Here is a 72089-nt window from a genome sequence, read left to right as displayed (position 1 = left end):
GGTAATGATAACCCTGTATGCGAGACAGCAAAAGAGACACAGATGTATAGAACAGTTTTGGACTCTGAGGGAGAGGAGAGGGTGGGATGATTTGGGGGAATGGCATGAAAACATGCATAATATCATACAAGAAATGAATCACCTGTCCAGGTTCTATACAGGATCCTTGGGCCTGGTGCACTGGGATGACCTGGAGGAATGGTATGGGGAGGGAGGTGGGAGGGGTTTCAGGATGGGGAACACGTGTATGCCTGTGGCGGATTCATGTTGATTTGTGGCAGAACCAAAACAATATTGTAAAGTAATTAGCCTCCAATTAACATAAATAAATTTAAATAAATAAATAAAAGGGAAAAAATTCCTAAGGCTGTAAAATAAAATAGGGAGAAAACCAAAAGGTGGCACACACAGGTAGAAAATGCTTTATATTTCCCTTAAGCTGATGAGATCTTACATGTGCAAGAACCTATTTTAGAGTAAGAGTAGATGGGTAGAATGGTACCAGCAAAAGGACCGACACCCATCAGGACAGTTGCAAAATACATCACTATGTTTTTAAGAAAGTTGTCACAACTAGCAAGTTGTACCACCTGACTAAGTTCACAGAAAAAGTGGGGGACTTGCACAACTGGACAGAAGGACAATCTCAACACCATTAAGCTGTGTAGCAAAGAATACAAGGCAATCAGCACTCAGGATATAAGAACCAACAATACACAGAGGTGGGGGCTCTTGATGACCATGTAGTGCAGGGGATGGCGATGGCCACATACCAATCATAGGCCATCACACTCAGGAGAATGTCATCTAATCCTGCAAACAGCATGTAAAAATACATCTGGATGATGTAGCCTTCATAGGTGACCTTTCCTCTGTGTCTGGTTGTTCCACAGCATCTTTGAAATGGTGGTGGAGGTGAAACAGATGTCTACAAAGGACAGGTTGGAGAGGAAGAAGTTCATGGGGGAGTGGAGGTGGGAGTCTGAGCTGACAGCCAGGATCATGAGCAGGTTTCCAAACACAGTGATCAGGTACATGGTGAGGAAAAGTCCAAATATGAGGGGCTGTAGTTCTGATTCCCTTGAAAGTTCCAAAAGAAGAAATCCTGAGATCTGTGTATTGTTACTTGGTTCCATGGGGGTGGAGGTGACTACCAGGAAAAATGAAAATAATGACAATTTTCACTCATACTGGTATAATTCAATAGCTTAAATACTGCAATTTCTATTTAGCCCTCAAAAAGTTGATGTTAATATTTTATTTACAGCTAAGTTCTCTTTTAGCATATGTGTGTATGTTTAGCCGCTTCAGTTGTGTCCGACTCTGTGCAACCCCAAGGACCATAGCACACCAGCCTCCACTGTCTACGGGATTTCCCAAGAAAGAATTCTGATGTGGGTTTCCATGCCCTCCTCCAAGGGTTCTTTCCAACCCGGGGATTGATCCCACATCTCTTGAATGGCTACTGCCATTGCAGGTGGATTCTAAACCACTGAGTCACTGTGGAAGCCCCTTGAAGGTATACTTCATTTCATTTCTGACTAGGAATTTTTGTCTCATTCTCATCACATTTGTTAAGAGTTCATATATTCTAGAGTTTTAATGTGATATTCCTTCATTCATTTGAGAAATACATATTTAATGCTAACCATGTTCCAAGCACATGGAAGCTGAGTGTTCAGGAAAGTCCAGCAAACTGCTGTTGTTTGAACAGATTCTTAAAGAAAGAGAGACAAGGAGCTAGTGTGATGTCAGAATTGTGTGCCTGGAAGAGGGAGCTGGCATTGCTAAGGACCTGAGGAACATGCTTGTTCCACATTTTCAACAGCAAAGAAGGAAGCCAGTGGGGCAGAGGGATAAGGCAGAGGGGGAGTGATTAGAGATGGTGTCAGGGATGCTGAGGAACAAGGTGGCCTTCCTGCTACAACTTTCAGTCCAGAGAATTCCTCCTTCCATGAGGTTCGTTCAGTTTCAGTGCAGTTCAGTCACACGTTATCAATTTAGCTATAAAACCATCCTGTGAATTATATCAGATTCACTTCTTGGTTCGATCTGTTGTTCTGATCTGTGCATATAAGTCATTTAGCATATGGGTCCAGGTGCCTCTGCTGTAAAAACTGTTCTCCCTTTCAAGACAAAAGCACACACATAACACACACATATACACCACACACACACACACACACACACACAGCATGTTCTTGTGTTGTGTCACCATCAGACACTGGTCACCCAGATTCACCCTCTTTAGGCTGTGAGTGGTTACAGCTCAGCTGGTCAGGTCAAATAGTTAATCTCCAAAAGAATATATAATTTTTACTATGAAATTCCAGTTTATAAACTTCTCATGGAACAATTAATGTGGGGTTCATTTTTGGTATAGCCAATGTCTGTTTGGTATTTTGAGAAGAATAAAAAGTATGAGAGTGAAAAAAACAGAGAGAAATGAAATGGATATATGGACATTAAGGGAAAATAATATCCAATATTCTCAATGACCCCTGAGACAATGCAATAAAGAAACATTTCCTTGCTTCATCAACATTCCTACTCCAGTGACATCTCCTTGATGTCCTGGAAAAATAATAGAGAAAAATATCTTTTGTCCAAGAAGATAAAAAATGATATACTTATGACATGGAATATCTTACAATTTGAATATCTCAAGAGGAAAAGAAACAATTGGAATATAAGCTACTGATTGAATATCAGAAACAGACAAAATATAACAGAAGTTGGATATGTTTTGTATGTTTATATGTTGCATATGTTGGATATGTTTTATATGAAGTCTTTTTTTAAGGACTTCCCCTATTTGTTTCCTCCTGTTCATAAATAAAATACTTATACTCATTTTCTACTTTTACTGGAAACATTTTATGCCTCCTATTCCATCTAAAGAAAATTTCCTGCTGGCTCAGAAAGTAAAGAATCTGCTTCTCAATGCAGGAGACATAGGTTCAATCCCTGGGTCAAGAAGATCCCCTGGAGAAGGAAATGGTAACCCACTCCAGCATTTTTGCCTGGGAAATCCCATGGACAGAGGAGCCAGTGGGGTATAGTCCATGGAGCTGCAAGAGTTGGAGCAGCTTAGAGACTAAACCACCACATCGTTCCTTCTGAGCTTCCACTATTACCCTTTAATTGTCAAGACTGACATTTGCATTTTCTTTTTTTAATTTTAATTTATTTATTTCAGCAGGAGTCATCCTTTTTTGCTTCACATTTCTATGTTTTTCTAATATAGATTTATTTATTTTAATTGGAGGTTAATTACTCTACAATATTGTATTGGTTTTGCCATACATCAACATGAATCCACCACATGTATATACGTGTTCCCCATCCTGAACCCCCCTCCCTCCTCCCTCCCCGTATCATCCTTCTGGGTTGTCTCAGTGCACCAGCCCCAAGCATCCATTATCATGCATCGAATCTGGACTGGTGATTCATTTCTTATATGATATTATACATGTTTCAATGCCATTCTCCCAAATCATCCCACCCTCTCCCTGTCCCACAGAGTCCAAAAGACTGTTCTATACTTCTGTGTCTCTTTTGCTGTCGCTCATACAGAGTTATTGTTACCATCTTTCTAAATTCCATACATATGCATTAGTATACTATATTGGTGTTTTTCTTTCTGACTTACTTCGCCCTGTATAATAGGCTCCAGTTTTATCTATCTCATTAGAACGGATTCAAATGTATTCTTTTTAATGGCTGAGTAATACTCCACTATGTATATGTACCACAGCTTTCTTATCCATTCATCTGCTGATGGACATCTAGGTTGCTTCCATGTCCTAGCTATTATAAACAGTGCTGCGATGAACATTGGGGTACACATGTCTCTTCCAATTCTGGTTTCCTCGGTGTGTATGCCCAGCAGTGGGATTGCAGGGTCATAAGGCAGTTCTAGTTCCAGTTTTTTAAGGAATCTCCACACTGTTCTCCACAGTGGCTGTACTAGTTTGCATTCCCACCAACAGTGTAAGAGGGTTCCCTTTTCTCCACACACTTTCCAGCATTTATTGCTTGTAGACTTTTGGATGGCAGCCATTCTGACTGGCATGAAATGGTACCTCATTGTGATTTTGATTTGCATTTCTCTGATAATGAGTGATGTTGAGCATTTTTTCATGTCACCTTAAAAATTTGATTCTTATCCTTTTTTTTTCTTGATGAGACTGTCTAAAGGTTTGCCATTCTTGTTTATCTTCTCAAAGAACCAACTTTTAGTTTTATTAATCTTTACTATTGTTTCTTTCATTTCTTTTTCATTTATTTCTGCTCAGATCTTTATGATTTCTTTCCTTCTTCTAATTTGGGGTATTTTTTTTGTTCTTCTTTTTCCAGTTGTTTTTGGTGTAAAATTAGGTTATCTATTTGATGTTTTTCTTGTTTCTTGCAGTAGGATTGTACTGCTATAAAATTCCCTCTTATGACTGCTTTTGCTGTATCCCATAGGTTTTGAGTTGTATATGTTTTCATTGTCATTTGTTTCTAGAAATTTTATGATTTTGCTTTTGATTTCTTCAATAGCTTGTTGTCTATTTAGAAACATGTTGTTTAATCTCATGTATTTGTGTTTCTTACAGTTTTTTTCTTCTTGTAATTGATATCTAGTCTCATAGTGTTGTGGTCAAAGAAGATGCTTGATATGATTTCAAATTTCTTAAATTCACTAAGGTTTTATTTGGACCCAAGATGTGGTCTATGCTGGAGAATGTTCCATGTGCACTTTAGAACAAGGTGTATTCTTCTGCATTTGGATGGAATGTCCTGAAGATATCAGTGAGGTCCATCTCATCTAATGTGTCATTAAGACTTGTGTTTCCTTATTAATTTTCTGTTTTGATGATATGTCCATTGGTGTGAGTGGGTTGTTAAAGTCTCCTACTGTTATTGTGTTACTGTCAATTTCTCCTTTTATGTCTGTTAGTGTTTGTCTTATGCATTGAGGTGCTCCTATGTCAGATGCATAGATATTTACAATTGTTATGCCTTCCTCTTAGATTGATCCCTTGATCATTATGTAGTGTTCTTCCTTATCTCTTGTAATTTTCTTTATTTTAAGGTTTATTATGTCTGATATGAGGATTGCTACTCCAGCTTTGTTTTCTTCTGATTTGCATGAAATATATTTTTCCATCCTCTCACTTTCAGTCTATACATGTCTTGAGGTTTAAAGTGGGTTTCTTGTGCACAGCATGTATCTGGGTCTTGCTTTTTTATCCATTCATCCAATCTGTATCTTTTGGTTGGAGCATTTAATACATTTACATTTAAAGTAATTATTGATATGTATGTTCCTATTGCCATTTTCTTAATTGTTTGGGGTTGACTTTGTAGATCTTTTTTCTTCTCTTATATTTCTTGACTATGTAAGTCCATTTAACATTTGTTGTAAAGCTGGTTTGGTGGCACTGAATTCTCTTAACTTTTGCTTGTCTGAAAATCTTTTTATTTCTCCATCCATTTTGAATGAGATCCTTGCTGGGTACAGTAATCTTGGTTGTAGATTTTTCCCTTTCCTTCTTTAAATATATCCTGCCATTCCCTTCTGGCCTGCAGACTTTCTGCTGAAAGATCAACTGTTAAGCCTTTGGGGGTTTCCCTTGTATGTTACTTGTTGCTTCTCCCTTGCTGTCTTTGATATTCTTTCTTTGTGTTTAGTCTTTGTAGTTTGATTAGTATGTGTCTTGGTGTGTTTCTCCATGGGTTTCTCCTATTTGGGACTCTGTTCCTCTTGGACTTAATTGACTATTTCTTTTTCCATGTTGGTACTATTGGTACTATTTCCTTTCCAAATTTTCAACTATAAACTCTTCAAAAAATTTCTGGGACTCCTATTCGAAATCAAATGTTGGTGTATTTGATATTGTCCCAGAGGTCTCTGAGACTATCCTCAGTTCCTTTCATTCTTTTTACTTTATTCTGCTCTTCAGAATTTATTTCCACCATTTCCACCATCCTCCAACTCACTGATTCAATCTTCTGCTTCAGATATTCTGGTATTGTTTCCTTCCAGAGTATTTTTAATTTCAGTAATTGTGTTGTTTGTGTCTGCATATTTATTTTTTAGTTCTTCTAAGTATTTGTTAACTGATTCTTGCATTTTGCTTTCAAGATTTTTGATAATCTTTATAATCATTGTTCTGAATTCTTTTCCAAGTAGTTTGCCTATTTCCTCTTCATTTATTTGGACTTCTATGTTTCTAGTTTGTTCCTTCATTAGTGTAGTATTTATCTGCCTTTTCATTATTTTTTCTTAACTTATTGTGTTTGAGGTCTTCTTTTCCCAGGCTTCAAGGTTGGAGTCTTTTTTCCTTTTGGTTTCTGTCCTCTGAGATTGGTCCAGTGGTTTGTGTAAGCTTTTATATGGTGAAATTTGTACTGACTTTTTGTTTGGTTGTTTATTTTTCCTCCGATGGACAAGGTTGAGTGAGGTGGTAATCCTGTCCACTGCTGATTTTGTTTGTATTTTTGTTTTGTTTGTTGTTTAGATGCAGAGTCCTTCACAGTGTGCTATTTGTGGTTGGGTGATGTCGGGTCTTGTATTACAGTGGTTTCCTTTGTGTGAGTTCTCAGTATTTGACACTCCCTAGGGTTCATTTTCTGGTAGTCTAGGTTCTTCGAGTCAGTACCCCCACTCCAAAGGCTCAGGGCTTGATCTCTGGAATTGTCACCTCTCACTAGCCAGTAATAGAAAGTACAGAAAACCAGGGGTAGATCCAGCCTTTGAAGAGTTGAGGTCAATACAATTTCAAGATCTCAGAGTAGGCACTCAAGGAAGGGAAGCCCACTGAGCACCAGCTCCAGGAAGGAGACTCTGAACTGCGCTTGACAAACTGGTGGAGGCTCAAAGCAGACAAGTCGTATGGGAGCTCAGTCAGAGGGGCCTCCCACAATATTTTGAGATTTACCTCCAGGAACTCGAGTAGATCCAGTAAATACTGGAGAAAACCCCCCTCGAGCATTCAGCAGGGGAAAAGGAGGGAACCATTCTAAAATTCCACTCCGGTATTCTTCCTGGGAAATCCCAGGGACAAAGGAGTCAGGCAGTCTACAGTCCATGGGGTTGCAAGAGTGGACACAACTTACAACAAAACCACCACCACCCTACATTCTGAGCTTCCACTATTACCATCTAATTGTCAGCATTGACACTTGTATTTTCAAGTGCAAGTTTCATTTTTGTTTTAGACCATAAATAAGTACATTACTATTAGGAAAACCAGAATACATCCACAGTAACCTCTGGCCTCTGGGCTATGCTAGATTGGTCCTCAGATGACCTCAGGTACATGCTCCTGGCCTCCATCCTCTCTGGAGCTCTCCTGAAGTGTCTGTGGAGCTCTCAGATTCACCTGCCTGCAGACTGAGAGGGAAGGCTTTCCCTGTAGAAGTCAAAATTCCTCCCTAAATGTTTAATGATGCAGAACTAATTTAGGTCCCCAAATAAGAAAAGTGCTTAAATCAAGCATTGATTCCCAGACAGATGTAGAACTTCAAAAGCAAGAACCAGGTCCTCACCAACTAATGAGGCACAGGCTGAGGGACTGCAGCAGAGGAGATATTTACAGCTTCCTGTGTCAGCTCATTAGACATGATTCCTCAGGTTACCTAACCTCTAACTACATGATTTCCCACAGGGAGACTTTTCTGGACAAAATGGCTTTTTTTCCCTACTGATTCTTTATTCCTAAGACATGCATTATAAGTTAGGTGAATTCATTTTTTATTACTCCTTTCCTTTTAATTCTCTTGCTTTCGAAGTTTCCCAGCACAGCATTACACCCCTGAGCAGAAAATTTTCTTTAAACTATAACACTGGGGATTGTCTTGACTAGGTCCTTAGGGTCTTCAGAGCTTTGATTTGTGGCAGGGACACAACCACTGGTATCTCTAAAAAGTACTATTCTCCTCTTCAATAAAGGGGATAATTTTGCCCCTTTAGTATAAAACCATGGTTATTATACTCCCTGGATCCATGACAGTTTTTCCAAGCCAATTATAAATTCCCCAGTTATATCCAAAATCAAGAGCTATCCTTTAGTCCCTCTTTGCTAAATGTTTGTAATTATAAGAGAGATATTTATAAGTTTACATGCACCATAAGCTATCATAGCATATTATATGTGTGTATGGGCTGTGCTCATCTTGTCCAGATTTTTGTAACCCCATGGACAGTAACCCATCAGGCTTCTCTGTTCATGGAATTTTCCAGGCAAGAATACTGGAGTGGGTTACCATTACCTTCCCCATGGTGTCTTCCCACTGAAAGATCAAATCTATGTCCCCTATATTGCGGGCAGATTTTTAAACATTTGATCCACCACGGAAGCCATGCTAATACTCTTCGCTCATGTATAAATGTGTGCAACCCTATGCACTGTAGCCTGCCAGGCTCCTCCACCCATGGGATTCTCCAGCAAAGAACACTACATTGAGTTGCCATTTCCTTCTCCAGAGAATCTTCCAACCCAGGGATCAAACCCACATCTCATATGTCACCTGCATTGCGAGGCAGGTTCTTTACCACTAGCACCATCTGGGAAACATATATATATATATATGTTTGTGTGTGTGTATGTGTGTATGAGTACCTACATGTGTGCCACAGCCTGAGCAGATGCTTGGGAACTTAGCTGTGAGTCACAACAGAGGCTCAGATATGAAACAATGTCTAAGCAGGGCCATGGCACCTATTACTGGTGCTTACATGGGCTTCACATCAGAGGCAACCCCAACCACTGACTAGAGCTGGATGCCATAGCCCACACCTCATTCCATGCCAGAAGTCCATGCAGGTCTCAGCTGCCTTGTTTTGCAGCCATATACCATGGCAAGATAATGCACTGGTCATAGAAAACACCCTCTTCCAACAACACAAGAGAAGACTCTACACATGGACATCACCAGATGGTCAACACTGAAATCAGGTTGATTATATTCTCTGCAGCAAAGATGGAGAAGCTCTATACAGTCAACAAAAACAAGACCAGGAGCTGACTGTGGCTCAGATCATGAACTCCTTATTACCAAATTCAGACTTAAGTTGAAGAAAGCAGGGAAAACCGCTAGACAATTCAGGTATGACCTAAATCAAATTCCTTATGATTATACAGTGGAAGTGAGAAATAGATTTAAGGGCCTAGATCTGATAGAGTGCCTGATGTACTATGGATGGAGGTTCGTGACATTGTACAGGAGACAGGGATCAAGACCATCCCCATGGAAAAGTAATGCAAAAAAGCAAAATGGCTGTCTGGGAAAGCCTTACAAATAGCTGTGAAAAGAAGAAAAGTGAAAAGCCAAGGAGAAAAGGAAAGATATAAGCATCTGAATGAAGAGTTCCAAAGAATGGCAAGAAGAGATAAGAAAGCCTTCTTCAGTGATCAATGCAAAGAAAGAGAGGAAACGAACAGAATGGGAAAGACTAGAGATCTCTTCAAGAAAATTAGAGATACAAAGGGAACATTTCATGCAAAGATAGGCTCAATAAAGGACAGAAATGGTATGGACCTAATAGAAGCAGAAGATATTAAGAAGAGATGGCAAGAATACACAGAAGAACTGTACAAAAAAGATCTTCGCAACCCGAAAAATCATGATGATGTGATCACTCATCTAGCGCCAGACATCTTGGAATGTGAAGTCAAATGGGCCTTAGAAAGAATCACTATGAACAAAGCTAGTGGAGATGATGGAATTCTGGTTGAGCTATTTCAAATCCTGAAATATGATGCTGTCAAAATGCTGCACTCAATATGCCAGCAAATTTGGAAAACTCAGCATTGGCACAGGACTGGAAAAGGTCAGTTTTCATTCCAGTCCCAAAGAAAGGCAATGCCAAAGAATGCTCAAACTACCGCACAATTGCACTCATCTCACAAGCTAGTAAAGTAATGCTCAAAATTCTCCAAGTCAGACTTCAGCAATACGTGAACCGTGAACTTCCTGATGTACAAGCTGGTTTTAGAAAAGGCAGAGGAACCAGAGATCAAATTGCCAACATCCGCTGGATCATGGAAAAAGCAAGAGAGTTCCAGAAAAACATATATTTCTGCTTTATTGACTATGCCAAAGCCTTTGACTGTGTGGATCACAATAAACTGTGGAAAATTCTGAGAGAGATGGGAATACCAGACCACCTAACCTGCCTCTTGAGAAATCTGTATGCAGGTCAGGAAGCAACAGTTAGAACTGGACATGGAACAACAGATTGGTTCCAAATAGGAAAAAGAGTACGTCAAGGCTGTATATTGTCACCCTGCTTATTTAACTTCTATATAGAGTACATCATGAGAAACGCTGGACTGGAAGAAACACAAGCTGGAATCAAGATTGCCAGGAGAAATATCAATAACCTCAGATATGCAGATGATACCACCCTTATGGCAGAAAGTGAAGAGGAACTAAAAAGCCTCTTGACGAAAGTAAAAGAGGAGAGTGAAAAAGCTGACCTAAAGCTCAACATTCAGAAAACGAAGATCATGGCATCTGGTCCCATCATTTCATGGGAAAGAGATGGGGAAACAGTGGAAACAGTGTCAGACTTTGTTTTTTTGGGCTCCAAAATCACTGCATATGGTGATTGCAGCCATGAAATTGAAAGACGCTTATTCCTTGGAAGAAAAGTTATTACCAACCTAGATAGCATATTCAAAAGCAGAGACATTACTTTGCTAACTAAAGTCCGTCTAGTCAAGGCTATGGTTTTTCCTGTGGTCACGTATGGATGTGAGAGTTGGACTGTGAAGAAGGCTGAGCGTGGAAGAATTTATGCTTTTGAACTGTGGTGTTGGAGAAGACTCTTGAGAGTCCCTTGGACTGCAAGGAGATCCAACCAGTCCATTCTGAAGGAGATCAACCCTGGGATTTCTTTGGAAGGAATGATGCTCAAGCTGAAACTCCAGTACTTTGGCCACCTCATGCGAAGAGATGACTCATTGGAAAAGACTTTCATGCTGGGAGAGATTGGGGGCAGGAGAAGATGGGGACGACAGAGGTGAGATGGCTGAATGGCATCACTCACTGGATGAAGGTGAGTCTGAGTGAACTCTGGGAGTTGGTGATGGACAGGGAGGCCTTGCGTGCTGAGACTCATGGGGTTGCAAAGAGTCAGACATGACTGAGTGACTGAATTGAACTGAACTGAAGTGAACCATGCCAAGTACAGCAGCTTTACTGTAGGCACAAAAGAGCTTCAGACCCAAAGATGCTTCTGAGCAGGAGAGAATTAGCCATTGATGGTACTTATACAGACAGCACATCAGAGGCAGTCTGCATCACAGGCTCTGTCCAGGCCAAAAGGCTCCTTGCCCCACCCCATCTAGAGTGCCACACACTAGCACTTCTTGCTCCAGGAGTGCTCCCCTCTGGGTTGACTGAGCTGGTGCAGGAGTGGGGAGCACACAGTCATGGGGAACAAGGTCAGCTCAGATCTGACCCTCAGGGCTTCACCGCTAGCACCTTGGGGCTTGCCTGCCTCCTGTTAAGCCAGTAATGGCTACTAAGCAAACAGGAAGCTCTATCTCATACTTGGTTCAAGCCCAAAACTGTCCATCATTCTTAGCAAGATGACTGCAACCAGTACACCCTAGAGACAGGCATGGATTGTGATAACATCAAATCTAACTCTTCCAGTAAAGCCACTGGGCACACATCAATTGTATATGACAGTTCCCACAGAAAGACACCACTTGAGGACCACAACAGTTAACTGTGGCACATAATTTCAGATATATAAACAAAGGTATGTAAAATGAAAAAACAGAAGAATTTGTCCCAACTGAAAGAGCAAAAGATCATGCCTTAAAAAACAGTTAGAGAAAAGACAGAGAGTTTACCAGATTTGGAATTCAATGCATTAATAAAGATGATATAAAACTCCATTTTCTCAAGCTAAATTGATTCAAAAAATCTTCCAAAAGAAGCTTTATTTCCAATATTCACCCTGTGAATTTGTTAATAAGTGGAAGGCCATAAAATATTTAATTTTGTGAAAAAAAGGACTGATGAACACAATGATATTTAAACAGGTGTCATTCCAATCCCAAAGAAAGGCAATGCCAAAGAATGCTCAAACTACCGCACAATTGCACTCATCTCACACGCTAGTAAAGTAATGCTCAAAATTCTCCAAGCCAGGTTTCAGCAATACATGAACCGACTTCAGTCATGTCCGACTCTGTGTGACCCCATAGACAGCAGCCTACCAGGCTCCCCCGTCCCTGGGATTCTCCAGGCAAGAACACTGGAGTTGGTTGCCATTTCCTTCTCCAATGCATGAAAGTGAAAAGTGAAAGGGAAGTTGCTCAGTTGTATCTGACTCTTTGCGACCCCATGGACCACAGCCTACCAGGCTCCTCTGTCCATGGGATTTTCCAGGCAAGAGTACTGGAGTGGGGTGCCATCGCCTTCTCCACAAAATCCCACTAGTAAAGGCAAACATGTAGAAAGGCTGAGGATCAAATCACTTAAGCTAGAATGAAAATTTAATAGACAAAAAGAATTTCTAAAGTCAAGTATAGCTACAATAAAAATTAAAGAGATAAATAGTGAGTTGTTAAATATGACAACAAACACACAAATGTAGGCCAGGAAGTTAAAAATGTAGTGCTATTTCAAAGTGCAGAAACTTAAAAGACAGCCTGTTTTGAAAAGAAAATATAGTTGTAGGTCATCATATAAAAACTCATTGTTTACCATGCATCAAAAAACTACATTGGATACACAAAGACTAGAAAGAAACACAAGCATATTACTTTGCTGTCTAGTCGCTCATTCTGTCTGACTTGTTGCTACCCCATGGACAGCAGCATGCTAGGCTTCCCTGTCCCTTCAGCATCTCCTGGAGCTTGCTCAAAGCATACCACTAAATAAAACATCAAACCTTATAACACACAGAAGGAAAAAACAAGAACTCCAAAGGCAAAAAACAAGTAACACACTGGCAATAAGCAATACCTATGGATAACCTCTTTCAGTGTCAGTAGACTAAATGCTTTAATAAGACACTATTCTCAATGAATTCTTCATAAATCTATGATGCCCCACCAAAGAATGAAATTTCAAGGCATTTTTTTTCTCCAAAGGTAAGTGAATTGTGGAATAGGAAAAATAAAATCTGTCTGTATACAAGACTGAGAATAAAGCTTAAAAAAGAAGTGCCTAAATTATATAAAGATATTGAATCCAAAGAAGGAAAGAAAAATGGAAATTCAAGAAAATACATATAAGGAGAAAATTTTATTCCACAATGATCAAAGAATCACAATTTCTGGTTCTAAGGCTTTGGGTTATGCAGTCCAGGGAACTATTATAACTGGTCTTTTATACTTGGTGTCAAATATAAACTCTTCAGAGCCCCCTTTATATCTTGATTTCTCACACTGTATAAATGGGATTCAGCATAGGTGTAATAACAGTGTACTTCACCAAGGAAATTGTACTTGAATGTGAGCTGTGGGTGGCACCAGAGCTAGGGTAAATTCCTAAGGCTACAAAACAAAATAAGGAGAAAACCAAGAGGTGAGATACACAGGTAGAAAATGCTTTATATTTCCCTTGAGCTGATGTGATCGTACACATGCAGGGAACTATTTTAGAGTAAGAGTAAAGGATACCAGCAAAAGGACCACCACACATCAGGACAGCTGCAAAATACATCACTATGTTATTAAGAAAGTTGTCAGAACTGGCAAGTTGTACCACCTGACTGAGTTCACAGAAAAAGTGGGGGGTTTGCACAACTGGATAGAAGGACAGTCACAGCACCATTAAGCTGTGTAGCAAGGAATACAAGGCAATCAGCACCCAGGATATCAGAACCAGCAGTCCGCAGAGCCAGGGGCTCATGGTGACCATGTAGTGCAGGGGGTGGCGGATGGCCACATACCGATCATAGGCCATCTCAGTCAGCAGGAAATCATCTAATCCTGCAAAGAGAATGTAAAAATACATCTGGGTGATGCAGCCTTCATAGGTGATATCTTTCCTCTGTGTCTGGATGTTCCATAGCATCTTTGGGATGGTGGTAGAAATGAAACAGAGGTCTACAAAGGACAGGTTGGAGAGGAAGAAGTCATGGGGGTGTGGATATGGGAATTCGTGCCAACAATCAAGATGACGAACAGGTTTCCAAACATAGTGATCAGGTACATGGTGAGGAAAAGCCCAAATATGAGGGGTTGTAGTTCTGGTTCCTTAGAAAGTTCCAAAAGAAGAAATCCTGAAATTTGTGTATTGTTACTTGGTTCCATGAGGTGGAGGTGACTACCAGGAAAAAAGGAAATAATGAAAATTTTCACTCCTACTGGTATAATTCACATAGCTGAATTACTGCAATTTCTATTCAGCCCTCAAGAAGTTGGTGTTAATATTTTGTTTTCAGATAAGTTCTCTTTGAACGTATGTTTGTATGCTTATATTTTTAGCCACTTCCGTCCTGTCCAACTCTGGGGGACCCCAAAGACCATAGCACACTGGCTTCCACTGTCCATGGGATTTCCCAAGAAAGAGTTCTGGAGTGGGTTGCCATGCTCTCCTCCAAGGGTTCTTCCCAAACCGAGTATTGAACCCACATCTCTTAAATGGCTGTTACATTACAGGTGGATTCTAAACCACTGAGACACCACAGAAGGCCCTTTGACAGCATACTTCATTTCCTTTCTGACTAGGAATTTTTTCCCATTCTCACCACATTTGTTAAGAGGTCATATATTCTGGAGTTTTAATGTGATATTTCTTCATTCACTTGAGAAATACATATTTAGTGCTAACCATGTTCCAAGCACATGGAAGCAATCAGTAGAAATGCTGAAAAGTAAACCTCTCACAATCCAAGGATAGTGAACGAGGATATTAAAATAAAATATCATAGACTATGTCAGAAAGTGACAGATGTTAAGAACAAAACAAAATCAGATATAAAGGAGAGTGGTAGGAGGTGTTATTTTGTCCTGAGTATTCAGGAAAGTCCAGCAAACTAGGTGATGTTTCAACAGATTCCTAAAGAAAGAGAGACAAGGAGCTAGTGTGATGTCAGAATTCTGTGTCTTGAAGAGAGAGCTGGCACTGCTAAGGACCTGAGGAAGATGCCTGTTCCACATGTTTAAGTGCAAACACGAAAGAAAAAAAAAAAAAAAACCACAATTATCTGGCTTCATTACATGCTCTTGGCTTCCTTTCTCTCTGACACTCTCCTGCAGTGTCTGTGGAGCTATCAGATTTGCCTGCCTGCAGATTGGGAGAGAAAGCTTTCCCTGTAGAAGTCAAAATTCCTTCCTAAATGATTACTGATGCAGATGAAATTTTGTCCCCATAGAAGAAAACAGGAAGTGATTAAATCAAGCATTGCTTCCCAGACAGATGTAGAACTTCAAACATAAGAACCAGGCTCCTCACCAACCAAAGTGGCACTGGCTGAGGGACTGCAGCAGTGGAGATATTTGGAGTTTCTTATGTCAGCTCATGAGACATGTTTCCTTTGGTTATTCTAACCTGTAATTACATGATTTTCCTTGTGGAAACTTTTCTGGACAGAATGGATTTTTTTTCCCCTACTGATTCACTGTTCCTAAGACACTACATTATGTTACACAAATTCATTTTTCATCACTACTTCTCCTTTAATTCTCTTGCTTCCAAACTCCTAAGAGTCCCAGAATGTCATCACATCCAAGAATATAAAATTTTCCTTAAATTGTAACATTGAGGATTTGTCTTGACTAGGTCCCTTGGGTCTTTAACGCTTTGATTTATGGCGGGGACTGAAATACAGTACTTGGGTGTTTTATCCAGACCAGTCTGAAATGCAGTACTTGGGTGCAATCTCAAAAACAACAGAATAATCTCTGTTGGTTTCCAAGGCAAACCATTCAATATCACAATAATCCAAGTTTATGCCCTGACCAGTAATGCTGAAGAAGCTGAAGTTGAATGGTTCTATGAAGACCTACAAGACCTTCTAGAACTAACATTCCAAAAGATGTCCTTTTCATTATAAGGGATTGGAATGCAAAAGTAGGCAGTCAAGAAGCACCAGGAGTAACAGGCAAATTTGACCTTGGAGTACAGAAGGAAGCAGGGCAAAGGCTAATAGAGTTTTTCCAACAGAATGCACTGGTCTTAGCAAACACTTTCTTCTAACAACACAAGAGAAGACTCTACACATGGACATCACCAGATGGTCAATACTGAAATCAGATTTACTATATTCTTTGAAGTCAAAGATGGAGAAGCTCTATACAGTCAACAAAAACAAGACTGGGAGTGGACTGTGGCTCAGATTATGAACTCCTTATTGCCAAATTCAGACTTAAATTGAAGGAGGGAAAACCACTAGACCATTCAGGTGTGACACAAATATTATCCCTTATGATTATACAGCAGAAGTGAGAAATAGATTTAAGGGACTAAATCTGATAGAGTGCCTGATGAACTATGGACGGAGGTTCATGACATTGAACAGGAGACAGGGAGAGAGACCATACCCAAGAAAAAGTAATGCAAAAAAGCAAAATGGCTGTCTGAGCAGACTGGCCAACAGCTGTGAAAAGAAGAGAAGAAAAAAGCAAAGGAGAAAAGGACAGATATACCCATTCAAATATGGAGTTCCAAAGAATAGCAAGAAGAGATAAGCCTTCCTCAGTGATCAGTGCAAAGAAATAGAGGGAAACAATAAAATGGGAAAAACTAAAGATTTCTTCAACAAAATTAGAGGTACAAACGGACCATTTCATGCAAAGATAGGCTCAATAAAGGACAGAAATGGTATGGATCCACAGAAGCAGAGGATATTAAGGAGAGGTGGCAAGAATACACAGAAGTACTATACAAAGAAGATCATCATGACCCAGATAATCATGATGGTATGATCACCCACCTAGAGCCAGACATCCTGGAATGTGAAGTCAAGTGGGCTTTAGGGAGCATCACTATAAACAAAGCTAGCATAGGTGACGGACTTTCAGTTGAGCTATTTCAAATCCTGATAGATGATGCTGTGAAAGTGCTGCACTGAATATGCCAGCAAATTTGGAAAACTCAGCATTGGCACAGGACTGGAAAAGGTCAGTTTTTATTCCAATCCCAAAGAAAGGCAATGCCAAAGAATGCTCAGACTACCACACAACCACACTCATCTCACATGCTAGTAAAGAAATGCTGAAAATTTCCAAGCCAGACTTCAGTAATATGTGAACCTTGAAATTCCAGATGTTCAAGCTGGTTTTAGAAAAGGCAGAGGAACAAGAGATCATATTGCCAACATCCGCTGGATCATTGAAAAAGCAAGAGAGTTCCAGAAAATCTATGTCTGCTTTATTGACTCTGCCAAAGCCTTTGACTGTGTGGATCACAGTAAACTGTGGAAAACTCTAAAGAGATGGGAAAACCAGACCACCTGATCTGCCTCTTGAGAAATCTGTATGCAGGTCAGGAAGCAGCAATTAGAACTGGACCTGGAACAACAGACTGGTACCAAATAGGAAAAGGAGTACATCAAGTCTGTATATTGTCACCCTGCTTATTTAATTTAGGTTCAGTGTACATCATAGGAAAACTTTGGACTGGATGAAGCACAAGCTGGAATTAAGATTTCCAGGAGTAATAACAATAATCTTAAATTTCACAATTTGTACGGAAACACCAAAAAACCTCAAATAGCCAAAGCAATCTTGAGAAAGAAGAATGGAACTGGAGGAATCAACCTGCTTGACTTCAGGCTCTACTACAAAGCCACAGTCATCAAGACAGTATGGTAGTGGCACAAAGACAGAAATATAGATCAATGGAACAAAATAGAAAGCCCAGAGATAAATCCACGCACCTATGGACACCTTATCTTTGACAAAGGAGGCAAGAATATACAATGGAGTAAAGACAATCTCTTTAACAAGTGGTGCTGGGAAAACTGGTCAACCACTTGTAAAAGAATGAAACTAGAACACTTTCTAACACCATACACAAAAACAAAATGGATTAAAGATCTAAATGTAAGACCAGAAAGTATAACACTCCTAGAAGAGAACATAGGCAAAACACCCTCCGACATACATCACATCTGGATCCTCTATGATCCACCTCCCAGAATATTGGAAATAAAAGCAAAAATAAACAAGTGGGACCTAATTAAACTTAAAAGTTTTTTCACAGCAAAGGAAACTAAAAGCAAGGTGAAAAGACAGCCTTCGGAATGGGAGAAAATAATAGCAAATGAAACAACTGACAAACAACTAATCTCAAAAATATACAAGCAACTTATGCAGCTCAATTCCAGAAAAATAAACGACCCAATCAAAAAATGGGCCAAAGAACTAAATAGACATTTCTCCAAAGAAGACATATAGATGGCTAACAAACACATGAAAAGATGCTCAACATCACTCATTATCAGAGAAATGCAAATCAAAACCACAATGGGGTACCATTTCACACCAGTCAGAATGGCTGCAATCCAAATGTCTACAAGCAATAAATGCCAGAGAGGGTGTGGAGAAAAGGGAACCCTCTTACACTGTTGGTGGGAATACAAACTAGTACAGCCACTATGGAGAACAGTGTGGAGATTCCTTAAAAAACTGGAACTAGAACTGCCTTATGACCCTGTAATCCCACTGCTGGGCATACACACTGAGGAAACCAGAATTGAAAGAGACACGTGTACCCCAATGTTCATTGCAGCACTATTTATAATAGCCAGGACATGGAGGCAACCTAGATGTCCATCAGCAGATGAATGGATAAGAAAGCTGTGGTACATATACACAATGGAGTATTACTCAGCCATTAAAAAGAATACATTTGAATCAGTTCTAATGAGGTGGATGAATCTGGAGCCTATTATACAGAGTGAAGTAAGTAAAAAAAACAAAAAACAAAAAACACCAATACAGTATACTAATGCATATATATGGAATTTAGAAAGATGGTAACAATAACCCTGTATGTGAGACAGCAAAGAGACACAGATGTATAGAACAGTCTTTTGGACTCTGTGGGAGAGGGAGAGGGTGGGATGATTTGGGAGAATGGCATTGAAACATGTATAATATCATATATGAAATGAGTCGCCAGCCTAGGTTCAATGCATGATACTGGATGCTTGGGGCTGGTGCACTGGGATGACCCAGAGAGATGGTACAGGAAGGGAGGAGGAAGGGGGGTTCGGGATAGGGAACACGTGTATACCTGTGGTGGATACATGTTGATGTATGGCAAAATCAATACAATATTGTAAAGCAATTAACCTCCAATTAAAATAAATGAATTTATTAAAAAAAAACCCTAATAACCTCAGATATGCAGATGACACCACCCTTATGGCAGAAAGCAAAGAAGAACTAAAGAGCCTCATGATGAAAGTGAAAGAGGAGAGTGAAAAAGTTGGGTTAAAACTCAGTATTCAGAAAACTAAGATCATGGCATCTGGTCCCATCACTTCATGGGAAATAAATGCAGAAACAGTGGCAACATTGGCTGACTTTATTTTTTGTGCTCCAAAATCACTGCAGATGGTGACTGCAGCCATGAAATTAAAAGATGCTTACACCTTGGAAGGAAAGTTATGACCAACCTAGACAGCATATTAAAAACAGAGACATTACTTTGTCAACAAAGGTCCTTCTAGTCAAGTCTCTGTTTTTTCCAGTAGTTATGTATGGATGTGAGAGTTGGATTATAAAGAAACCTGAGGGCTGAAGAATTGATGATTTTGAACTGTGATGTTGGAGAAGACCTTCACAGTCCCTTGGACTGCAAGGATATCTAACCTGTCCTTCCTAAAGGAAATCAGTCCTGAATATTCATTGGAAGGACTGATATTGAAGCTGTTTGGCCACCTGTTGCAAAGAACTGACTCATTTGAAAAGACCTTAATGCTGGATAAGATTGAAGGTGGCAGGTGAGGGGTATGACAGAGGATGAGATGTTTGGATGGCATCACCGACTCAATGGACATGAATTTGAGTAATCTCCTGGAGTTGATGATGGACAGGGAGACGTGGCATGCTGCATCCATGGGGTTGCAAAGAGTTGCACACGACTGAGCAACTGAACTGAACTGAACTGTACTGAACTTATGGCAGGGACAGAACCACTGAAATTTCTAAAGTTTACTATTCTACTCTTCAAAGAGAGGGATGACTTTGTTACATTAGAATAAAACCATAGTTAATATATTTCTTGGATGTATGATAGTTTCTCCAAGCCAGTTAGAAATTTCTCAGTTATATCAGGAGTTAAGAGCTATCATTTAATCCCTTACTACTAAATGTTTGCACTTATAAGAGAGATATTTATATGTTGATATGTACCACAAGCTATCTTAGCATATTATATGTGTGTGTGGTGTGTTCAGTCACACCTGAGTCTTTGTGACCCCATGGACTGTAGCCTGTCAGGCTTCCTCTGTCCGTGGGATTTGCCAATCAAGAATACTGGAGTGGGTTGTCTTTCCATTCCCCTGGGATCTTCCCAATTCAGGGATCAACCCCAATGTTCTGCATTGCAGGCAGATCCACCAGGTGGATCAGGCAGTAAAGAATCTGTCTGCATGCAGGAGATGCAGTATATATGGATTTGGGTGTAGATATATAGACATATAGATGTATATAGTGTGTGTGTGTGTGTGTGTGTGTGTGTGTGTGTGCTACAACCTGAGATGAGAGGATATTTGGGAACCTGGCTGTGAGACACAGCAGAGGCTCAGACATGAAGCAATGTCTAAACTGTGCCATGGCACCTACTACTGGTGCTTACATGGGCTTCATAGCAGAGGCAACTCCAATCACTGACTACAGCTGGATGCCACGGCCACAACCCTACCCATGCCAGAAGTCCATGCAGGTCCCAACTCCCTGTATTTGCAGCCCATAGTATTACAAGAACAGCAACCCTACCGTAGGGCCACAAGAGCTCCAGACCCAAAGATGCTTCGGAGTAGGGGAGGGCCAACTATTGGTGGTGCTTACAGAGACAGTACATCATAGGCAATCTGCATCTCAAGCTCTGCCCAGGCAACAGGTCCATGCCCCACCACATGTTGAGTGGCACACACTAGCACTTCTTGCTCCAGCACTGCTCCCCTCTGGATCGACCAAGCTGGTGCAGGAGTGGGGAAGCACACACTTAGGGGGAGCAAGGTCAGCTCAGACCTGACCCTCAGGGCTTCTGCTCTAGCAACCTGGTACCTGTCTCCCTTCCATTAGGCCAGTGTGTTATTAGTCAGTCAGTCTTGTCTGACTCTTTGTGACCCCATGGACGGTAGCCTGCCAGGCTCCTCCATCCATGGAATTTTCCAGGCAAAAATACTGAAGTGGGATGCCATTTTCTTCTGGCCTCTAAACAAAGAGAAAGCCATATCTCATACATGACTCAAGCTCAAGCCCTCCATGCCTCCTAACAAGATGATTGCAATCAGTACACCCCAAAGAAAGGCATGAATTGTGATAACATCACATCTAGCTCTTCCAGTAAAGCCACTGGGCACACGTCAACTGTATGTGACTGTTCCCACAGAAAGACACCACTTTAAGACAGAAAGAGTTAACTGTGTCACATAATTTCAGAAGACAGACAAAGGTAATTAAAATGAAAAGACAAAGGAATTTGTCCCAACTTAAATAATGAGATATCATGCCTAAAAAAGAGTGGATGAAAGAGAAATACCCAACTTAAATAATGAGACATCATGCCTAACAAAGAGCTGATGAAAGAGAAACAAACAGTTGGCCAGATTTGGAATCAATGCATTAGTAACGATATAAAACTCAATTTTCTCAACCTAAAATGATTTAAGGAATCTTCCAAAAGAAGTTTTATTTCCAGTATTCACCCTGTGCATTTTGTTAATAAGTGGAAGACCATAAAATATTTAATTATGTGAAAAAAAGGACTGATGAATCACTTATAATTTTAGTAGGGAACTATAAAATAAAAACTAGTTAGAACCGAACATTACATTAAATGGAATGAGCAACAACTAGAAGTAATTAATAGTACACCAAGTGATACAGAAGAATCCAGAAGTTAACTGAAATATAGAATCATGAAAACGACTCAGTTAGAAAAGAAAAAAAAAATTAAAAATGACAATAGTGTGAGGGATGTTTGACTACATTAAGAACACCAACACTGGCATAATTGGAGTGTCCAGAAAGGAAAAGAAAGAAAGAGAAGGTAGTCAAAACATATTTGATAAACTTATGGATGGAAACTTCTGAAACCTGAATAAAAAATCAAATTCAGGCACTAGAAGCAGAGGGCATTTCCCAAAAATGAGAGTAGCAAGACCTATACCAAGATACAGCAATTAAAGCCACAAAGTTAAAGATATGGGTTTCTAAAGGCAGCAAAAATAGAACAGTGTCACATAAGATGGAAACACATAAGTCTATCAGCTGATTTCTTTTCTTTTCTTTCTTTTCTTTTTTTTTTTTTTTTTGCAGAACTTTGTAAGATATAATGGGGAGGCATGATATATTTAAAGTGTTGAGATGGAAAAACTTGCCAACTAGGGCATTCTACCCAGCAAGATTAACATTTAGAATTGAAGGAGAGATAAGGAACTTTTCAGACAATCAAAGACTAATAGAATTTATCAACTCTAAGCCTACTCTACACGGAGTGTTATAGGACCTTCTCTCAGAAGGAAACAAAAAAGGCATAACAAGTTGGAATAAACTATAAGAAAGAGAAAATCCTGAGAGTAAACGCAAACATGTAGAAAGGCTGAGGATCAAATCACTTAAACTAGTATGACAATTTAATAGACAAAAATATTCTAAAATCTAGTCTAACTACAATAAGAATTAAAAGGATAAATAGGGAGGTATCAAATGTGATGTCAAAGATGCAAAATGTAGGGCAGAGAATGAAAATGTAGTGCTGTTAGTACGTGTATGAACTTAAAAGACAACTTGTTTTTAAAAGTAGACATCGCAGCACTGTTTATAATAGCCAGGACATGGAAGCAACCTAGATGTTCATCAGCAGATGAATGGATAAGAAAGCTGTGCTACATATACACAATGGAGTATTACTCAGCCATTAAAAATAATACATTTGAATCAGTTCTAATGAGGTGGATAAAACTGGAGCCTATTTTACAGAGTAAAGTAAGCCAGAAAGAAAAACACCAATACAGTATGCTGCTGCTGCTGCTGCTAAGTCGCTTCAGTTGTGTCCAAATCTGTGCGACCCCATATACAGCAGCCCACCAGGCTCCTCCGTCCCTGGGATTCTCCAGGCAAGAACACTGGAGTGGGTTTCCATGTCCTTCTCCAATGCATGAAAGTGAAGAGTAAAAGTGAAGTTGCTCAGTTGTGTCCGACTCTTAGCGACCCCATGGACTGCAGCCTATCAGGCTCCTCCAGCCATGGGATTTTCCAGGCAAGAGTACTGCAGTGGGTCACCATTGCCTTCTCCACCAATACAGTATACTAACACATATATATGGAATTTAGAAAGATGGTGATGATAACCCTATATGCGAGACAGGGAAAGAGACACTGATGTATAGAACAGTCTTTTGGATCTGTGAGAGGGTGGGATGATTTGGGAGAATGGTATTGAAACATGTATAATATCATGTAAGACACTAATCGCCAGTCCAGGTTCTATGCAGGATACAGGATGCTTGGGGCTGGTGTACTGGGAAGACCCAGATGGATGGTACAGGAAGGGAGGAAGGAGGGGGGTTCAGGATGGGGAGCACGTTTACACCTGTGGAGGATTCATGTTGATGTATGGCAAAACCAATACAATATTGTAAAGTAAAGTAATTAGCCTCCAATTAAAATAAATTTAAATTTTAAAAAATTAAAAAAAAAGAAGACATCATTGTAGGTTATCATATGAAGACCCATTGTTTCAGTTCAGTTCAGTTCAGTTCAGTCTCTCAGTCGTGTGCAAATCTTTGTGACCCCATGAATTGCACCACGCTAGACCTCCCTGTCCATCACCAACTCCTGGAGTTCGCTCAAACTCAGGTCCATTGAGTCGGTGATGCCATCCAGCCTTCTCATCCTCTGTCGTCCCCTTTTCCTCTTGCCCCCAATCCCTCCCAACATCAGAGTCTTTTCCAATGAGTCAACTCTTTGCATGAGGTGGCCAAAGTACTGGAGATTCAGCCTTAGCATCATTCTTTCCAAAGAAATCCCAGGGCTGATCTCCTTCAGAATGGACTGGTTGGATCTCCTTGCAGTCCAAGGGACTCTCAAGAATCTTCTCCAACACCACAGTTTAAAAGCATCAATTATTTGACGGTCGGCTTTCTTCACAGTCCAACTCTCACATCAATACATGACCATTGGAAAAACAATAGCGTTCACTAGATGGACCTTTGTTGGCAAAGTATGACCCTTTGTTTCAGTTCAGTTCAGTTCAGTCGCTCAGTCGTGTCTGACTCTTTGAATCGCAGCATGCCAGGCCTCCCTGTCCATCACCATCTCCCGGAGTTCACTCAGACTCACGACCATCGAGTCAGTGATGCCATTAACCTGTCTCATCCTCTGTCGTCCCCTTCTCCTCCTGCCCCCAATTCCTCGCAGCATCAGAGTCTTTTCCAATGAGTCAACTCTTCACACGAGGTAGCCAAAGTACTGGAGTTTCAGCTTGAGCATCATTCCTTCCAAAGAACACTCAGGGCTAATCTCCTTCAGAATGGACTGGTTGGATCTTCTTGCAGTCCAAGGGACTCTCAAGAGTCTTCTCCAACACCACAGTTCAAAAGCATCAATTCTTCTGCGCTCAGCCTACTTCACAGTCCAACTCTCACATTCATACATGATCACAGGAAAAACCATACTTGCCTAGATGGACCTTAGTCGACAAAGTAATGTCTCTGCTTTTGAATATGCTATCTAGGTTGGTAATAACTTTTCTTCCAAGGAATAAGCATCTTTTAATTTCATGGCTGCAATCACCATCTGCAGTGATTTTGGAGCCCAAAACAAAAAAGTCTGACACTGTTTCCACTGTTTCCCCATCTATTTCCCATGAAATGATGGGACTGGATGCCATGATGTTCATTTTCTGAATGTTGAGCTTTAGGTCAACTTTTTCACTCTCCTCTTTCACTTTCATCAAGAGGCTTTTAGTTCCTCTTCACTTTCTGCCATAAGGGTGGTGACATCTACATAGCTGAGGTTATTGATATTTCTCCTGGCAATCTTGATTCCAGCTTGTGTTTCTTCCAGTCCAGCGTTTCTCATTATGTACTCTGCATAGAAGTTAAATAAGCAGGGTGACAATATACAGCCTTGACATACTCCTTTTCTTACTTGGAACCAGTCTGTTGTTCCATGTCCAGTTCTAACTGTTGCTTTCTGACATGCATACAGATTTCTGAAGAGGCAGGTTACATGGTCTGGTATTCCCATCTCTTTAGAATTTTCCACAGTTTATTGTGTTCCACACAGTCAAAGGCTTTGGTATAGTCAATAAAGCAGAAATAGATGTTTTTCTGGAACTCTCTTGCTTTTTCCATGATCCAGCAGATGTTGGCAATTTGATCTCTGGTTCCTCTGCCTTTTCTAAAACCAGCTTGAACATCAGGAAGTTCACAGTTCACGCATTGCTGAAGCCTGGCTTGGGGAATTTTGAGCATTACTTTACTAGCATGTGAGATGAGTGCAATTTTGCAGTAGTTTGAGCATTCTTTGGCATTGCCTTTCTTTGGGATTGGAATGAAAACTGACCTTTTCCAGTCCTGTGGCCACTGCTGAGTTTTCCAAATTTGCTGGCATATTGAGTGCAGCACTTTCACAGTATCATCTTTCAGGCTTGAAACAGCTCAACTAGAATGCCATCACCTCCACTAGCTTTGTTCGAAGCGATGCTTTCCAAGGCCGACTTGACTTCACATTCCCGGATGTCTGGCTCTTGATTAGTGATCACACCATCATGATTATCCTGGTCGTGAAGATCTTTTTTGTACAGTTCTTCTGTGTATTCTTGCCACCTCTTCTTAATATCTTCTGCTTCTGTTAGGTCCAGACCATTTCTTTCCTTTATCAAGCCCATCTGCATGAAATGTTCCCTTGCTATCTCTAATTTTCTTGAACAGATCTCTAGTCTTTCCCATTCTGTTCGTTTCTTCTATTTCTTTGCATTGATTGCTGAAGAAGGCTTTCTTATCTCTTCTAGCTATTCTCTGGAACTTTGCACTCAGATGTTTATATCTTTCCTTTTCTCCTTTGCTTTTTGCCTTTCTTCTTTTCACAGCTATTTGTAAGGCCTCCCTAGACAGCCATTTTGCTTTTTTGCATTTCTTTTCCATGGGGATGGTCTTGATCCCTGTCTCCTGTACAATGTCACAAACCTCATCCCATAGTTCTTCAGGCACTCTATCAGATCTAGGACCTTAAATCTATTTCTCACTTCCACTGTATAATCATAAGGGATTTGATTTAGGTCATACCTGAATGGTCTAGCAGTTTTCCCTACTTTCTTCAATTTGAGTCTGAATTTGGTAACAAGGAGTTCATGATCTGAGCCACAGTCAGCTCCTGGTCTTGTTTTTGTTGACTGTATAGAGCTTCTCCATCTTTGGCTGCAAAGAATATAATCAATCTGATTTCCGTGTTGACCATCTGGTGATGTCCATGTGTAGAGTCTTCTCTTGTGTTGTTGGAAGAGGGTGTTTGCTATGACCAGTGCATTTTCTTGGCAAAACTCTATTAGTTTTTGCCCCACTTCATTCCACATTCCAAGGCCAAATTTGCCTATTACTCCAGGTGTTTCTTGACTTCCTACTTTCGCATTGCAGTCCCCTATAATGAAAAGGACAACTTTTTTGCGTGTTAGTTCTAAAAGGTCTTGTAGGTCTTCATAAAAACAGTACAACTTCAGCATCTTCAGCATTACTGTTGCAGGATAGACTTGGATAACTGTGATATTGAATGGTTTGCCTTGGTAATGGACAGGGATCATTCTGTCGTTTTTGAGATTGCATCCAAGTACTGCATTTTGGACTCTTTTGTTGACTGTGATGGCTTCTCCATTTCTTCTGAGGTATTCCTGCCTAGAGTAGTAGATATAATGGTCATCTGAGTTAAATTCACCCATTCCAGTCCAGTTTAGTTCACTGATTCCTAGAATGTCGATGTTCAATCTTGCCATCTCTTGTTTGACCACTTCCAATTTGCCTTGATTCATGGACCTGACATTCCAGGTTCCTATGCAGTATTGTTCTTTACAGCATCGGACCTTGCTTCTATCACCAGTCACGTCCACAGCTGGGTATTGTTTTGCTTTGGCTCCATCCCTTCATTCTTTCTGGAGTTATTTCTCCACTGATCTCGGTTTACCATACATCAAAAATCTACACAAGATAAACAAAATCTAGAGAGAAAGGAACACAAGCATACCACTAAATAAAATCATCAAATCATAGATAAGAAACACAAAGAAAAAAGAAAAATAATACCATTAGCAAACAGAAAAAAGTTAACAAATTGGAAGTGGTCAAACAAGAGATGGCAAGAGTGAACATCGACATTCTAGGAATCAGTGAACTAAACTGGACTGGAATGGGTGAATTTAACTCAGATGATCATTATATCTACTACTGTGGGCAGGAATCCCTCAGAAGAAATGGAGTAGCCATCATGGTCAACAAGAGAGTCCAAAATGCAGTACTTGGGTGCAATCTCAAAAATGACAGAATGATCTCTGTTCATCTCAAAGGCAAACCATTCAATATCACAGTTATCCAAGTCTATCTACCAACAGTAATGCTGAAGAAGCTGAACATGAACGGTTTTTGAAGATCTACAAGACCTTTTAGAACTAACACGCAAAAAAGTTGTCCTTTTCATTATAGGGGACTGCAATGCAAAAGTAGGAAATCAAGAAACACCTGGAGTAACAGGCAAATTTGGCCTTGGAATGTGGAATGAAGCAGGGCAAAGACTAATAGTTTTGCCAAGAACATGCACTGGTCATAGCAAACACCCTCTTCCAACAACACAAGAGAAGACTCTACACATGGACATCACCAGATGGTCAACACGGAAATCAGATTGATTATATTCTTTGCAGCCAAAGATGGAGAAGCTCTATACAGTCAACAAAAACAAGACCAGGAGCTGACTGTGGCTCAGATCATGAACTCCTTATTACCAAATTCGGACTCAAATTGAAGAAAGTAGGGAAAACGACTAGACTATTCAGGTATGACCTAAATCAAATCCCTTATGATTATACAGTAGAAGTGAGAAATAGATCTAAGGTCCTAGATCTGATAGACACAGTGCCTGATGAACTATGGGATGAGGTTCGTGACATAGTACAGGAGACAGGGATCAAGACCATCCCCATGGAAAAGAAATGCAAAAAAGCAAAACGGCTGTCTAGGGAGGCCTTACAAATAGCTGTGAAAAGAAGAAAGGCAAAAAGCAAAGTGGAAAAGGAAAGATATAAGCATCGGAATGTAGAGTTCCAGAGAATAGCTAGAAGAGATAAGAAAGCCTTCTTCAGCGATCAATGCAAAGAAATAGAGGGAAAGAACAGAATGGGAAAGGCTAGAGATCTCTTCAAGAAAATTAGAGATACCTAGGGAACATTTCACACAAAGATAGGCTCAATAAAGGACAGAAGTGGTATGGACCTAATAGAAGCAGAAGATATTAAGAAGAGGTGGCAAGAATACACAGAAGAACTGTACAAAAAAGATCTTCACGACCAGGATAATCATGATGGTGTGATCACTAATCAAGAGCCAGACATCCGGGAATGTGAAGTCAAGTCGGCCTTGAAAAGCATCGAAATGAACAAAGCTTGTGGAGGTGATGACATTCCAGTTAAGATGTTTCAGATCCTGAAAGATGACGCTGTGAAAGTGCTACACTCAATATGCCAGCAAATTTGGAAAACTCAGCAGTGGCCACAGGACTGGAAAAGGTCAGTTTTCATTCCAATCCCAAAGAAAGGCAATGCCAAAGAATGCTCAAACTACCGCAAAATTGCACTCATCTCACATGCTAGTAAAGTAATGCTCAAAATTCTCCAAGCCAGGCTTCAGCAATACATGAACTGTGAACTTCCTGATGTTCAAGCTGGTTTTAGAAAAGGCAGAGGAACCAGAGATCAAATTGCCAACATCTGCTGGATCATGGAAAAAGCAAGAGAGTTCCAGAAAAACATCTATTTCTGCTTTATTGACTATACCAAAGCCTTTGACTGTGTGGATCACAATAAATTGTGGAAAATTCTAAAGAGATGGGAATACCAGACCACCTGACCTGCCTCTTGAGAAATCTGTATGCATGTCAGAAAGCAACAGTTAGAACTGGACATAGAACAACAGACTGGTTCCAAGTAAGAAAAGGAGTACGTCAAGGCTGTATATTGTCACCCTGCTTATTTAACTTCTATGCAGAGTACATCATGAGAAACGCTGGACTGGAAGAAACACAAGCTGGAATCAAGATTGCCAGGAGAAATATCAATAACCTCAGCTATGTAGATGTCACCACCCTTATGGCAGAAAGTGAAGAGGAACTAAAAGCCTCTTGATGAAAGTAATAGTGGAGAATGAAAAAGTTGGCCTAAAGCTCAACATTCAGAAAACGAAGATCATGGCATCCGGTCCCGTCACTTCATGGGAAATAGATGGGGAAACAGTGGAAACAGTGTCAGACTTTATTTTTGTGGGCTCCAAAATCACTGCAGATGGTGATTGCAGCCATGAAATTAAAAGATGCTTATTCCTTGGAAGAAAAGTTATGACCAACCTATATAGTATATTCAAAAGCAGAGACATTACTTTGCCGACTAAGGTCCGTCTAATCAAGGCTATGGTTTTTCCTGTGGTCATGTATGGATGTGAGAGTTGGACTGTGAAGTAGGCTGAGTGCTGAAGAATTGATGCTTTTGAACTGTGGTGTTGGAAAAGATTCTTGAGAGTCCCTTGGACTGCAAGGAGATCCAACCAGTCCATTCTGAAGGGGATCAGCCCTGGGTGTTCTTTGGAAGGAATAATGGTAAGGCTGAAACTCCAGAACTTTGGCCACCTCATGCGAAGAGTTGACTCACTGGAAAAGCCTCTAATGCTGGGAGGGATTGGGGGCAGGAGGAGAAGGGGACGGCAGAGGATGAGATGGCTGGATGGCATCATGGACTTATGGACGTGAGTCTGAGTGAACTCCGGGTGTTGGTGATGGACAAGGAGGCCTGGCGTGCTGCGATTCATGGGGTCACAAAGAGTTGGACACGACTGAGCAACTGAAGTGGAACTGGATATATAGGTCTTTAGTTTATTTAGGTAGATATATTCCCAAGTATTTTATTCTTCTCGTTGCAATGGTGAATGGAATTGTTTCCTTAATTTCTTTTTCTGCTTTCTCATTATTAATGTATAGGAGTGCAAGGGATTTCTGTGTGTTGATTTTATGTCCTGTAACTTTACTATATTCATTGATTAGCTTAGTAATTTTCTGGTGGAGTCTTTAGGGTTTTCTATGTAGAGGATCATGTCATCTGCAAACAGGGAGAGTTTTACTTCTTCTTTTCCAGTTTGGATTCCTTTTATTTCTTTTTCTGCTCTGATTGCTATGGCCAAAACTTCCATAACTATGTTGAATAGTAGTGGTGAAAGTGGGCACCCTTGTCTTGTTCCTGACTTTAGGGGAAATGCTTTCAATTTTTCACCATTGAGGATAATGTTTGCTGTGGGTTTGTCATTTATAGCTTTTATTATGTTGAGGTATGTTCCTTCTATTCCTGCTTTCTGGAGAGTTTTTATCAAAGTGGATGTTGAATTTTGTCAAAGGCCTTCTCTTCATCTATTGAGATAATCATATTCCTTTTATTTTTCAATTAGTTAATATGGTGAATTACATTGATTGATTTGTGGATATGGAAGAATCCTTGGGTCCCTGGGATAAAGCCCACTTGATCATGGTGTATGATCTTTTTAATGTGTTGTTGGATTCTGTTTGCTAGAATTTTGTTAAGGATTTTTGCATCTATGTTCATCAGTGATATTGGCCTGTAGTTTTCTTGTTTTGTGACATCTTTGTCAGGTTTTGGTATTAGGGTAATGGTGGCCTCATAGCGTGAGTTTGGAAGTTTACCTTCCTCTGCAATTTTCTGGAAAAGCTTGAGTAGGATAAGTGTTAGCTCTTCTCTAAATTTTTTGATAGAATTCAGCTGTGAAGCCGTCTGGACCTGGGCTTTTGTTTGCTGGAAGATTTCTGATTACAGTTTCAATTTCCGTGCTTGTGATGGGTCTGTTAAGATTTTCTGTTTCTTCCTGGTTCAGTTTTGGAAAGTTGTACTTTTCTAAGAATTTGTCCATTTCTACCTCGTTGTCCATTTTATTGGCATATAATTGCTGATAGTAGTCTCTTATGATTCTTTGAATTTCTGTGTTGTCTGTTGTGATCTCTCCATTTTCATTTCTAATTTTATTGATTTGATTTTTCTCTCTTTGTTTCTTGATGAGTCTGGCTAATGGTTTGTTAATTTTATTTATCCTCTCAAAGAACCAGCTTTTGGCTTTGTTGATTTTTGCTATGGTCTCTTTTGTTCCTTTTGCATTTATTTCTGCCCTAATTTTTAAGATTTCTTTCCTTCTACTAACTTTGGGGTTCTCCATTTCTTCCTTTTCTAGTTGCTTTAGGTGTAGAGTTAGGTTATTTATTTGACTTTTTTCTTGTTTCTTGAGGTATGCCTGTATTGCTATGAACTTTCCTCTTAGCACTGCTTTTATAGTGTCCCACAGGTTTGGGGTTGTTGTGTTTTCACTTTCATTCATTTCTATGCATATTTTGATTTCTTTTTTGATTTATTCTGTGATTTGTTGGTTATTCAGAAGCGTGTTGTTCAGCCTCCATATGTTGGAATTTTTAATGGTTTTTCTCCTGTAATTGAGATTTAATCTTAATGCATTATGGTCAGAAAAGATGTTTGGAATGATTTCAATTTTTTTGAATTTATCAAGGTTAGATTTATGGCCCAGGATGTGATCTATCCTGGAGAAGGTTCCATGAGCACTTGAGAAAAAGGTGAAATTCATTGTTTTGGGGTGAAATGTCCTATAGATATCAATTAGGTCTAACTGGTCTATTGTATCCTTTAAAGTTTTCATTTCTTTGTTAATTTTCTGTTTAGTTGATCTGTCCATAGGTGTGAGTGGGGTATTAATGTCTCCCACTATTATTGTATTATTGTTAATTTCCCCTTTCATACTTGTTAGTATTTGTCTTACATATTGCGGTGCTCTTATGTTGGGTGCATATATATTTATAATTATTATATCTTCTTCTTGGATTGATCCTTTGATCACTATGTAGTGGCCTTCTCTGTCTCTTTTCACAGCCTTTGTTTTAAAGTCGATTTTGTCAGATATGAGTATTGTTACTCCTGCTTTCTTTTGGTCTCTCTCTATTTGTGTGGTATATCTTTTCCCAGCCCTTCACTTTCAGTCTGTATGTGTCCCTTGTTTAGAGGTGAGTCTCTTGTAGGCAGCATAAATAGGGGTCTTGTTTTTGTATCCTTCAGCCAGTCTTTGCCTTTTGGTTGGGGCATTCAACCCATTTACGTTTAAGGTAATTATTGATAATTATGATCCCGTTGCCATTTACTTTATTGTTTTGGGTTCAGGTTTATACACCCTTTCCGTGTTTCCTGTCTAGAGAAGATCTTTTAGCATTTGTTGGAGAGCTGGTTTGGTGGTGCTGAATTCTCTCAGCTTTTGCTTGTCTGTAAAGCTTTTGATTTCTCTTTCATATTTGAATGAGATCCTTGCTGGGTACAGTAATCTTGGCTGTAGGTTATTTTCTTTCATCACTTTAAGTATGTCTTGCCATTCCCTCCTGGCCTGAAGAGTTTCTATTGAAAGATCAGCTGTTATCCTTATGGGAATCCCCTTGTGTGTTATTTGTTGTTTTTCCCTTGCTGCTTTTAATATTTGTTCCTTGTGTTTGATCTTTGTTAATTTGATTAATATGTGTTTTGTCTTGGGTTTATCCTGTTTGGAACTCTCTGGGTTTCTTGGACTTGGGTGATTATTTCCTTCCCCATTTTAGGGAATTTTTCAACTATTATCTCCTCAAGTATTTTCTCATGGTCTTTCTTTTTGTCTTCTTCTTCTGGGATTCCTATAATTCTAATGTTGGAGTGTTTCATATTGTCCTGGAGGTCTCTGAGATTGTCCTCATTTCTTTCAATTTGTTTTTCTTTTTTCCTCTCTGATTCATTTATTTCTACCATTCTATCTTCTATTTCACTAATCCTATCTTCTGCCTCCGTTATTCTACTATTTGTTGCCTCCAGAGTATTTCTCATCTCATTCATTGCATTATTCATTATATATTGATTCTTTTTTATTTCTACTAGGTCCTTGTTAAATTTTTCTTGCATCTTCTCAGTCCTTGTTTCCAGGTTATTTATCTGTGATTCCATTTTAATTTCAAGATTTTGGATCATTCACTATCAGTATTTGGAATTCTTTCTCAGGTAGATTCCCTATCTCTTTCTCTTTTGTTTGGTTTGGTGGGCATTTCTCCTGTTCCTTTACCTGCTGAGTATTCCTCTGTCTCTTCATCTTGGTTATATTGCTGCGTTTGGGGTGGCCTTTCTGTAATCTTGGAATTTGTGGAGTTCTCTTTATTATGGAGTTTTCTCACAGTGGGTGGGGTTGTATCAGTGGCTTGTCAAGGTTTCTTGGTTAGTGAAGAAACCTGGTGGGTGGAGCTGGATTTCTTCTCTCTGGAGTGCAATGAAGTGTCCGGTAATGAGAGTTATTAGATGTCAGTGGATTTGGAGTAACTTTGAGCTGCCTGTATATTGAAGCTAAGGGGTGTGTTCCTGTGTTGCTGGAGAATTTGTGTGGTATGTCTTGCTCTGGAACTTGTTGGCCCTTGGGTGGTGCTTGGTTTCAGTGTAGGTATGGAGGCATTTGATGAGCTCCTATCAATTAATGTTCCCTGGATTCAGGAGTTCTCTGATGTTCTCAGGATTTGGACTTAAGCTTCCTGCTTCTGGTTTTCAGTTTTGTTTTTACAGTAGCCTCTAGACTTCTCCATCTATCCAGCACTGATGATAAAATATCTAGGTTAAAGATGAAAAGATTCTCCACATTGAGGGAAACCCAGAGAGGTTCACAGAGTTACATGGAGAAGAGAAGAGGGAGGAGGTAGTTAGAGGTGACTGGAATGAGATGAGGTGGAATCAAAAGAGGAGAGAGCAAGCTAGCCAGTAATCACTTCCTTATGTGCGCTCCACTGTCTGGACCGCTCAGAGATGTTCACGGATTTATACAGGGAAGAGGAGAGGGGGGAAGTAGACTGAGGTGGCCAGGAAAATAAAAGAGGGGAATGAAAAGGAGAGAGACAGATCCAGCCAGTAACCAGTTCCCTAAGTGTTCTCCATCGTCTGGAACACACAAAGATTCACAGAGTTGGATAGAGAAGAGAAGGGGGAGGGAGGAGACAGAGACAACCTGGTGAAGAAAAAGGAGAGTCCAAAGGAGGAGAGAGTGGTCAAGCCAGTAATCTTGCTCTCAGGTGAAATTGGGTACTGAAGGTTGGGTTTTAAAATGTACAAAATTGACAACAAATACCAAAAAGCAGAGATTAAAAATCTAGAGTAGAGGTTGGATTTTCAAAAATACAATATTAAAGAAAAGAAGAAGAAGTAGAGAAAAAAAAAGTTACAAGAATTTTTAAAACAACAACAACAACAACATATACACACACAGTGTGTGTGTGTGTGTGTGTGTGTGTGTGTGTGTGTGTGTGTATATATGGCGTTTGCTTTAAAAATAGGGGTATTTTTTTGAAAAGTAATAGTAGGTTATAAAAATAAAAATTAAATGAGAAATAGAGGACTTAAAAATTTTAAAAAGTTAAAAAAAAGGAAGAAAAAGCAAAGAAGAAAAAACAATCAAACAACAACATCAACACAACAAAACAAAAAAGAGAATGATCAAAAAAATAGTAAAGATATATCTGGGACTTTCTCTGGTGTTGTGGGCAGTGTGGGGTCACTTCCAAGTCAGTTCCCTATGTTCAGCTTCTTCTGTTTGCTGGTCTCTTCTGTGTCTGATTTCCACCCTGACACAAGGGGGGCGGTGGTGGACACTTTTTTTTAATTTTTAGGTTCACTTGTTCAGTCGTGCTGTGGAAAGGGAGGGATGCTGCAAACAAATAACACTGGCGTGTGCTCGCAGTGTCTCAGCCCCGCTGGGCCTGCCTCTGCTCACAGCGCACACCATTCAGGCTCTACGTTGCTCTGCCAGGAACTGTCTGAGGCCAGCCCTACACTGCATGCACCTCCGTGGTCTAAGCCACTCAGGCTCAGCTTTCAGGTAGCCCTCAGAGGCACAGATTAGCTTGGGCCTGTGTTTTGTGCTCTTCCCAGGTCTGAGTAGCTCAGGTGTTTGGCGAGCACGGTCGCTGTGACTTATCTCCTTTCTCGTCCCTGCTGCTCAGTTTTCTGGGTGTACCGCTGGCTCCCCTTCTCAGGCGGATGGTGACTGTCCAGAACCCCAAGAATTCTTAGCAAAGAAGCTGGCTTGCAGTTTGGTAGGTAATGCCTCTCCAGGGCTGTGATTGCCCCCTTCCAGCCCTTACAGCTCTGGCTGCCTGTCACCGGAGAGGGATTGTCTCAGCCGGCTATTTCTGTTCCGTCCTTTGTTCGGTGTGCGGTCCTGGTGGTGTCTTCTGTTAGAGCTTTTTGCATGGTAGCTATCCCACAGTCTGGTATGCTAGCCCAAGTTAGTTTGCTCTGGTTACACTCAGGACATTTCAGCCCTATTCTTAAAAAGCACTGCAGCCCGTGCGTCCCTGCCCAGCCCCCACTTGCTAGTGGCGGATGCAGGCATCTGCGCTGCTTCTCCGCTGGGGGAGTTACCATTGGGCTCATAATCTGTTGGTTTTAATTATTTCTTTATTTTTCTTCCCTGTTATGTTGCCCTCTGTGCTTCCACAGCTCGCCACGGACTCTGCAGTGAGTGTTTCCTGGTGTTTGGAAACTTCTCTCTTTTTAAGACTCCCTTCCCAGGATGGGACCCTTCCCAGGACGGGACTCCCTTCCTGGGACGGAGCTCCCTCCCTACCTCCTTTGTCTTGTTTTTTGTCTTTTATATTTTTCCTACCTGTTTTTGAAGACAATGATCTGCTTTTCTGGATGCCTGATGTCCTCTGCCAGCATTCAGAACTTGTTTTGTGCAATTTACTCAGCGTTGAAGTGTTCTTTTGATGAATTTTTGAGGGAGAAAGTGGTCTCCCCGTCCTATTCCTCTGCCATCTTAGGACCGCCCCTCTATTATTATTTTAATATAAATTTGTTTGTTTTAATTGGAGGCTAATTACCTTAAAATATTGTATTGGTTTTGCCATATGTTGACCTGAATCCACCACAGGTGTACATGTGTTCCCCATCCTGAACGCCCCTCCCTCCTCCCTCCTCATCCCATCCCTCTGGGTCATCCCAGTGCACCAGCCCCAAACACCCAGTCTCATGCATCTAACCTGGACTGGTGATCCATTCCACATATGATAATATACATGTTTCAAAGCCATTCTTCAAATCATCCCACCCTCACCCTATTCCACAGAGTCCAAAAGACTGTTCTATACATCTGTGTCTCTTTTGCTGTCTCACATATAGGGTTATCGTTAGCAAATTTCCAAATTCCATATATATGCGTTAGAATACTGTATTGGTGTTTTCCTTTCTGGCTTACTTCATTCTGTATAATAGGCTCCAGTTTCATCCACCTCATTAGAACTGATTCAAATGTATTCTTTTTAATGGCTGAATAATATTCCATTGTGTATATGTACCACAGCTTTCTTATCCATTCATCTGCTGATGGACATCTACATTGCTTCCATGCCCTGGCTATTGTAAACAGTGCTGCGATGGACATTGGGGTACACGTGTCTCTTTCAGTTCTGGTTTCCTTGGTGTATATGACCAGCAGTGGGATCGGTGGGTCATATGGCAGTTCTATTTCCAATTTTTTAAGGAATCTCCACACTGTTCTCCCATAGTGGTTGTACTAGTTTGCATTCCCACCAACAGTGTAGGAGGGTTCCCTTTTCTCCACACCCTCTCCAGCATTTATTGTTTATAGACTTTTGTATAGCAGCCATTATGATTGGTCTGAAATGGTACCTCACTGTGGTTTTGATTGGCAATTCTCTAATAATGAGTGATGTTGAGCATCTTTTCATATGTTTGTTAGCCATCTGTATGTCTTCTTGGAGAAATGTCTATTTAGTTCTTTGGCTCATTTTTTGATTGGGCTATTTATTTTTCTGGAATTGAGCTGCAGGAGTTGCTTCTATATTTTTGAGATTAATTCTTTGTCAGTTGCTTCATTTGCTATTATTTTCTCCCATTCTGAAGGCTGTCTTTACACCTTGCTTATAGTTTGCTTTGTTGTGAAAAAGCTTTTAATTTTAATTAGGTCCCATTTGTTTATCTTTTCTTTTATTTCCATTACTCTAGGAGGTGGGTCTTTGAGGATCCTGCTGTGATTTATGTCGGAGGGTGTTTTGCCTATGTTTTCTTCTAGGAGTTTTATAGTTTCTGATCTTACGTTTAGATCTTTAATCCATTTTGAGTTCATTTTTGTGTATGGTGTTAGAAAGTGTTCTAGATTCATTCTTTTACAAGTGGTTGACCAGTTTTCCCAGCACCACTTGTTGAAGAGATTGTCTTTAATCCATTGTATATTCTTGCCTCCTTTGTCAAAGATAAGGTGTCCATCGGTGTGTGGATTTATCTCTGGGCTTTCTATCTTGTTCCATTGATCTATATTTCTGTCTTTGTGCAAGTATCACACTGTCTTGATGACTGTGGCTTTGTAGTAGAGCCTGAAGTCAGGCAGATTGATTCCTCCAGTTCCATTCTTCTTTCTCAAGATTGTTTTGGCTATTTGAGATTTTTTGTATTTCCATACAAATTGTGAAATTATTCATTCTAGCTCTGTGAAAAATACTGCTGGTAGCTTGATAGGGATTGCATTGAATCTGTAGATTGCTTTGGATAGTATACTCATTTTCACTATATTGATTTTCTGACCCATGAACACTATTTATTTCTCCATCTATTAGTGTCTGCTTTGATTTCTTTCACCAGTGTTTTATAGTTTTCTATATATAGGTCTTTAGTTTCTTTTGGTAGATATACTCCTAAGTATTTTATTCTTTTTGTTGCAATGGTGAATGGGATTGTTTCCTTAATTTCTTTTTCTGTTTTCTTATTGTTAGTGTACAGGAATGCAAGGGATTTCTTTGTGTTAATTTTGTATCCTGCAACATTACTATATTCATTAATTAGCTCTAGTAATTTTCTGGTGGAGTCTTTAGGATTTTCTATGTAGAGAATCAAGGTGGTCCTAAGATGCGGAGGAATAGGACTAGGAGAACACTTTCTCCCCAAAATATTCTTAAAAAGAACATTTAAACGCTGAGTAAATTCCACAAAACAACTTCTGAAGGCTGGCAGAGGACATCAGGCACCCAAAAGAGCAGCCCATTGTCTTCGAAGTGAGATGTTTTATCAACGGTGCTGTATAGATGGAGAAGTCTTGAGGCTACTGTAAAAATAAGACTAAAAATCAGAAGCAGGAGGCTTAAGTCCAAATCCTGAGAACACCAGAGAACTCCTGACTCCAGGGAACATTAATCAACAGGAGCTCATGAAACGCCTCCATACCTACACTGAAACCAAGCACCACCCAAGGGCCAAAAAGTTCCAGAGCAAGACATACCATGTAAATTCTCCAGCAACACAGGAACACAGCCCTGAGCTTCAATATACAGGCTGCCCAAAGTCACTCCAAACCCATTGACATCTCTCATAACTCATTACTGGACACTTCATTGCACTCCAGAGAAAAGAAATCCAGCTCCACCCACAAGAACACCAACATAAGCTTCCCTAGCCAAGAAACCTTGACAAGTCATGCGTACAACCCCACCCACAGTGAGGAAACTCCACAATAAAGAGAAATCCACAAACTGCCAGAATACAGAAAGGCCACCCCAAACAGAGCAATATAAACAGGATGAAGAGACAAAGGAATAGTCAGTAGGTAAAGTGAAATGAAGTGGCTCAGTCGTGTCCAACTATTTGCGACCCCATGGACTATAGCCTACCAGGCTCCTCTGTCCCTGGGATTCTCAAGGCAGGAATACTGGAGTGGGTTGCCATATCCTTTTCCAAGAGATCTTCCCAACCCAAGGATCGAATCTGGGTCTCCCATATTGCAGGCAGATGCTTTACCATCTGAGCCATCAGGGAAGTCCAAGGAATAGGATAAATGCCAACCAAACCAAACAAAGGGGAAGAGATAGGGAATCTACCTGAGAAAGAATTCCGAATAATGATAGTGAAAATGATCCAAAATCTTGAAATCAAAGTGGAATCACAGATAAATAGCCTGGAGACAAGGATTGAAAAGATGCAAGAAAGGTTTAACAAGAGCCTATAAGAAATAAAAGAGTCAGTATATAATTAATAATGCAACAAATGAGATAAAAAACACTCTGGAGGGGAAAATAAATGGATCTTCTCTAGACAGGAAACACAGAAAGGGTGTATACATTCGAACCCCAAACAATAAAGTAAATGGCAACGGGTCATACTTATCAATAATTCCTTTAAACGTAAATGAATTGAATGCCCTACCCTAAAGGCAAAGACTGGCTGAATGGATACAAAAACAAGACCCCTATATATGCTGTCTACAAGAGACCCACCTCAAAACAGGGGACACATACAAACTGAAAGTGAAGGGCTGGAAAAAGATATTCCATGCAAATAGAGACCAAAAGAAAGCAGGAGTAGCAATACTCATGTTATATAAAATAGACTTTAAAACAAAGGCTGTGAAAAGAGACAAAGAAGGACACTACATAATGATCAAAGGATCAATCCAAGAAGAAGATATAACAATTATAAATATATATGTACCCAACATAGAAGCACCACTATACGTAAGACAAATTATGAAAGGGGATTTTCTATGTAGAGGATCATGTCTTCTGCAAACAGTGAGTTTTACTTCTTCTTTTCCAGCCTGAATTACTTTTGTTGCTTTTTCTACTGATTGCCATGGCCAAAACTTCCAAAACTATGTTGAATAGTAGTGGTGAGAGTGGGCACTCTTGTCTTGTTCCTTACTTTATGGGAAATGCTTTCAATTGTTCACCATTGAGGATCATGTTTGCTGAGTGTTTGTCATATATAGCTTTTATTATGTTGAGGTATGTTCCTTCTATTCCTGCTTTCTGGAGGGTTTTTATCACAAATGGATGTTGGGTTTTGTCAAAGGCTTTCTCTGCATTTATTGAGATAATCATATCGTATTTATCTTTCAATTTGATAATGTGATATATTACATTGATTGATTTGTGGATATGAAAAAATCCTTGCATCCCTGGGATAAAGCCCAGTTGGTCATGATGCATGATCTTTTTAACAAGCTGTTGGATTCTGTTTGATAGAATTTTGTTAAGGATTTTTGCATCTATGTTCATCAGTGATATTGGCCAGTAGTTTTTTGTGTGTGTGTGTGTGTGGCATCTTTGTCTGGTTTTGGTATTAGGGTGATGGTGGCCTCATAGAATGAGTTTGGAAGTTTACCATCCTCTGCAATTTTCTGGAAGAGTTTGAGTAGGATAGGTGTTAGCTCTTCTCGAAATTTTTGGTAGAATTCAGCTGTGAAGCCAGCTGGTCCCAAGCTTTTGGTTTGCTGGAAGATTTCTGACTACAGTTTCAATTTCTGTGCTTGTGATTGTTCTGTTAACATTTTCTATTTCTTCCTGGTTCAGTTTTGGAAAGTTGTACTTTTCTAAGAATTTGTCCATTTCTTCTAAATTGTCCATTTTACTGTCATACAGTTGCTGATAGTAGTCTCTTATGATCCTTTGTATTTCTGTGTTGTCTGTTGTGATTTCTCCACGTTCATTCATTTCCAATTTTGTTGATTTGATTTTTCTCCCTTTGTTTCTTGATGAGTCTGGCTCATCTTGATGAGTTTGTCAATTTTATTTATTTTCTCAAAGAACTAGCTTTTAGCTTTGTTGATTTTTGCTATGGTTTCCTTTATTTCTTTTTCATTTATTTCTGCCCTAATTTGAAGATTCCTTTCCTTTTATTAACCCTCGGGTTCTTTATTTCTTCCTTTTCTAGTTGCTTTAGGTGTAGAGTTAGGTTATGTATTTGACTTTTTTCTTGTTTCTTGAGGTAAGCCTGTATTGCTATAAACCTTCCCCTTAGCATAGTTTTTACAGTGTCCCATAGGTTTTGGGTTGTTGTGTTTTCATTTTCATTCATTTCTATGTGTATTTTGATTTCTTTTTTGATTTCTTCTGTGATTTGTTGGTTATTCAGCAGCGTGCTGTTCAGCCTCCATATGTCGGAATTTTTAATAGCTTGTCTCCTGTAATTGACATCTAATCTTACTGCATTGTGGCCAGAAAAGATGCTTGGATGATTTCAATTTTGTTGAATTTACCAAGGCTAGATTTATGGCCCAGGATGTCATCTATCCTAGAGAAGGTTCCATGTGCACTTGAGAAAAAGGTGAAATTCATTGTTATGGGGTGAAATGTCCTATAGACATCAATTAGGTCTAACTGGCCTATGATCTCTTTTAAAGTTTGAGTTTTCTTGTTAATTTTCTGTTTAGTTGATATATCCATATGTTTGTGTAGGGTGTTAAAATCTCCCACTATTATTGTGTTATTGATAATTTCCCCTTTCATACTTGTTAGCATTTGCCTTACATATTGTGGTGCTCCTATGTTGGGTGCATATATATATATGTATATCTTCTTCTTGGATTGATCCTTTGATTATTATTTAGTGTCCTTCTTTGTCTCTTTTCACAGTCTTTAGTTTAAAGTTTATTTTACCTGATATGAGTACTGCTACTCCTGCTTTCTTTTGGTCTCTATTTGCGTGGAATATCTTTTTCCAGCCTTTCACTTTCAGTCTGTATGTGTCCCCTGTTTTGAGCTGGGTCTCTTGTAAACAGCATATATAGGGGTCTTGTTTTTGTATCCATTCAGCCAGTCTTTGTCTTTTGGTTGGGGCATTCAACCCATTTACATTTAAGGTAATTATTGATAAGTATGGTCCTATTGCCATTTAATTTATTGTTTTGGGTTCGAGTTTATACACCCTTTCTGTGTTTCATGCCTAGAGAAGATCCTTTAGCATTTGTTGGAGAGCTGGTTTGGTGATGTTGAAGTCTCTGAGCTTTTGCTTGTCTGTAAAGCTTTTGATTTCTCCTTCATATTCAAATGAGATCCTTGCTTGAGCTATGTTCCTATGTTAGTGGAGAATTTGTGTGGTATGTTTTGCTCTGGAACTTGTGGGCTCTTGGGTTATGCTTGGCTTCAGTGTAAGTATGGAGGCATTTGATGAGCTCTTATTGATTAATATTCTCTGGAGTCAGGAATACTCTGGTATTCTCAGGTTTTGGACTTAAGCCTCCTGCTTCTGGGTTTTCAGTCTTAGTCTTATAGTAGCCTCAAGACTTCTCCATCTATACAGCACCAATGATCAAACATCTAGGTTGATGATGAAAATTTTCTCCACAGTGAGTGACAACTGGAGAGTTACACAGAGTTTCATGGAGAAGAAAAGAGGGAGGAGGGAGATAGTGGTGACCAAGTGAGAAGAGGGGAATCAAATGGAGAGAGAGCAAGTTAGCCAGTAATCACTCCCCTAAGTGCTCTCCACATCTGGATCCCTCAGAGATGTTCATGGAGTTACACAGAGAAGAGAAAAGGGAGGCAGGAGACAGAGGTAGCCAGGAGGATAAAAGGGGGAATCAAAAGGAGAGACACAGATCCAGCCAGTAATCAGTTCCCTAAGTATTCTCCACATCCCAAAACACACAAAGAGATTCACAGAGTTGGTTAGAGAAGAGAAGGACTAGGAAGGAGATAGAGGTGACCTGGTGGAGAAAAAGAAGGGTCAAAGGGGGAGAGAGCAATCAAGCCAATAATCTCACTCCCAAGTAAAAATGGGTAATGAAGATTGAGTTCTTAAAGGTACACAAGTGATAAATACCAATAAGCAAAGATTAAAAATCTAGAGTTGAGGTTAGATTCTCAAAAATACAATATTAAAAACATTTCAGAAAAATTATAAAATATATATATGAAGCTTTCTTTAAAAATAGGGTCCTTTTTTGCAAGGTAATAGAAGGTTATAATGGAGAAGGCACTGGCACCCAACTCCAGTACTCTTGCCTGGAAAATCCCATGGATAGAGGAGCCTGGTAGCCTGCAGTTCATGGGGTCGCTAAGAGTCGGACACGACTAAGCGACTTCACTTTTACTTTTCACTTTCATGCTTTGGAGAAGGAAATGACAACCCACTCCAGTGTTCTTGTCTGGAGAATCCCAGGGACGGGGGAGCCTGGTGGGCTGCCTTCTATGGGGTCTCACAGAGTTAGACACGACTGAAGCGACTTAGCAGCAGCAGCAGTAGCAGTAGGTTATAAAAATGAAAATCAAAGGAATAATATAGGACTGAAAAAAATTAAAATGACAATAGTAAAAATATATCTAGGAATTTCTCTGGAGCTGTTGCAGATACTGTGGGGTCAGTTCATTTTCAGATAGTTCCTTGATCCAGCTTATACTTCTCAAGATCTATAGGCCCCTTCCAATGTAGTCGGTGCTAACTACAGGGTTTTAATCTGTTGCACCTGTCACCTCCAAAGCAGTTCCCTCTGTTTATTTAGCTTCTTCTGTTTGATGGTCTCTTCAGTGTCTAATTTCTGCCCTGACACAAAGGGGTGATGGTGATCACTTTTTTAGGCTCACTTGTTCAGTCATGCTGTGGGGAGGGAGGAACACTGCAAGCAAATATCACTGGCGTGTGTGGGGAGTGCTCGCAGTGTTTCAGCCACACTGGGTTTGCCCCTGCTCACAGCATGTGTGCTTTCATGGTCTACACTTCTCAGGCTCTAGGTTGCTCTGCCAGGAACTGTCTGATGCAGGCCTTGGGTTGTGTGCACTTCCCAAGTCTAAGCTGCTCAGGCTCAGGTTCTCGGGTACTCCACAAAAGCACAGACTCAGTTGGCCCTGTGTTTTGTGCCCTTCATAGGTCCGAGTAGCTCAGGTGGCCAGGTGCTTGGTGAGTGTGGTCACCACCAGGTGCATCTTATCACCTCCCCTGTCTCAGCTGCTCAGTTTTCTGGGTGTACAACAGGTGCACCTTCTCAGGTGTGCCGTGTGTCTCTTCTGGGGAACTGATCTCTGGCTGTGACCCTCCCAGCAGATGTCAACTGTCCAGAATCCCAAGAAGTCTTAGTTAGCAGTGAAGCCTACTTGCAGTTTGGCTGAGGATGCCTCTCTGGGGCTGTGATTGCCCTCTTCTGGCTCTGGCTGCCCCCGCCTGCCTGTCTCCGGCAGGGGATGGGCCGGTCCGCAGCTGGCTAGCTCTGCTCAGTCCTTTGTTCTGTGACCAGGGCTGGCAGTGTCTTAGGTTAGGCCTTTTCATGGGATAGTTCTTTCTCTCTCTCTTCTCTCTCTCTTTCTTCTCTCTCTCTCTCTCTCTCTCTCTCTCTCTCTCTCTCTCTCTCTCTCTCTCTCTCTCTGGCTATCCCACAGTCCTGGTTGCCATCTCAAGTTAGTTCCCTCAGATTGTCCTTGGGGCATTCAGGCCCAGTCTTTACCCTAAAGAATGCAGCCCATGCCTCCCTGTCCAGCCCCCACTTGGTAGTGGCAGATGAGAGTGTCTGGACTGCTTCTCCGCTGAGTGTTGCCCTTAGGCATATAATCTTTGGGTTTTATTTATTTATTTATTTATTTATTTTTCCTCCCAGTTATGTTGCCCTCTGAGATTCCAAGATTCGTCACAGACCTGCCAGTGAGAGTGTTTCCTGTTTTTCCTCTCTCTTTTTAAAAATTTTTATTTTTACTTTATTTTACTTTACAATACTGTATTGATTTTTCCATACATTGACATGAATCCGCCACAGGTATACATGAGTTCCCAATCCTGAACCCCCCTCCCACCTCCCACCCCATATCATCTCTGGATCATCCCCGTGCACCAGCCCCAAACATCCTGTATCTTGGGAAGGGCACAAAACTGAGGGCTACCTGGTTTCTCTCTTTTTAAAGACACTTTTCCCGGGACAGATCTCCATCCCTACCTCTTTTGTCTCTCTTTTTATATATTATATTTTGTCCTACCTCCTTTCGAAGACAATGGGCTGCCTTTCTGGGTGCCTGATGTCCTCTGCCAGCATTCAGAAGTTTTTTTTGTGGGATTTGCTCAGCGTTCAAATGTTCTCCTGATGAATTTGTGGGGGAGAAATTGGTCTCCCCATCTTATGCCTCCACCATCTTAGGACCCTCAAGACATTACTTGTAATAAATTCTTCTTAATTCTGTGATACTCGATCAAAGAAAGGGGATTTTAAAATATTTTTGATCCAAAGATAGGAAAATGGTGGGTAGGAAAAAATAAAAACTGTCAATATATAAGACTGAGAATAAAGCTTAACAAGAGACTTCCTAAAATTCTATAAAGATACTGAATTCAAACAAGGAAAAAAAATGGAAATCCTAAAAAAAAAGTGCAAGGGGCAAATTTTATTTCACAATGATCAAAGAACAACTTCTGGTTTTGATACTTTGAGTCATGCAATCCAGAGCACTAGTATAATTGGTCTTTTACACTTGGCATCAAATACAAACTCTTTAGACCCTCTTTTATATCTCGGTTTCTCAGACTGTAGATGAAAGGGTTTAGCATGGGTGTGACCACAGTGTACATCACCGAGGCGACTGTACTTGAATGTGAGGTGTGGGTGGCAGCAGAGCTAAGGAACACTCCTACGGCTGTAAAATAAAACAGGAAGACAATTGAAAGGTGGGACACACAGGTGGAAAATGCTTTATACTTCCCCTGAGCTGATGTGATTTTACATATGCAAGAAACTATTTTACAATATGAGTAAAGGATACCAGCAAAAGGACCAACACCCATCAGGACAGCTGCAAAATACATCACTATATTATTAAGAAAGTTGTCAGAACTGGCAAGTTTTACTATCTGACTGAGTTCACAGAAAAAGTGGGGGATTTGCACAACTGGACAGAAGGGCAATCGCAACACCATTAAGCTGTGTAGCAAGGAATACAAGGCAATCAGCACCCAGGATATCAGAACCAGCAATACACAGAGCTGGGGGCTCATGATGACCATGTAGTGCAGGGGGTGGCAGATGGCCACATACCGATCATAGGCCATCACACTCAAGAGAACGTCATCTAATCCTGCAAAGAGAATGTAAAAATACATCTGGGTGATGCAGCCTTCATAGGTGATACCTTTGCTCTTGTTCTGGATGTTCCACAGCATCTTTGGGATGGTGGTGGAGGTGAAGCAGATGTCTACAAAGGACAGATTGGAGAGGAGGAAATACATAGGGCTGTGGAGACGGGAGTCTGAGCTGACGGCCAGGATGATGAGCAGGTTTCCAAATACAGTGATTAGGTACATGGAGAGGAAGAGCCCAAATATGAGAGGCTGCAGTTCTTGTTCTTCTGAAAGTCCCAGAAGAAGAAATTCTGAAATTCGTGTATTATTCCCTGGTTCCATGGGGTGGAGGTGACTACCAGGAAAAAGGAAAACAACATGACTAGTTTGCATACAAACTGGCATAATTCACATAGCTGAAATACTGCAATTTCTATTTAGCCCTCAAGTGATTGATCTTAATACCATTATAGAAAAGTTCTCTTCCAAAGTATAGTCCATTTCATCTCTGACAAAGTTTTTTGTCCCATTCTCATCACATTGGCAAAGAGCTCATATATTCTAGAGTTCTAATGAGGTATTTCTTCATTTATTTGAGAAATACATATTGAATGCTGACCCAGTAGAAAGTGTGGACTTCCCTGGTGGCTCAGAGGTTAAAGTATCTGCCTGCAGTGCGGGAGACCCGTGTTCGATCCCTGGGTCGGGAAGATCACCTGGAGAAGGAAATGGCAATCCACTCCAGTATTCTTGCCTGGAAAATCCCATGGACGGAGAAGCCTAGCAGGTTACAATCCACGGGGTCACAAAGAGTTGGAAACGACTGAGCGACTTCACCTTCACCTTCACCTTCAGTAGAAAGTGCTGAAAAATAAACCTCTCCCAACGCAAGGATGGTGAATGAGGATATTTCAATAAAACATGATAGAATACATCAGAATGTGCTATGAAGAAAACAAATCCAGGTATAAAGGAGAGAGTGGTAGGAGGTGTTATTTTGTCCTGAGTTTTCAGGGAAGAGCTTCAAACTAGGTGATGTTTGAAGATTCCTAAAGAGGGAGAGAAGAAGCCTTTGTGATGTCAGAAGAAGTGTGTGCCTGGCAGAGGGAGCTGCCACTGCTAAGAACCTGACAAAGATGCTTGTTCCACATGTTCAAGTGCAAACAAGGAAGCCAGTGGGGCAAAGGAATAAGTAGGAGTGGGAGTGATTAGAGATGTTGTCAAGGATGCTGAGGAACAAGGTGGCCTTCCTGCTACAGCTGAACCTTCAGCACATAGAGAATTCCTCCTTCCATGTGGTTCTTTGCACTTTATGAATTTAGTTTAAAATCATCCTGTGAATTATGTCAGTTTCCCTACTTCATTCCATCTATTGACCAACTTCTGACCTCTGTATTATAAGTCATCTTAACATATGAGTACAGATGCCTCTGCTTTAATGCCAAAGAATGCTCAATCTACCCCACAATTGCACTCATCTCACATGCTAGTAAAGTAATGCTCAAAATTTTCCAAGCCAGACTTCAGCAATACGTGAACCGTGAACTTCCTGATGTTCAAGCTGGATTTAGAAAAGGCAGAGGAACCAGAGATCAAATTGCTAACATCTGCTGGATCATGGAAAAAGCAAGAGAGTTCCAGAAAAACATCTATTTCTGCTTTATTGACTATGGCAAAGCCTTTGACTATGTGGATCACAATAAACTGTGGAAAATTCTGAAAGAGATGGGAATATCAGACTACCTGACCTGACTCCTGAGAAACCTATATGCAGGTTAAGAAGTAACAGTTAGAATTGGACATGGAACAACAGACTGGTTCCATATAGGAAAAGGAGTACATCAAGGCTAAATATTGTCACCCTGCTTATTTAACTTCTATGCAGAGTACATCATGAGAAATGCTGGACTGGAAGAAGCACAAGCTGGAATCAAGATTGCCAGGAGAAATTTCAATAACCTCAGATATGCAGATGACACCATCCTTTTGGCAGAAGGTGAAGAGGAACTAAAAAGCCTCTTGATGAAAGTGAAAGAGGAGAGTGAAAAAGTTGGCTTAAAGCTCAACATTCAGAAAATGAAGATCATGGCATCTGGTCCCATCACTTCATGGGAAATAAATGGGGAAACAGTGGAATCAGTGTCAGACTTTATTTTTTGGGGCTCCGAAATCACTGCAGATGGTGATTGCAGTCATGAAATTAAAAGATGCTTACTCCTTGGAAGAAAAATTATGACCAACCTAGATAGCATATTCAAAAGCAGAGACATTACTTTGCCGATTAAGGTCCATCTAGTCAAGGCTATGGTTTTTCCAGTAGTCATGTATGGATGTGAGAGTTGGACTGTGAGAAGGCTGAGTGCTGAAAAATTGATGTTTTTGAACTGTGGTGTCTTAGAAGACTCTGGAGAGTCCCTTGGACTGCAAAGAGATCCAACCAGTCCATTCTGAAGGAGATCAGCCCTGGGTGTTCTTTGGAAGGAATGATGCTAAGGCTAAAATTCCAGTACTTTGGCCACCTCATGCAAAGAGTTGATTCATTGGAAAAGACTCTGATGTTGGGAGGGATTGGGGGCAGTAGAAGGGGATGACAGAGGATGAGATGGCTGGATGGCATCACTGACTCGATGGAGGTGAGTCCGAGTGAACTCTGGGAGTTGGTGATGGACAGGGAGACCTGGTGTGCTGCGATTCATGGGGTCCCAAAGAGTCAGATACGACTGAGCGACTGAACTGAACTGAACTGAATTGAACAGATGCCTCTGCTTTAAGATCTGGTATCTCTTCACAAGGCACAGGCGCACGCGCGCACACGCGCACACACACACACACACACACACACACACACACGATGTTTCTGGTTTGTATTACTATCATGAACTGGTCACCCAGATCCACCATCGTTAGGTCGTGAATGGCTAGCACATCGAGCTTGTCAGATGAAATTATTATTCTCCAAAAGAAGGTATAACTTTTATCCAGAAGTTCCAGGATTTTTTTTTTTTTAATTTATGGTGTTTTTTATTGAAGCATAATAGCTTTACAGAATTTTGTTGTTTTCTATCACATCTCAAAATGAATAAGCCATAGGTATACATATATCCCATCCCTTCTGAACCTCCTTCCTATCTCCCTATGCATCCCACCCCCAAATTCCAGTTTATAAACGTCCTATAGAACAATAAATTGTTGGTAAGGCCAATTTCTTCTCGGTATTTAGAGAAGAATGAAAAGTGTGAGAGAGAAAGAAAAAAGTGAAATGAAATGGACATAGGCAAATTAAGAGGGAAAATATGCAATAAACTCAAATGGCCTCTGAGACAATCCATCAACGAAAAGTTTCCTTGCTTCACCAATATTCCAATTCCAGTGGCATCTCCTTGATGTCCAAGAAATAATAATAAAGAAAAATATATTTTTCCAAGGACATAAACAGGGATATATTCACGATGTGATATATATTACAGTTTAAATATCTCAAGAGAATAAGAAAATGGAACATAAACTACCAATTCAAAATCAGAAATAAATGAAATATAACAAAAGTTGGATATATTTTATATGAAGAAGCAGAATACTGCTTTTTCTTGAGGGGTTTTCCTATTTGTTTACTTCAGTTCATAAATAAGATTATTAGACTTATTGTCTACTTTTACTGAAAGCCTTTTATTCCTCCCATTCCTTCTCATGGGGCTCCCTTGGTGGCTCTTAAGTAAAAAATCCGCCTGCAATCCAGGAAGCCAAGGTTCAATCCCTTTGTCAGGAAGATTCCCTGGAGAAGGCAATGGCACCCCACTCCAGTACTCTTGCCTGGAAAGCCTCATGGATGGAGGAGCCTGGTAGGCTGCAGTCCATGGGGTCGCTAAGAGTCGGATACGACTGAGGGACTTCACTTTCACTTTTCACTTTCATGCATTGGAGAAGGAAATGGCAACCCATTCCAGTGTTCTTGCCTGGAGAATCCCAGGGATGGGGGAGCCTAGTGGGCTGCCATCTCTGGGATCACACAGAGTCGGACACGACTGAGCGACTTCACTTTCCAGTATTCTGGCCTGGGAAATTTCATGGACAGAGGAGCTGGGTGGGCAACAGTTCATGGAGTCGCAAAAGGATCAGATATAACTTAGCAACTAAACCACCACCACCATTCCTTCTAACTGAACTTCCTCTATTACCATTTGTCAACATTGACGAATGAAGGGTTCACTTTATTTTCAGACCTAAATAGATACACTAATATTAGGAAAGCCAGAAAATAACAGCAGTGACCTCTGGCCTCTGGACTATGCTAGATTGGTCCTCAGTGACATCAGGTACATGCTCCTGGATTCCATCCTCTTTGACCTTCTCCTGAAATGTGTAAAATGTGGAGCTCTCACCTGCCTGCAGATTGAGAGAAAAGGCTTTCCCTGTAGAGATCCAAGTTCCTTTCTAAATGATTAATGATGCAGACCGAATTTTTTTACCTAAACAAGACAACAGGAAGGGATAAAAATCAAGCATTGCCTCCCAGACAGATTCAGGAATCTAAATTAAGGCCTAGGTACTCACCAACAAAAGTGGCACAGGCTGAGGGGCTGTAGCAGAGGAGATATTTCCAGCTTCTTGTGTCAGCTCACAAGGCTTCTCTGGTAGCTCAGTGATAAAGAATCCACCTGCAATGCAGGAGTCGCAGGAGATGGGGGCTTGATCCCTGGGACATGAAAATCCCCTGGGGGACTGCATGGCAACCCACTCCAGTGTTCTTGCCTGGAGAATCCCATGGACAGTGTTGCCTAGAGGGCTACAGCTCGTGGGGTCTCAAAGAGTTGGACAGGACTGAAGGGACTTAGCAAGCATGCACACATGTCAGCTAATTGGGTATATTTTCCTTTTGTTACTTCAGCCTCCAATACATGATTTCCCTTGGGGACACCGGGCTGGACACAATGCAGTTATTTTTCTGTTGATTCTCTGTTGCTATGTGATTGCATTATAAGTGGGTGATTCAGTTTTTATCATTCCTTTCCCTTTAATTCTCCTGCTTTCAAAGCACTAAGGCTCCAGAACCCCATCACATCCCTGAGATCTAATTCTTTTTTAAACTATAATACTGAGGATTTGTCTTGATGAGGTCCCTACAGTCTCCAAAGCTTTGATTTGTGGTAGAGTTAAAAAAAAAAAAAACAACAACAACAAAAAAAAACCCTACTAAAATTTTTAAAACTACTATTTCCCTCTTCGGAACTGGGGATAACCTTGCTCCTTCAGTATAAAAGTGTGGGTATTATACTCCCTGGATTCATACTAGTTTTTCCAAGCCAATTACAAGTTTCTCAGTTATATCAGAAGTCAACAGCTGCCCTTTAGTTAGTCTCTCATTATAAAATGTTTATAACTATAAGAAAAATATTTATATGTTGATATGATAAATGAAAATCACTCAGTCGTGTCGGACTCTTTGCCCCACATGGACTATACAGTCCATGAAATTCTGCAGGCAAGAATCCTGGAGTGGGTAGCCATTCCCTTCTCCAGGGCATCTTCCCACCCCAGGGATCAAACACAGCTCTCCCGCATTGCAGGCAGATTATTTACTGGCTGAGCCACAAGGGAAGCCCAGGAATACTGGAGTGGGTAGCCTATCCCTTATTCAACGGATCTTCCTGACACAGGAATTGAACCAGGGTCTCCTGTGTTGCAGGCAGATTCTTTACTAACTGAGTTATCAGAGAAGCCTGATATGATATTAATACGACCATAAACCAGGTTTCCCAGGTAGCTCAGTGGTAAAGACTATGCCTGCCAAAGCAGAAGATGTGAGAGACGCAGGTTTGGTCCCTGGGTCAGGAAGATTCCCTGGAGGAGGAAATAGCAACACACTCCAGTATTCCTCCCTGAAGTATCCCACGGATGGAAGAGCATGGCAGGCCACAGTTCACGGGGTCACAAGCAGTTGGACACAACTGAGTGACTAACAATGACCATCAAATTCTCTTAGCATCTTAGAGTGATTGTCAAATGTAATTTTTTAAATAGTGCGTTTTTTGAGGTAGCACTTTTATGGACTCCATTCTCTGTTGTCAGATTGGAACTCAGAAGGATTTAATGTTCTACATAAAAGTACAAACCAAGTAAGGGCTGGAGTCTGGATTGAGGTCTCTTAGTTCTGGAACTCTGTCCCAGTGATTCTCAACCAGACATGATTTTGACACTGGAGACACTTGGCAATATCTGAAGGGATGCTACTAATCTCCTATAAACCACAGAACAGCACCCAATACAAATAATTCTCCTGCCCAAGGCAGCGTAAGAATGTGACAAATCCTATTCCAGACAAGAATATCTATATTTTCACTGTTCATACAAATCACCAAGGTCTGTGGTTCAAATGCTGATTCAGATTCCTCAGGTCTCTAGTGGTCCAGGGACTGTGTTTCTGATCATTTGAGCCAGAATATCATATTCCAGTTTAAATTCTTTACACCCTGAAAAGAAGGGAACTTCTTTAACACTAGCACTGATGGTACTTTGATACTGGCCACTGCAAATAATCTTTTCAGAGCCCTGTGTATGTCTTCATATCTTAGACTATAGATGAAGGGGCTCAGCATGGGTGTGATCACAGTGTACATCACCGAGGTGATTGCACTTGACTCTGAGCAGAAGGGCATGAGTAGCCACAGGGCTGAGGTATACTCAAAGCCCATCCAATGAAACAAGGATACAAGTGAGAGGTGAGATGCACAAGTGGAAAGCACTTGGTACTTCCCCCAAGCTGATGGTATTCCAGATAGAGAGGAAACTCTTAGAGTAAAGGATCCCAGGGAAGACATTTGCTGTTCAGTCACTCAGTTGTATCTGACTTTTTGTGACCCCATGGACTGCAGCACGCCAGGCTTCCCTGTCCCTCACCATATCCTGGAGCTTGCTCAAATTCATGTCCATTGAGTTGCTGGTGCCATCCAACCATCTCATCCTCTGTTGTCCCTTTCTCCTCCTGCCTTCAATCTTTCCCAGCATCAGGGTCTTTTATAACAAGTCAGCTCTTCACATCAGGTGGTCAAAATATTGGAGCTCGAACTTCAACATCAGTACTTCCTGTGAATATTCAGGATTGGTTTCCTTTAAGATTGACTCGTTTGATCTTGCAGTCCAAGGGACTCTCAAGCATCTTCTCCAACACCACAGTTCAGAAGTATCAATTCTTTGATGCACAGACTTCTTGATGTTCCAACTCTCACATCCATACATGACTACTGGAAAAACCATAGCTTTGACTAGATGGACTTTCTTCAGCAAAGTCCCTGCTTTTTAATACACTATCGAGGTTTGTCAAAGCTTTTCTTCCAAAAAGCAAGTGTCTTTTAATTTCATGACTGCAGTCACCATCTGCAATTATTTTAGAGCCTAAGAAAATAAAGTCTCTCACTGTTTCTGTTCTTTCCCCATCTCTTTCCCTTAAAGTGATGGGATCAGATGCCATGATCTTAGTTTTTTGAATGTTGAGTTTTAAGAATGCTTTTTTTAAAATATAAATTTATTTCTTTTATAATATAAATTTATTTATTTTAATTGGAGGTTAATTAGTTTACAATATTGTATTGGTTTTGCCATTTGACTCTCCTCTTTCACTTTCATCAAGAGGCTCTTTAGTTCCTCTTCACTTTCTCCCATAAGGGTGGTGTCATCTACATATCTGAGGTGATTGCTATTTCTCCTGGCAATCTTGATTCCATCTTGTACTTCATGCAACCCAGCATTTTTCATGATGTACTCTGCATATATAAGTTAAATAAGAAGAATGACAATATACAGCCTTGGCCTACTCCTTTCCAAATTTGGAACCAGTCCATTACCAACCTGGAATATAACAGTTTCAAATTACATCATCATGTCATTAAGAAAGGTGTCACAATTGACTAGTTGGACTTCTTATTTGCTTTTACAGGAAAAGTACAGAATTCCAAGAAGGTACAGAAGGACAGTTACAACACTGTTAATCTTTGTAACAAAGATTGTAGGGCACTCATGTACCAAACACCAGAACCAGCAATCAACAAAGTGTGTGTGTATGGGGTGGGGGGCGGTGTTCATGGTGACAGGATAGTGCAGAGTTTGACAGATGGCCATGAAGTGGTCATAAGTCTTTGTGGTCAGTACAGTGCTGCCCAAATCTACAAAGAGTAGGTAAAATTATATTCATAGGTTATGGCTTTGCCTGCTTTGGGATGGTGGTGAATGTGAAACATATCTTAAAGGAACAGATTGGAAAAGAATTACATGGGTGTGTGGAGTCAGAGATGGTGGCTAGGATAATAAACAGGTTTCTAAGCACAGTGATCTGGTACATGGAGAGAAAATGTGAAAATATAAGGTGCTGCAGTTCTGTTTTCTCTGATAATTGCAGAAGAAGAAATTTTGAAATTCGTGTATCATTTCCTGGTCTCATGTGGCCCTCATCAACTTGTTGATTTTTTTCTCTTTGATAATAGCTATTCTTACTGTGGAAGGTGTACCTCACTGTGATTTTGGCTTCTGTTTCTTTGAAGATTGATGACGTTAAGCCTATTTTCATGTGTCTGTTGGCCATTTGTATATCTTCCTTGGGAGAAAATTTCTAGTGAGGGTCCTCTACTCGTTTTTAATATGGTTGTTTATTTTTTTTAATTGAGTTTACTTAGTCTGATATATATTTTGAGTTTTCTGTTTCTGCCTATCAACTTGATTTTTTGAGTACTTTTGCCTTCTCATTTGAAGTAGAAGAGAACACTTCAACTTTGCTTATATGACAGTTCTGGGTGCTGAACCCCTCAGGTTTTCTTTATCTGGGAGCACCTTTATTTCTTCTTCATATCTGAAGGATACCTTTGCTGGATGGAGGATTCTTGGCTAGCAGTTTTTTTATCACTATAGTTTCAGAATAATATTCCATTCTCTCTTGGACTGTGGAGTCTGTGCTAAGAAATTTGTTGATAACCCAAAGCAGGTATCTTTTCAGGGTTCTCACTTTTTTTCTGGATACTTTTAATGTTCTTTCCCTTTAATAACTTTTATTGAAATGTAATTGATTTACAATGTCATATTAGTTCCAGGTATACAGCAAAATTATATATATATTAGATTCTTTTTCCAGTATAGAATATTATAAGATATTGAGTTTATTTCCCTGTATTTAATTCCCTAGGTCCTTGTTGATTGCTTAGTATATAAAAACAGCATGCTTTCACTGACATTTGAAAAAGTGTTCCTTCATTTATTTGCTGTATTTCTGACTGCACCGAGTCTTCCTCGCTTTGTGGGGGCTTTCTCTGGTTGCTGAGGTGGGGGGCGCTACTCTTCACTTCAGTGACCTCTCTTGCTGCAGAGCACAGGGTCTACAGTATAGGCTCAGTAGTTGTGGTGCCCTGGCTTAGTGACTCTATGGCGTGTGGAATCTTTCCAGACCAGGCATCACCCCCAGTGCCTGTTCCCACCTTGGCAGGCAGATTCTTGCTTACTGCACCACTGGGGAAGTCTTTTCATTAATTGACTTTTGATAGTTTTAATACGTGTGTGTTGGAGAAGGTCTTTTGCATTGAAACATTTATGTGTCCTATTATACCTCTGTAGATGTGTGCATTCGGTTCCTTCCCCAGACTAGGAAAATTCTCAGCTATTATTTCCATACATAATTTCTCTGTTCCTTTCTCCGTCTCTTCTGCTTTTGAGACACCCAGTATCCTTCTTACCTATTCTAGTAGAGTCAGAAGTTTCTCAGAGAATATCTTCATTAAAAAAAAAAAAAGAAATCTGAGTTCTGTCCTCACTTCTACCTGAATCATTCTACCTTTGAACTCACGCTCTCTCTACTCCATATGGTCTCCACTTCCAGTGCTTTGCAATTCATCCTTCGTCTCATTTACTGAGTTCTTCAGCACCAGAATTTCTGTTCAAGAGCTTTCATTATTTTAGAAACTGTTCCTTATGTTCATTACTTTTATTCCTCAGCTAACTGAAGTGTCTTTGGGAGTTTTCTTCTAGCTTGTTGAGCTTCTTCATGACACTATCTTGAATTCTCCACTTGCTTGATCACAATCTTACATGACCGTTAAATTAGTTCATGGATAACTGTTGTTTTCTTTTTGTGATTTCATGTTACTGTGGTTGTTCATGGTGCTCAATGGGTTGCTCCTCTGTCCATGCATTTGAAGGAGCAAACAGTGTTCTTAAGTAGGTAAAGCCTTGTATACTTTGATTCTAACAATTCAACAGATTGCTAACAGAGGTCCTTCTGCATTTTTCAATTAACTGACTTTGTGGCACAAGTTTTTGGTTTCTTTCTCATGAGCTGCTCCTGCCATATTTGAGGAACTACATTTTTTGCATTTCATGGCCTCTTCCAGAGGCATTGCCATTGTCCTTGCCATCAATGTTTGTGCCTCCAGCATCACTGGTGACCTGGTGTTGTCAGCGTCCCTGATGAGGCTGGCATCTTTGCTGGGGAGAGGTCCTAGAGTGGTAGGTGCTCTTGCCACATGCACGGTGACCTTGTGTGAGGGCCCCCCACTGATGCCTGGTTCCCTGGGGCTGCAGGTGCTGCTGCATCTAGGAGGCCGGGGTTACGCGCACCACCTACAGTGGGACTCCCAGGTGCTCTGGGGCTGCAGCCTCAGCTGCCTCGGCCATGGGCTGGCATCAGCATCATCGCCTCTGCTGTTCCCCAGGCTCCACCTCCTCCATGTGAAAAATCTGCTCCCCTTCAGATGTACAGCTGTGTGTATCTCTGGTGTCCTGATGTGTTGGATAGAAAAAATAAAAACAACCAACTTTATTTATGCATGATGTTATCTACAAGTTGTAGATTGAGGGGAGAAAAAAAGAGAGTGTCTTCTGCCACCATAATACTGACGTCACCAATGATAGACTTTTCCCCACAAGCTATAAGATTAAAACTGGGGCTTCCCAGGTGCTGCTGCTGCTGCTTCTAAGTCGATTCAGTTGTGTCCGACTCTGTGCAACACCATCGACAGCAGCCCACCAGGCTCCCATGTCCCTGGGATTCTCCAGGCAAGAACACTGGAGTGGGTTGCCATTTCCTTCTCCAATGCATGAAAGTGAAAAGTGAAAGTGAAGTTGCTCAGTCGTGTCTGACTCTTAGTGTCCCCATGGACGGCAGCCTACAAGGCTCCTCATTCATGGGATTTTCCAGGCCAAAGTACTGGATTGGGGAGCCATTGCGTTCTGCTTTCCCAAGTGGCTCAGGTGGCTTTGTGGTTAAGAATCCACCTGCCAATGCAGGAGATGCAGGTGATGAAAGTTTGATCCCAGGGTCAAGAAAATCCCCAGAAGGGAAAATGGCAACCCACTCCAGTATTCTTGCCTGGAGAATCCCATGGATAGAGGAGCCTGGTGAGCTACACTCCATGGGGTCACAAAGATCAGACACCACTGAGGACACATGCATAAGCATATGATTAAAATACACAAATAAATGGAGTAGACTATCATATATTAGTGAACAAAGAATTGCTACATGGCTCCATACAACCTCATGGATGAGCTTTAGAGTTCCAACATATAGAATTACTGAGAAACATAGACTCATGAGAAATCCAGCAGAGATCAGAACACCTCCTAAATATTAAATCTCACTTGATAATAAAGACATCACATTAGAGAAGTTACTGTTAGGATGACTGGTTATGCAGCAACAAGTAAATTAAGAAAATAAAAAATGGTATAGGACTGAGATCAACTCCAATAATGTCAATCTATGCATTTACTCTGATCTTTAAAGATAGCATTCACTATTCTGTTTTTTAATTGTATTACAGATAATGATATTAAAATGTTTATTCCATTGCAGTTTCCTTCCAGGTAAGCAGGATATTGACAAACATGTTTGCACAAATTGTGACCTGAACCACATGACTGGATAGGTGGTCAAGCTCTCTAGTGAGTCATCTTTGATCATGAGGTATATACACCAGTGTTCTTGCCTGGAGAATCCAAGGGATGGGGAGCCCGGTAGGCTGCCATCTATGGGGTCGCACAGAGTCAGACATGACTGAAGCAACTTAGCAGCAGCATACATATAGAAAAATTTGACCTTTGAGTAATGCAGAGTTTGGAAGCAATGGCACTTGGTGCAATTGAAAATCTGCCTGTAACATTGCAATCAACCCTCCTTATCTGTAGCTCCACACCCTCTGATTTATAATTATAAAATTATATAAATTGTCCTGGGTTTCACTTGTACACTTTTTCATATGAGTAATATATCACATGAAATGTTTATTTCCCTGAAAGCAAGGCAGAAATTACTCGGGATGACATTTGTCATTTAAGAAAGTATTATTCCTCATGTCACTCCACAAAAAATAGGAATGTCCAAATATCTCATATCTAAAGTTTGGAAAATTTTGAAGTAGAAAAAAATCACAACTTAAATAAAAAAACACCTAAATGATAATATAAAAAGAAATTTTAATAAAGTGAGTAACTGAGACTGTATAGAAAAGTTGAATTTTTATAAAAATGGATATCCAAGGAAATAAGTAGAAGGAGGAAATTTTATTCCACACTGAGGAAAGTGTCACAATTTCTGATTCTCAGGCTTGAGCAATGCAGTCAAGGGCACTTCATCTGCCCCAGGACAATTGGTCTTTTTATAGCTATTATTCCATAGACTCTCTTCACAGCCCTCTTTATGTCTTTGTTCCTCAGACTGTAGATGAATGGGTTCAGCATCGGTGTGACCACAGTGTACATTACGGAGGCTGTTGCACTTGAGCGTGAGCTGTGTGTAGCAGCAGAACTAAGGTACACTCCCAGGCTCGTACAATAAAATAAGAAGACAACTGAGAGATGAGATGCACAAGTGGAAAATGCTTTAAGCTTTCCCTGAGTTGATGAGATTCTTCGTATGGCAGAGACTATCTTAGAGTAAGAGTAAAGGATACCAGCAAACGGCCCACCAGCTAGTAGCACTGATGCCACATACATCACCATGTCATTAAGAAAGGTGTTAGAACAGGCAAGTTGGACCATCTGACTGAGTTCACAAAAAAAGTGGGGAATTTCCACCTTTGTACAGAAGGTCAGCTGCAAAACCATCAAACTTTGTAACAAGGAATACATAGCACTCATCATCCAGGACGCCAAAACCAGCAGTCCACAGAGCCGAGGGTTCATGATAACTGTATAGTGCAGGGGGTTGCAGATGGCCACAAAGCGGTCATAGGCCATCACTGTCAGGAGGAAGTCATCTATTCCAGCAAAGAATATGTAAAAATACACCTGGACAATGCAGCCTTCGTAGGTTATGAGTTTGCTCTGGTTCTCAATATTCTGGAGCATCTTTGGGATGGTGGTGGAGGTTAAGCAGATGTCTACAAAGGACAAGTTGGAGAGGAAGAAGTACATGGGGATGTGAAGGTGGGAGTCAGAGATGGTGGCCAGGATGATGAGCAGATTTCCAAACAAAACGATCAGGTACATGGAGAGGAAAAGTCCAAAGATGAGGGGCTGCAATTCTGGATCTTCTGAGAATCCCAGAAGAAAAAATTCAGAAAATTGTGTATTGTTACCTGGTTCCATGTGGTGGAGGTGACTACCAGGAAAAATGAAAATAACATGAATAATTTACACACAAATTGGCATAACTCGCATAGTGCAATTTCTATTTTGCTCTCAATAAATTAATTTTAATATCTTGTGTTTAGAAAAGTTCTATTTCATCTCTACCTGGGCATTTTTGGCCATTCTCAGCATATTCCCAAAGGAATCACACATTCTACAATTGTAATGAGAAATTTAACTTCCCTGGTGGTTCAGAGAGTAAAGCGTCTGCCTACAATGAGGGAGACTCGGGTTCAACCCCTGGGTCAGGGAGATCCCCTGGAGAAGGGAATGGCAACCCACTCCAGTATTCTTGCTGACCCCAGGCCACCCCACCAAAATAATAATGATAACTGTGGCTGTGTGGGAGCAGGAGGGCCGAGTGGAGCTACTCCATGTTCAAGGTCAGGAGGGGTGGCAGTGAGGAGATACACCGCATCCAAGGTGTGGAGCAGCATCTGCACTTTGCTGGAGCCGTTGTGAAGAGATAGCCCACGTCCAAGTTAAGAGAAACCCAAGTAAGAAGGTGGGTGTTGTGAGAGGGCATCAGGGTGCAGACACACTGAAACCATAGTCACAGAAAACTAGTCAATCTAATCACATGGACCACAGCCTTATCTAACTCAATGAAACTAAGCCATGCCATGTGGGGCCACCCAAGATGGGTGGGTCATGGTGGAGAGGTCTGACAGAATGTGGTCCACTGGAGAAGGGAATGGCAAACGACTTCAATATTCTTGCCTTGAGAACCCCGTGAACAGTATTAAAAGGCAAAATGATAGGATACTGAAAGAGGAACTCCCCAGGTCGGTAGGTGCCCAATATGCTACTGGAGATCAGTGGAGAAATAACTCCAGAAAGAATGAAGGGATGGAGCCAAAGCAAAACCAATATCCAGCTGTGGATGTGACTGGTGATGGAAGCAAGGTCCGATGCTGTAAAGGGCAATATTGCATAGGAACCTGGAATGTCAGGTCCATGAATCAAGGCAAATTGGAAGTGGTCAAACAGGAGATGGCAAGAGTGAACGCCGACATTCTAGGAATCTGCAAACTAAGATGGACTGGAATGGGTGAATTTAACTCAGATGACCATTATATCTACTACTGCGGGCAGGAATCCCTCCGAAGAAATGGAGTAGCCATTACAGTCAACAAAAGAGTCTGAAATGCAGGACTTGGATGCAATCTCAAAAACGACAGAATGATCTCTGTTTCTTTCCAAGGCAAACCATTCACTATCACAGTAATCCAAGTCTATGCCCCAACCAGTAATGCTGAAGAAGCTAAAGTTGAATGGCTCTATGAAGACCTACAAGACCTTTTAGAACTAATACCCCCAAAATATGTCCCTTTCATTATATGGGGCTGGAATGCAAGTGTAGGAAGTCAAGAAACACCAGGAGTAACAGGCAAATTTGGCCTTGGAGTACAGAATGAAGCAGGGCAAAGGCTAATAGAGTCTTGCCAACAGAATGCACTGGTCATAGCAAACATCCTCTTCCAACAACACAAGAGAAGACTACACATGGACATCACCAGATAGTCAATACCGAAATCAGATTGATTATATTCTTTGCAGCCAAAGATGGAGAAGATCTATACAGTCAGCAAAAACAAGACCAGGAGCTGACTGTGGCTCAGATCATGAACTCCTTATTGCCAAATTCAGACTTAAATTGAATAAAGTATGGAAAACCACTAGACCATACAGGTATGACCTAAATCAATTCCCTTATGATTATACAGTGGAAGTGAGAAATAGATTTAAGGGACTAAACCTGATAGACAGAGTGCCTGATGAACTATGGATAGAGATTCGTGACACTGTACAGGAGACAGAGATCAAGACCATCCCCTTGGAAAAGAAATGCAAAAAATAAAATGGCTATCTGGGGAGGCCTTACAAATAGCTGTGAAAAGCATAGAGGCAAAAAGCAAAGGAGAAAAGGAAAGATATAAACATCTGAATGCAGATTTTCAAAGAATAGCAAGGAGAGATAAGAAAGCCTTCCTCAGCGATCAATGCAAAGAAATAGAGGAAAACAACAGAATGGGAAAGACTAGAGATCTCTTCAAGAAAAGTAGAGATACCAAGGGAACATTTCATGCAAAGATGGGCTCAATAAAGGACAGAAATGGTATGGACCTAACAGAAGCAGAAGATATTAAGAAGAGGTGGCAGGAATACATGGAAGAACTGTACAAAAAAGATTTTCACGACCAAGATAATCACGATGGTATGATCACTCACCTAGAGCCAGACGTCCTGGAATGTGAAGTCAAGTGGGCCTTAGAAAGCATCACTACAAACAAAGCTAGTGGAGGTCATGGAACTCCAGTTGAGCTATTTCAAACCCTGAAAGATGGCGCTGTGAAAGTACTGCACTCAATATGCCAGCAAATTTGGAAAACTCAGCAGTGGCCACAGGACTAGAAAAGGTTAGTTTTCATTCCAATCCCAAAGAAAGGCAATGCCAAAGAATGCTTAAACTACCGCACAATTGGACTCATTTCAAATGCTAGTGAAGTAATGCTCAAAGTTCTCCAAACCAGGCTTAGCAATATGTGAACCATGAACTTAGAGATGTTCAAGCTGGTTTTAGAAAAGGCAGAGGAACCAGAGATCAAATTGTCAACATCTGCTCAGTTCAGTTCATTTCAGTTGCTCAGTCGTTTCTGACTCTTTGTGACTCCATGAATTGTAGCATGCCAGGCCTCCCTCTCCAACACCAACTCCCAGAGTTCACTCACAGTCAGCTCAATAGAGTGATGATGCCATCCAACCATCTCAATCTGCTGGATCATCGAAAATGCTAGAGTTCCAGAAAAATATCTATTTCTGCTTTATTGACTATGGCAACTATGGCAAAGCCTTTGACTGTGTGGATCACAATAAATTGTGGAAAATTCTGAAAGAGATGGGAATACCAGACCACCCGACCTGCCTCTTGAGAAACCTATATGCAGGTCAGGAAGCATCAGTTAGAACTGGACATGGAACAACAGACTAGTTTCAAATAAAAAAGGAGTATATCAAGGCTGTATATTGTAACCCTGCTTATTTAACTTCTATGCAGAGTACATAATGAGAAACTCTGGACTGGAAGAAACCCAAGCTGGAATCAAGATTGCTGTGAGAAATATCAATAACCTCAGATATGCAGATGACACCACCCTCATGGCAGAAAGTGAAGAGGAACTAAAAAGCCTCTTGATGAAAGTGAAAGAGGAGAGTGAAAAAGTTGGCTTAAAACTCGACATTCAGAAAATGAAGATCATGGGATCTGGTCCCATCACTTCATGGGAAATAGATGGGGAAACAGTGGAAACAGTGTCAGACTTTATTTTTTTAGGCTCCAATATCACTGCAGATGATTATTGTGGCCATGAAATTAAAAGATGCTTACTCCTTGGAAGAAAAGTTTTGATCAACCTAGATAGCATATTGAAAAGCAGAGACATTAATTTGCCAACAAAGGTCCATCTAGTCAAGGCTATGGTTTTTCCAGTGGCCATGTATGGATGTGAGAGTTGGACTGTGAAGAAAGCTGAACACCGAAGAATGGATGCTTTTGAACTGTGGTGTTGGAGAAGACTGTTGAGAGTCCCTTGGACTGAAAGGAGATCCAACCAGTCCATTCTGAAGGAGATCAGCCCTGGGTGTTCTTTGGAAGGAATGATGCTAAGGCTAAAACTCCAGTACTTTGGCCACCTCATGCAAAGAGTTGAGTCATTGGAAAACACTCTGATGCTGGGAGGGATAGGGGGCAGGAGGAGAAGGGGACGACAGAGGGTGAGATGGCTGGATGGCATCACCGACTCAATGGATGTGAGTTTGTATGAGCTCTGGGTATTTGTGATGGACATGGAGGCCTGGCATGCTGCAATTCATAGGTCGCAAAGAGTAGGACATGACCGAACGACTGAACAGAAATATTTTCATACATTTGAAGAATATATATTGAGTGTCAACCATGTTCAAAACACATACTGTTTAGTCGTTAAGCTGGATCTGGCACTTTTGAGACCCTAGACTCTGTGTAGCCTGCCAGTCTCCGCTGTCCATGGGATTTCCCAGGCAACAATAGTGGAATGTGTTGCCATTTCCTTCTCCAGGTGATTGATCTTCTCAACCCAGGAACTGAATCTGCCTCTCCTGCATTGCCAGATAGGTTCTCTACCACTGAGCCACCTGGAAAGTCCCTCCAAACAAATACAGGTAACATATATATGGTGCTGAAAAACAGAAGTTTTCACAATCCAGTGATGTTGAAAGATGATGTGCAAATATAATATAATATGTCAAGTCATAAGAGTTGCTATGAAGAAAACAAAACTAGATATAAAAGAGAGTAGTAGGAGGTACGGAGAAGGCAATGGCACCCCACTTCAGTACTCTTGCCTGGAAAATCCCATGGATGGAGGAGCCTGGAAGGCTGCAGTCCATGGGCTCACTGAGGGTCGGACATGACTGAGGGACTTCACTTTCACTTTTCACTTTCATACATTAGAGAAGGAAATGGCAACCCACTCTAGTGTTCTTGCCTGGAGAATTCCAGGGATGGGGGAGCCTGGTGGGCTGCTGTCTATGGGGTTGCACAGAGTCAGACATGACCGAAGTGACTTAGCAGCAGCAGCAGTAAGAGGTATTTTCATGTATTGAGTGTTCAGGTAAGGTCAGCAATCAAGGTGATAATTGAACAGATAACTCAAGAAAGGGAGAGAAGGATCTAGTATGATATCAAGAGAAATATGTGCCTGGTGAGGGGCCACTACAAAGGACCTAAGGAAAATGCTTGTTCCTTGCACTTCATGAATTTAGTTGCAAAAGCATCCTGTGAATTAAAACATCTCCCATCCTTAGTACCTTCTGCTGACTGAGGTCTGGGCTCTGTGATAAGGCACTTTAATAGATGTGTCCAAGTGCCTCTGCTTTAAGGACTGCTCTCAAGGCACAAGCACACACTCATGGACACACACACACATGGTCACACCACGTCCTCCTGGGCTATGTTCCTACTACGCATTTCTCACCCAGAACCACCCTGCTCACACCATATACCATTATAACTCAAGTTGATCACATCAGATCATCTTTCTCCTACAGAATGTATAAATGGTACCCAGAAATTCCAGTTCATAGCCTGCCCAGAGACCAATAAAATTGGGGTTCATTTTTATGATCACTTTCAGCCTTATATTTAAAGAAATATAAAAAGTATGTGTGTGTGTGAAAGAGAGGCAGGGGAGACAGAGAAGAGAGGGAAATGAAATAGACATTCGAGGGTAAAAGATTTAATAAGCTCTAATGGTCCATTATTTTGGCCACCTCATGTGAAGTGTTGACTCATTGGAAAAGACTCTGATGCTGGGAGGGATTGGGGCAGGAGGATAAAGGGACGACAGATGAGATGGCTGGATGGCATCACTGACTCGATGGACGTGAGTCTGAGTGAACTCTGGGAGTTGGTGATGGACAGGGAAGAATGGCATACTGCAGTTCATGGGGTCACAAAGAGTCACACATGACTGAGCAACTGAAATGAACTGAACTGAATAGTCCCAGAGACTATGTGATGAATTAAAGCTTCCTTTGTTTCACATTCCAATTCCAGTTATCTATACTTGATGCCCAGGAAAAATAATTTTCAAGAAGAAAAATACATGTTTTCCTTGACTGAAACAGTTATACTTTTATAATGAAAGAACCCTGAAATATTTGACTACCCCAAAAGAAAAATGGGCAAAGTAAATAAACCAACAAAAAATGAATATCCAAAGGAAAACAACAAAAGCTAAACATATTTTATATAAAGCAATAGAAGACGTTTTCCTCAAATCTTTTCCATTTCTTTGACCAATTTTTTACTGTTCTATAGGGAATGAGGCAAGCTCTTTCCCAGTTTCCTTATGGGGCATCATGTGTTTGTTATTCTTGGAGTTTAAGCACTATCATATATTTAAAATAAATTTGATGAGCATACCCCAATGCTATTCTGGTCTTTGTTCAACATGCAAAAGGCTTTTCAAACTATGCTTTGTAAATTATGCAGACACTATGTCAATCCATCCTTTGGTCCTGAATAAATTTTTTCATAGGATTCATGCCTGAAGATGATATATTATAATAGATGTTCATTGTACTATTACTTCACCATGACAATGCAAAATCCTGATCATCAGAGACTTCAACTGCTATGGTCATTATTGTACTTTCAGAAAGATATGTGAATATATGTGCACTTATATAGAAACAGGGGCTTTCCAGGTGGCGCTAGTGGTAAAGAACCTGCCTGCCAATTCAGGAGGCAAAAGAGAGACAGGTTCAATTCCTGGGTCAGGAAGGTCCCCTGGAGGAGGGAATGCAAGCCACTCCAGTATTCTTGCCTGGAGAATCCCAAGGACAGAGGAGCCTGGGACTACAGTGCATATGGTCGCAAAGATATACAATGGAAGCTGCTTAGCACGCACACAGGCAAACAGAAACGCGTTTAAATGTATGTGAAGTTACAAAATAAAGAGAATTGCAGGAAAATTAATTGAATAAATTAGTTCCAAAGCAATTGTATTTTTAAAAAATTGAATAGAGTTTCACATACTAATTCAAACAATATTTAAAAAGCAATGATTAACTGATATCCGATTAGGAAATGTGTAAACATGAACATAATATACATAATATACAATATAACAGATTTTGTTAAATACATATAAGATTGTACTTCAATTTGGGAAGATTAGATTGTAGAATAAATCAGAAGGATTATCTATCCAGTATAAAAACCAGTCCTTTTCGGTGAATACCTAGAAAACTACACACTAAAATCCACAAATGTGCTGAACTGCCTTAAAACAAGTAATCCAGCATAAGATGACGTATTTAACTAAGTAAAACGAAAAAGGATTTTTATGGCAAAACAGTCCCCAAAAGGTCAACTGAGAAACAACAATTCTTAAAAATCTTTTCAAAAGCTGGTAATGGTAGAATAAGAGTTTTATATTATGTGGGCCTATAATAATAAAATCGACACATCAAAATCACAATTCAAGGTATTAATTTTTTATCAATCTCAATAACAGTTAAGGAAAGAACACTTTTCCACAACCATCCATCTGGGGAAATACTTGCAGAGTTGTCACACAGTTTACAGTGGTACTTTGAAACAGAGAGCAAACGTGCACTATCTGTATTTGCAGACAGAAATTTAAGATGTTACACTGTTGGGAAAGCCATCCGAACAATGGCACAGATATTAAAAGTACAGACGTTCTCTACCTGGAGCCTTCTCAATCTCAACACTGCTGACATTCTCAGACAGGTTGTTCTCTGTGGTGGGGTCTGTCCTGTGTCTTGCAGGATGCCTAGAGCATCCCTGACCTCCACCCACTGTTCCAAGAGTAACAGACAGATATTTCTACAAGCATTGTTCAGTGTTCCCAGGGAAACAGAGTTCCTCTAGAAACACAGTTTAAATTTAACAATCTCAAATATTTTTGTAGGAATGATATAATAACAACCTGAAGAGGAAGATTAGGAAAGACAGTCTGCAGTGTGAGTAGCACAGCCCCTTATGAAATACTAAACAGCTATTGAAATAATAAACATGTATTGCATTGAATATTAGTTGATTGGAAGAAAATCCCTGGGGCATTATTGACCAGTAAAGGAAAAGGTAGGAAAAAAAAAGTGCACTGAATCAAGAGTTTCTGTGATGTGCGTAGGATTCTATTCATACATTTGTAGAAAATTGCATGAATAGGTGTTTGTATTAATATAGAAAGAAAACTTTAAAAGAAACCAAGCATATGTGGGACAATGTTACTGAGAATAAAGCTAGGTTGAGTGGTAGTGGTTTTAAAATAACTGAATGTAACAAGATTGAATGAATATCTATAAGTTTCATAAAGACCTGAACAGTAATAATTTAATGATACCAACATTGGCCACTAATTAAATGTTAAATTACCAAAGAATTGGAAGTAAAATAAGAGAAGATATTTTAAATGCAAACAGGAAGCAGTATTCAAGTTTATTTTTTTTCTTAAATAAAGATAGATGGATTCAAATATGTTCATGAAAGACAAAGGTGACATTTAATCAAATGGTTCAAAAAATGATTTCTACATGATGTCCAAAGGTAATACAACTTTTATAAATACATTTAACCTCAAAAGATTAAAAGGAAGAATAAGGAAGAAGAGAGTAAAAGTTAGAAATATGTTTAATAGGTGGTTGTGTGTGTGTGTGTTAAGTTGCTACAGTCATGTCCAACTCTTTGCAACCCTGTGGACCGCAGCCCATCAGGCTCCTCTGTCCATGGGAGTCTCCAGGCATGAATACTCGAGTGGGTTGCCATGCCCTCCTCCAGGGGATCTTCCAGACCCAGGGATCCAGCTATTTCTCTTACATCTCCTGCATTGGCAGGTGTGTTCTTTACCACTAGCATCATCTGGGAACCTCATAATAAGTGATTAATTAGCACTAAAAGATATGCAGGAAAACAATCACTGTCATGTTTTTAAAGCAAGTATCGTCAAGTGAAGAATATTACAGTGACGGCTCAATTCTTTCCATAAAAAAATGTAAAAAGCAATGGAGAGAACACCATATGACCGACTGACCACATAAATTTTATAAATTACCAAACCTTCTCACAAATATATCTATATATACATAAAATAACAAAATGGCAAGCATTTTGTGGAAAGAAAATAAAGCTTCCAATTCATTTTGAAAAATATAAGCAAAGACAGGAATAAAAACACTCCCATTGCAGCATACAAAGGGTTCTCACAGACAGTTTTTGATCAACAGAGTAAATGTGTAACACAGAGATAAATATACATGTGTGTGTGTGTGTGTTTGTGTGTGCTCAGTCATTTCCAACTCTTTCTATTAGAATGCATATAAAAACTTTTCAGCAAAGGTCTTTCCCGATTGCCCAGTGAGTAAAGAATCTGCCTGCAATGCAGGAGACACAGGAAATGTGGATTTGATCCCTGTATGGGAAAATCCCCTGGAGGAGGAAATGGGAACCCACTCCAGTATTCTTGTCTGGAGAATCCCATGGACAGAGGAGATGGTAGGCTAGAGTCCATGGGGTTACAGAGTCAGACACGACTGAGTGACTGAACATTACAACAAAGAGAAGGTACTATCTGTCAAGAATTTTTAAACATTTATTTATTTTTTATTTTATTTTATTTTACTTTACAATACTGTATTGGTTTTGCCATACATCAACATGAATCTGCCACTGGTGTACACGTTCCCAATTCTGAACCCCCCCTCCCACCTCCCTCTCCATACCATCTCTCTGGGTCATCCCAGAGCACCAGCCCCAAGCATCCTGTATCCTGCATCGAACCTAGACTGGCAATTCATTTTTTATATGATATTATACATGTTTCGATGTCATTCTCCCTAATCATCCCACCCTCGCCCTCTCCCACAGAGACAGTAAATTTATTTATTTTTAATTGAAGGATGACACTTTACAATATTCTATTGGTTTCTGCCATACGTCAACATGAATCAGCCATCACATACATGTTTGCAGGGATATATTTTCATGAAGCCCTTGATTCAGATCTTACTCATTAATATGGAAACAGTCAAATATGACCCATCTTAAAAAAAAAAAAAAAACAACTTCACTGTATATCTGTCCACATCTAACAATTTATTTCTCCAGTCTTATTACTTTGTATTGTCATTAGGCTTATGTTCAAATTTTATTGGAAACACTTTATGCCTCCCATTCTCTCTTCTACTTGGACTCCCATTTTTATCATTTAATTGGCAACACTGAGCCTTACCTTACTGAGGTCAATCTTTGCTTCTCTTTTGCGTTCCTGCTCAGTTGCTCAGTTGTGTCCAACTCTTTGCGAGCCTGTGGACTGTAGCCCACCAGACTCCTCTGTCCATGGGATTCTCCAGGCAAGAATCCTGAAGTGGGTTGCCATGCCCTCCTCCAGGGGATCTTCCTAACCCAGGGATCAAATCCATCTATCTTATGTCTCTTGCATTGCCAAGCAGGTTCTTTACCACTAGCACCATCTGCGAAGCCCTTGCTCCTATTTTAGTCCTAAGTAAATGCATTTATTTATGAATTAGGGTTTCCTGAGTGTTGCTAGTGATAAAGAATCCACTCCCAGTGCAGAAGATGCAAGGGTTTAATCTCTGGTTTGGGAAGATCCCCTGAAGGAGGAAATGACAACCCACTCCAGTATTCTTGCCTGAAAAATTCCATGGAAAGAGGAGCCTAGCAGGCTACAGTCCACGGGGTTGCAAAGAGTCAAACATGACTGAGTGAATGAGCCTGCACACACAATAATCTGGGTAGCAAACTACCACACTAATCTCTGGTATCTGAGTTAGGCTGGACTCAATCACTGGTGACCTCAGATAAATGTTCAAGGTTTGCATTGTATTTCTCTCCCACAGTGTCTATTGGGCTCTCAGACTCACCTAGATGGGAACTGAAAGAAAGGTCTTTGTGTGGAAGTTCAAATGTCTCCTGGAGGGTTGATAATAGAGACTGAAGCTCTGTGCCCACAAGACAGCTGGAGGGAGTAAAGGACTGGTTTCCCAGCCAGACTCAGGTTTTCAAAGGAAACATGTCCTGTAGTATCTAAGATTTCTCAGGCTGAGGGGACCACAGCAGAGAGATTTTATAGCTCACCTGGCTTCTCAGTAGGCACCTTTCTGTTGTAACACCCATACTCTGTACCTGATTTCCCTGGGGGACAGGGGTCTGGACAGAAAGGAAAATTTTCCAGTTCATTCTTTATTCCTAAGAGACCAGTTTACAAGGCAGGTGAATTCTGTTTTTATTACTTCTTCTCATTAATTGTCCTGTGTCCAGCGGTCTAAACCATCCCAGCATCTTATCCCAATCTGAGCTAGAGTTCCCTCAAAGTCTAAGGTTAAGAATTCTTACTTAATTTAGTCCCTCAGATCTTTTAAGTTTTCACTAGTGGTGAACACATAATTCTTAATAGTTCCAAAAAATATTTTATGAGTGTGACAACTTTGTCCTTTCATATAAAACCTTAGGCACTACACTCCTTGTCTCCCTGACATTATTGTCAACTCAGTTAGGATTTTTATGCTTATATCAGAAGTTAAGAGCTGTCCTTTAGTACTTCATTATGTTTTTAATTATGACACAAATATAGATATTTTATACACCATAATCTAACAGCACATTATATGGACTGTCTGCTTTAATTTTTATGGAAGTTCATGCTGTGATATATTCTTCTTGTATATTATGACTTCATTCTGCATTATAGAAATGAGAAACAGAGGGGTTTAATGTTCTGCTCCAAGGTATGACCATGAAAGGGATGGAGTCTGGATTGGGTGTCTTGATTGTCAGAATGCTTTTAGCTCATAAATTCTATGGCAGTGATTTGCAATCAGAGATGACTTTGCAGCAGGTGATATTTTTCAGAGTCTAAAGGGATCCTACACATGTCATGCATAGGACAGTATCCAATACTTATAACTATACTGCCTCAAATACCATCAGTGAAAATATATAAAATTTATTCTAGTCCAGCATTTTTAAAAATTGACTGTTCTTAAAAATTACCAAGAACTATAGTTGAAATGAAAACTATGATTCAGCAGGTCTGATTCAAGGTCCCAGCGACTCTGCATTTCTAACAAGATCCTTCATGTTCTTAATTCTGCATATCCTTGTCTAGGTGGCAAGAAAATTTTTCTGTTTTTAAATTCTGCAAATGTAGATATTTTTATACATGTAGTGGCTCAGACAGTAAAGAATCTGCCTTCAATGTGTGAGACCTGGGTTTGATCCCTCAGTTGGGAAGATCCCCTGGAAGAGGGCATGGCAACCCACTCCAGTATACACTTGCCTGGAGAATAACCATGGACAGAGGAGCCTGAAAGACTACAGTCCATGGGGTCACAAAGAGTCAGACATGACTGAGCAACTAAGCACAACACCGCACAAACACCATAACCAAACTTAGCACATTATAGGGACTGTCCACTTTAATTTTTCTACAAGTTCATTCTGTGATGTAGTCTTATGTACTTCCTTTTCCATTACAGACATGAGACACAGGGGGGTTTAATGTTCTGCTCTAAAGTATAAACCAAGAAAGTCTTGACTGGGAGTCTTGATTATCAGAACACTTTTAGCTCAGAAGTTCTGTGGCAGTGATTCTCAATCAGAGATGACTTTGCAGCTGGTCATATTT

At 40.4% G+C, this 72089-nt stretch overlaps 2 protein-coding genes and 1 pseudogene across 2 annotated transcripts; all 3 read right to left on the bottom strand.

Annotated features, from left to right (window-relative positions):
- Positions 1-13330: 13330 nt before the first annotated feature.
- On the bottom strand, positions 13331-14273 carry LOC138086666 (olfactory receptor 7A17-like; annotated as a pseudogene).
- Positions 14274-45666: 31393 nt separating this feature from the next.
- Positions 45667-46614, bottom strand: LOC138086472 (olfactory receptor-like protein OLF4). The gene has a single exon (XM_068981286.1). It carries the CDS (start codon positions 46612-46614, stop codon positions 45667-45669), a length of 948 nt encoding a protein of 315 aa, XP_068837387.1.
- Positions 46615-58863: 12249 nt separating this feature from the next.
- LOC138085712 (olfactory receptor 7A17-like) lies at positions 58864-59862 on the bottom strand. Its single transcript, XM_068980217.1, has one exon. It carries the CDS (start codon positions 59830-59832, stop codon positions 58864-58866), a length of 969 nt encoding a protein of 322 aa, XP_068836318.1. The 5' UTR covers positions 59833-59862.
- Positions 59863-72089: the final 12227 nt, after the last annotated feature.

The sequence above is a fragment of the Capricornis sumatraensis genome, chromosome 9 (assembly GCF_032405125.1).
Source record: "Capricornis sumatraensis isolate serow.1 chromosome 9, serow.2, whole genome shotgun sequence".
In the NCBI taxonomy this organism is placed as follows: Eukaryota; Metazoa; Chordata; class Mammalia; order Artiodactyla; family Bovidae; genus Capricornis; species Capricornis sumatraensis.
Note: the sequence above shows the minus strand (reverse complement) of the source record. Positions and strands in the feature narration are given on the sequence as shown.

What these genes read in the sequence shown, in the direction of transcription:
- LOC138085712 (XM_068980217.1), bottom strand. Translation starts at nt 59,832, where the DNA reads ATGGAACCAGGTAACAATACACAATTTTCTGAATTTTTTCTTCTGGGA.
- LOC138086472 (XM_068981286.1), bottom strand. Translation starts at nt 46,614, where the DNA reads ATGGAACCAGGGAATAATACACGAATTTCAGAATTTCTTCTTCTGGGA.